This window comes from Ostrinia furnacalis, unplaced genomic scaffold (genome assembly GCF_004193835.3).
Source record: "Ostrinia furnacalis isolate ACB-3 unplaced genomic scaffold, ASM419383v2 OfSCF7606, whole genome shotgun sequence".
NCBI lineage: Eukaryota > Metazoa > Arthropoda > Insecta > Lepidoptera > Crambidae > Ostrinia > Ostrinia furnacalis.
In genome coordinates this window covers 882-54,298 of record NW_021137845.1, presented here as the reverse complement: position 1 = coordinate 54,298, position 53,417 = coordinate 882, and the positions used below count along the sequence as shown (strand labels likewise).

At 38.7% G+C, this 53,417-nt stretch overlaps 3 protein-coding genes across 7 annotated transcripts; 2 read left to right on the top strand and 1 right to left on the bottom strand.

Annotated features, from left to right (window-relative positions):
- Nucleotides 1-6,437: 6,437 nt before the first annotated feature.
- Nucleotides 6,438-9,384, top strand: LOC114365668 (uncharacterized). The gene is made up of 4 exons (XM_028322288.1): nt 6,438-6,586; nt 8,040-8,183; nt 8,382-8,591; nt 9,122-9,384. Exons 1-4 carry the CDS (start codon nt 6,503-6,505, stop codon nt 9,377-9,379), a joined length of 696 nt encoding a protein of 231 aa, XP_028178089.1. The 5' UTR covers nt 6,438-6,502; the 3' UTR covers nt 9,380-9,384.
- Nucleotides 9,385-16,467: 7,083 nt separating this feature from the next.
- Nucleotides 16,468-36,644, bottom strand: LOC114365655 (zinc finger protein 184). Of its 5 annotated transcripts, none has more exons than XM_028322276.1 (12): nt 36,427-36,644; nt 36,071-36,242; nt 35,588-35,785; nt 27,003-27,146; nt 26,543-26,619; nt 25,015-25,217; nt 24,359-24,454; nt 22,094-22,228; nt 21,231-21,341; nt 19,333-19,541; nt 17,720-17,808; nt 16,468-16,902 (listed from the first exon to the last, which is right to left on the bottom strand). In XM_028322276.1, exons 1-12 carry the CDS (start codon nt 36,544-36,546, stop codon nt 16,852-16,854), a joined length of 1,605 nt encoding a protein of 534 aa, XP_028178077.1. In that variant the 5' UTR covers nt 36,547-36,644; the 3' UTR covers nt 16,468-16,851. The 5 variants fall into 5 exon arrangements, with proteins under 5 accessions (XP_028178077.1, XP_028178076.1, XP_028178075.1 ...); XM_028322275.1 differs by lacking the exon at nt 22,094-22,228 and adding an exon at nt 22,726-22,860 and having other exon boundaries at nt 36,427-36,643; XM_028322274.1 differs by lacking the exon at nt 19,333-19,541 and adding an exon at nt 20,388-20,596 and having other exon boundaries at nt 36,427-36,643.
- Nucleotides 36,645-36,999: 355 nt separating this feature from the next.
- On the top strand, nt 37,000-51,828 carry LOC114365661 (phosphatidylinositide phosphatase SAC2-like; the record flags this gene model as incomplete). Its single annotated transcript, XM_028322282.1, has 13 exons — nt 37,000-37,241; nt 37,429-37,814; nt 38,122-38,406; nt 39,967-40,151; nt 40,882-40,993; nt 42,992-43,064; nt 43,552-43,744; nt 44,311-44,476; nt 45,929-46,090; nt 47,117-47,187; nt 49,485-49,623; nt 50,721-50,848; nt 51,657-51,828. Coding segments are annotated over exons 1-13 (2,169 nt in total), but the record flags the coding sequence as incomplete, so codon positions are not given.
- Between the last annotated feature and the right edge of the window lie 1,589 nt (nt 51,829-53,417).

The window sequence follows — 53,417 nt, the reverse complement described above, 5'->3', positions numbered from 1 at the left end:
ATACAGTCCACTCTTTTATTTAAGTTCCCAGTAGGACCCTTTTCATGCTATTAATTAATGATATTAAAATGTATTATGTAGAATCGCTTTGCCATTGACAGATACATCTGTGTGCTTACCATGAGTTTACGTTAGGTGTGCTCGCTAGCGACTGCGTAAAAAAATGACATTTAAATGTATGACATATTGTGCAGCGCCTCTAGCGGCTACTTTCAAGAAATAAAATCTTCATAGAATTTTTTGACGTATTCGCTAGCGAGCTCACCTAACGTAAACTCATGGTAAGCACACCGATGACAGAGCTTACATTATTTCTACTTTTGACCACCATGAGCGCTGCGATAGATTATGTTACCCCCACCTAGTACTTCGCACCCAGCGAATAGGAAAAGGACACAATTTTCAGGGTTGGAAACTTGCGTGTAAACTTCTTTCAAGGAACCTAACAACATATAAAAAAGCGAGATACAGGCGCGTTTGAAATGTTCGATGTTATTGATATTGATTGGATTTAATGATCTGGCAAAGTATTTCCTGTAATAAACAAAAGGCTGACAAAATAAGCCATGTATTTATTAGGCAACATTAATTGTTGATAAACTGTTTATGACTAGTGAAACAATTTTACCATAAACACAGGTTTCTGAAACTTGTCCGTCCACACTTGCTCTCCTCTCTTAGCGGGGAGCACGGCAACATGTATCATAAACAATGTTTCATCACCTATGTTTATGGAATGTTTATAAACTGTTTACAGAGATGATGAAACATTGTTTATGAACAATTTATAGGTAAACAGTGTTTATCAACAAATGTTGCCTAATGAATACATGGCTTTATTGTAACTGAGTTTTTCTGTCACTTCTTAACACCAGTCTCTATGTTATCCAGAAGTGGTGGAAGGTAAAGCTATGTTGGTACTGAAAAGGCCCTAAATAAAAATGAATTGAATAATGAATTGAAAGTGTCAATCAGTTTTAAACCCGATCAACGTTCTTTGTAATCTATTTACTTTATGTTATTTTATCATTTAGTAGAATTTTTCAAATTATATTTTGTTACACAAACTGAATTTTATAATCCCATAGTTGCCACCTGTGTAATTGAACCGAATGAATAATGAAACGTCGGATTAACACAAGTCATTATTAATGATTGCCGTAATTAATGACGCCACTGCAAACAATATTGCACGGTCAATATAACGGTATTATTAGAGTAAACGGTTTCTATATTATTTTCTAGTCCAATGATTTTAACTTAACCTTATTTAAAACTTTATTGCGCATTTTAATATTAGGCTGGGTTGCACCATCTCTTTACTATAACAAACGTCAAAGTCTGACATCCAAACCAAAAACACCGGTTATAGTTATAGTAAAGGTTAAAGTAAGATGATGCATCTAAAGCTAATTTGCACCACCTAATCTAACTTTAACGGTAACTGTAAACCGCTGTTTTTTGTACGAAGTTTGACAGATTTTTGACGTTTGTGAATGTTAAAGTAAGATGGTGCAACCCAGCCTAAGCCTTAGTATGTAATTTAAGTAGATAGGGTGGTAATTAGCCTCAATAATAAGATTACACAAAGACTTCAAAGGAAATTTTTGAGAAAGGTGATAATTAATAAATGCCCATAATATTTACGCTACGAAGTCGTGTCGTAGCCTGTAGCGTTTTCTCGTAGCATTGTAGCACTCCGTAGTGTAGTAATTATATCGTAAGGCTGGGTTGCACCATCTTACTTTAACTGTAACAAACGTCAAATCTGTCAAACTCCATAAAACACTGGTTAAGGTTATAGTTACGGTTAAAGTTAGTGCAACTCAGCGTAAGTACGAATTGCCAAGAGTATTTTTACCAAATCTCTCCTTTAAAACCCCGTGTTGTTTTTAATTTGTTAAACTATTCCGGTAAATGTATTCCTCTGGGACGCCAAGCAGCACAAATTCAAACCCCGGCCTTCTGAGCCCGGCATAATGGAATACTAAGCCATAGTACAATCAATTATCGTTATACCCTAAAGCAAATTATGGTGGAACTATAAAAAATAACTGATAGGGGTGAGTGAGGACGCGTATCAAGGTTCCGTATCAATACACATATATACACTTCGTAAAACTTTTATAAAAAATAACATTTTTAAATACAAGTGTGTCCGGGCATGTAGTGATCAAACTTTAAGGGCGTAATCTATGGTCAATTTTATCGATAAAAATACTTTAAATTTGGGGCTTGACCCATTTATCGCAGAATTACAAGGATTTCAGTTTTTAATTTTTAGTTTTCACCTCTTCCTTCAAAAACAAGTGAAAGCGTGGGTAGCTTAACATTAATAAGCAAATATTTTATATCATGCGATAGCCAATAAAATTATCTTTTAGTAGAAGTAGAAAACAGACACAAGTTTCATACATTTTATGGAAGTAAGAATGGATTTAATTAGAAAAAGACATGATTTTTTTCACTTCTTTTTCAGGTATTTTCCAACACAAGAAAAACCAGGTCGTTAAAGTATGTTTTATTTGCATTGTATTATTAGTGTTTGAGCTATTCTACAAAACGAATGTATTTTTTTTAGTCTACGTCTATTAGTTTCGACGCAATTGTTGAACAAAGATACCCCTTCCCAGCCGGTTCCATAGTGTGTGTGTAAGTGGACGACCTATGGCTGAAATGATGATGATGAATCTAAAACGAAAGGATCTCTATAAAATTGGCGCATGGCTCACTACAGAGGGCGCCACATTTGGACTTGTTTGCTTGCCTTAATACAATTCCGCTGTTGACCTACAGCCCCGGGATGTGGGGACAAATAACACATAAATGGGGACGATTGGCTTTTTTAATGGTGAATTAAAGGTACCTATGCGATTTGTTTACATTTAGAAACTAGCGGCCGCCTGCGACTTCGTACGCGTGAATCCCTTTTGAGTTGAATTTTGCAAAATCCCGTCTTAATGAGCACTGACGTTCTAAAAGGACCCCCATGCAAAATTTGAGACTCTTAGCACTTGTAGTTTCTGAGATTTCATGATGAGGGAGTCAGTCAATCAGTGACCTTTCGCTTTTATAGATACAGAGATTAAAAAAGTGAGTTTAAGATCTAATTAAGTAGTATGTTAAATAATTTCGCTATATGTAATTCTATTGATCAATTTTTACAATATTATTTGCACATACAAGTAAAATTAATTATTGATATTTCATCCCAACGATGCCTTAATTAAATTAATCAATTAATAAAATAGAAAGGGATAGAATGTATATCTGTGTAGTTAATTACTATCCTCAAAGCAGAATGTTCAAATATTTGGCATCCGGCAAAACATAATCAAAATTCCGCCCAGCCCTCCATTAAAGGAGGTAAATTAACAACAATGAAGTAAGGCAATATTCAGGAGTAGATTACCCTACAAATCAAAAGGGGACTACCTGCACTCACAAGGGCGATAATGCCGTGAACTTAACTCCGGTGTTCTCATACTTGGGCAAAGTTATCTGGTGTAGATGTTCACGTGAATTTGAACCTTATGTTACATGTATTAAGATTAAGATTGGAATTTTCGTGTGTAAAGGTTGGCTGGCTTGATGTAGCCGCCACTTCATTTGCGAAATGTTGGCAAGCCTAGCTTAAGTGTTCCTCGCTGTTAAATTAATGAGGCAATCTCAGTCGAGGGCCCCATACTTTACAAGGTGGTAATGTGTTGTGTAGCATACCTCTTTAAAGATTCAGTAGTAAATTAGATCATTTCAGCTGAAAGTAAATTTTCTAATCATAGTAATTTTGCCTAATTACTTATGCTACTATAATCTAAAAATAATTAGGAAAGACGTTAGGAACATCAAAAGACCTAACATAGTTCCCTGTGGCATACCACACAGAAAAGTGGCGTGAATTAGTTAGACTGATTGTGTATTACATTAAATGAGATAGCTAGAAACTTAGGCTATTTTAGTTTAGCTTAGCTTAAAAAGAAAGATAATAAATTACTGATACCTATGCGTAGATAAAGTACTAATTGGAAGTTTTAGAGGATTCGTAAAGCATTTACTATTTTATGACCAAAGATGGTCAGTTAAAAGTGAGTTTTAGTGGTGTTTGTATTAGTAATTGTTTTTAAATTGTATCAAATAAACTCGAGAATACTTCTTAGACCAATCGAATCCCATCAAAAACAATACTTGTCAAAAAAACCAAGTCTCGCAACTCAGTTGTTCTACGGTAAAAATTTGTGAGATCCATGTAATACCAAGTCCATTAGGAATTATAATAACAGTAGGTATAGGGTACCTACATAGGTTTGTTGAAGGGTTTATTCTTTTAAGAAATTACTATTTCTATCAATATTCAATATTTCAATCGATCAACATGGAAAGCATTGGGGGAGACTATGTTCAGCAGTGGACGTCCTATGGCTGAAATGATTAAATTATTCAAACCGTAAAGAGGGCAAGTCTCTCTAGATTTATAAGCCGTAGAGTTAATTACTAAGGCTGGGTTGCACCATCTTATTTTAACTGTAACAAACGTCAAAAATCTGTCAAACTCCATACAAAAATCACCGGTTATAAAGTTACGGTCAAAGTTTGATGGTGCAACTCAGCCTAAGAGTATATGCTACAAAATTAAAAATAGAACTTTCGACCAACTCAGTCTTTCTGATTTCTAAAGAAAAATCATCGTAATAAAATAACAGATAGAGATTTAAATCGAAAATGAAAAGACAGTACACAAAGAACTTAGTTAAACTTGTAAGTTCTACCTCCATGATAAACAACCGCGTAACCAACCAAACTATTTTAGCATACGTTCCTATGGTAATAGGAAAGTTGACAAGTATTGTTTTTGATGGGATCTCATTTAAGTACTTACACAAAGCTGTATTCTGTTTTCCTTATAAATAAAATGAAAAATTGTTCCAGTTGAAATCAATTGCTGTAAAAGGTCGGACCATCGAAGATGATTGACGATTTTTAGTTCAGTATTTAAGACGATAATTATGTTATTTCCTTCACTATCTTAATATTATACGAGTAATAGCAGTGCCCGCGACTTCGTACGCGTGAAAATCATTTTTGCTCGGCACCTATTACTTGTAGCGAGATGGTATATAGCCTATAGCCTTCCTCAATAAATGGGCTATCTAACACTGAAAGAATTTTTCAAATCGGACCGGTAGTTCCTGAGATTAGCACGTTCAAGTAAACAAACAAACAAACTCTTCAGCTTTATAATGTTACTAGCGGCCGTCCGCGACTTCGTTCGCGTGGATCCCGTTTTACCGCCTTCATCTATCTTACGCGGTTTAGATTTTTCATACCAATGTTTTTAACCGCTAACTCCCGTTCCCGTGGGAATTTTGCAATATCCTGTTGTAACTAAGCTTTGAGTTTACTAAGGTACCTACATGCCAAATTTCAAGCGTCTAACTTAAGCAGTTTAGATTTTTCATACAAAAGGATTTTCCCGCTAATTCCCGTGCCCGTGGGAATTCCTAAGTATCCTATANTATGTATATCTTCGTACACAACCAGATCTGAGGCTGGTGGTCATAGTAAAAGTTGTTCATCTTGGTAAGACCTTTCAAACGATACTAGACACATATCTATTGGAGCCGGGTACCATTTTGCCCATTGTCCTTTGTAAGTTATAGTTACGGTTAAAATTAAGGCTTTGCTACTCAAAGTTTAATAATTGGCTTGAACAAGAATTGTAAATTACAAACGATGAAAGCATCCCACTTTCCATCCAAACACGTAATGGTCTCCATCACAATTTCGACACCTGAGTCGTTGACAGCTCTGATGGATAGCCACACCATTGTCACTGGACATGGCTGTCAGACCACCTCCTACCTACAACCCTATCTACCCACATTTAGAGTCCAAAATCCTTCAGCCACAATCAGGTTCGTTATACCTTCGCCCTAGCCAGGGGGGCAGTCATTATATTCAGATTATACGGGGATCTCCTATACTGTATTGTTTCGTACGGTGATATGTTATAGATATGTCTTCACTTCACACAGGCTTGAAGATGGAAATGTATCCTCATGTATCATAAATAATTCTTCCTTCGGGAGAATTTCTTACCAGTATTTAATTATGAGAATACTTTTCTACTGAGAACTCTGCCAAGCGAAGGCTATTGTTATATGAATAAGTAACTTAAAATACGCAGATTTATCATTTCTTGCTTCCTTAGATTCATTGTCAGATTGTCTCTGATTATCAAGGCTAGGTTTAGCTGCCAGTAATAATAAAGAATTAAATATTGATTAATGTTTGTTCAACTTTTTCTATGAGGTTTTTAATTAACTTTCATAGACCATCAGATTGTTGACGTTCCTTCTCGCGAATAAAATCTTACATAAAAACTTTTTGCACACAAAAAAACAAACAAACAAAACACCACGACATCAATCATTAAATGTCGCTGTCATCAGTTATTTTAAAATTTTTGTGCAAGTGGCGTAAATGGGTCGGAGGGAATGAGACCATGAATGCTACTGCCGCCGCAGGGGCAGGAGTGCTGTTCGTATTGTTGCTCCTCCTCATCAGATGGAAATGGAAGTCGCCCAAGGTAGATAATGTTTACATTTGCGGTCTATGGCCTCTGGTCTCTCTAGTACCTTCACTTTGAGGGAAGTACTGACCCTCCTGCTACTGTTACCATCTAAGGAAGACCAAGGGCACCTGTAAATATCTCAAGAGCACCTAAGTGACACAAAACGGAACTATGGCCCGCCTTACATGATCAGCTTGAAGCAGTATCGACAGTTCCAAGCTGCGACTGAATAGCAAACTACACATATACGCGAAACCGCTCGAGCAGATGTGACTGCTTCGAGCAATTAAGGTGAAATTTCTCAATTGACTATGAGCAAGAGCGGTCCATGTATGTTTATGGCTTACTGCTCAAGCTGTCCTGTAAGGCAGGCCTATAAAGCCCTTCTACAGTTCGAAGTGCGGGTACTAGCGATTCTGGAGTCCTTAAGACCTTTTGTTCTGGTATGCGGATGCGGGTTACCTCGTCGTATGACTTTTGCAGAGAAGGCCGCATCCGCATGACTGCGGGGCAGGACGGCGGCAAGATTAGACGACCACGGAGAGAGAAGCGACATGTATCCACGAAAAGAAAACCGATTGCATAATGTATACGACGGGATAACAGCTGCCACACACGAGGTCACATGTAACTGCCACTGAATACGGTCATGTCAAGCCTTACGCAACCACGAGACAGAAATGCCAAGCTACTTGGCTTAGTGGAAACCTAAAGCTGGTGACAGTAGTGGTAGAGAAAAAAACTAACACCAAAAAAGCAGCCGATGTGCTATGAGCTGCAACTTTTGACTTCAAAATTCCTAACTTATCTGTGGTGCCACCTGTCACCTAATGTGCGGCAATGCTAAAAGTATTTATTTTTAAGAAAGTAGATTAATAGAGCGTGGATTTTAAAACATTTGCGTCTTCTACCATAGAAGGTGTGTTAGGCCCGCCATACACGAACAGCTCGAGCAGTTAGTCAGTGATCAATATACATACCTACACGGACCACTCTTGTAGTCAAGAGTCAACAGCTTGAAGCTGCCAGTGATAACTGCCCGAGCAGTTGGTTCAACAGTTCGAGCGGTGGGCAATTTCAAATCAGTAGCACCATGGATTTTGAAGAGGAAGCACTGACGACAGCTCGAGCAGTCAGTGTATGGCTGGCGACTGCTTGACCGCACGATGAAAATTCACCGTGCTGTCGACCGCCCGAATCAGTTGCGTCCATAGAACTCTGCAGTTCACTGTGCAGTCGCAGCTTGAAGCTGTCGACCCTGACTGCTTCAAGCGGTCCGTGTATTGCCGGCCTTAGAAGTAGAAATATTTTAAAATCTCATGATAACTTTGTTTTCCCAAGAAATGAATGTTTTTAAACTTAAATGTTAGAAGAATTTTACCGTTTTTTGATGATAAAGATGAGTTAGGCCTCTGTAGATAGGTTGAAACCTCGATAGGTACTGTTAAATCGGTTCCTTCTTCCCCAGGAGGTGGAGTGCCCGCCGTGCACGCCGGTCCAGCTGGTGCACCGGCTGTGTCCTCACAACAACGTCGTGCAGAGCTACGAGGTGGAGCAGAAGGACAGCCTGGACGAACACCTGGACGTGCTCACTAGGAAACTGGCTGAGAAGGTATTTGAGTAACTTTTTCAAGAGTCTTGTTGGATGATATTGAAACTAAGTGTAACCAAACTTGAACTCGTTTCCTGTGTAGCCAGGAACTACAGCTTGACCGCCAATAAAAACCCAACCAGTGTGAATTAAGGTCAAGTTTTATCCCGGGGGAAAGTTTAAACTTCATCAGTAAACAGTTTCCACTCTCCCTTTCAGGAAGGCCGTCTCCGCCTCTCCAAGTCCAAAATCCGCGAGACCCAGCACGAGATCGACAACCTCCACGCCATAGACCACGACGTGCGGACCCAGTACCGGGACATCATGGAGTCTCTTCACAAGGACCTACTGGGCAACGAGAAGGAGTGCAAGAAACTACAGGAGCAAATTGAGTGGGTTTCGCGTCGCCGCGCGGAGTTGAGAGACGAGGTACACTGCGGCTGTCTTGTTAATGTGACCTGATATACATCTGTGATTTGTATTGTAGTTGTTTTGAAGATGGCTAGTCAAAATATAGCTTATTTTCTTTCTAATGCGTATAGAGATAGAGATTACCTACTCTTACCCAGTCCCCAAAAATTGATAAATAAGGAAATTGGCGCATGAAGATTGCCCTTTACCAGTCTTCAAGTTTAATATGCTCATTAGTCATAGCAGACTTGCTACTTTGGATATAAGAAATTGACGATACAGTAGCTTTTCATAAGAAGCTATGACCGGAGAATCGCTAGATACAGAATTGGTAGTCGACAAGTCGCTTAATTATTGCTATTGTCAAAAGTAACAAGTCTGCTATACCTATTATTATGTCCTTTCTTACTATCTAGACTATCTAGGCAGCCCTTTTCCTTTTAGAAACACCTAGACTTCACATCTCGTGACCTGCTTTGTTGTGTTTCCCTTCACAGCATCGTCCAAAACTTTCATAGAAATAGAGATTCAAGACCTTTTTACATTAGGTTCGTCGGGGTCAGAGACTGTATGGGGAGGCGGCGGCGGAATTGGCCAGCAATCTGGCCGAGCTCCAGCGGGGTCGGTCCACCGAGCATAAGGTGACCGAGAAGCCTCAAAGGCAACACTCGCTCACGTCCCTAAGGCACCGAAAGGAACCTCAGCTCCCCAGGGCCTCGCCCGTCGGCTCCATAGTCATCAAATCGCCGCCTTCCTCTCCGCCCGAAGTGGTCGCGTCCCAAATGAACCCGCCGATGCAGAAATAACCTCCTATCACGTCATAGTGCTCTGGTACCTTCGTTGAAATTGCTGTGTATTTATTGACTTATTTTAATTTGTTGTTTTTATCGTTTTGTATTTTTATTGTTGTTATATTCTTTATTATTGTTTGAAAATAAGAAATGTGGTTGATAATAATGTTTTATTTTTATTTTTTAGACCAATTAGGCCAATCAATCATTGCTGTTCCAGTGTTGCAACCTCAAGATAAGCCAACAAAGGCACTGTAACATTAATGCCCCTAGCATCGCACACGGGACAAACCACTGCACCGTGGACCCCCTTTATAACTCTCGTTAATTCCGAGGGTTAAAATCCCCGAAAAAGTGAGCACTTGCCTTGTTTACAAGGTTTTAGATTTTAATTTAGATTGGGGTAAAGGTAGCTTCGCGCGCAAAATGACGTAAGTGTCGCACAAAATGGCGGTAAAATTGGGTCTTTTTACAGGGACATTGGGTCGCGTGGGTATTTAGCGAGGGGAGCGCTCGGAGTATCCATTAAAATCGCATTCGTATGTGATCACCTAATACAATATCATCAAGTCCGTGCCGAGGGTGTTTTGTGAATAATTTCGCGGCAATCTGCTCGCATTTGGATTTGTATAATTTTATAATATATAATTTCATAATTGTTGGGATTTTTGAGCAGAAAGGCCGATTTTCCAGTTAAATATTGTCCTATTTCGCTCAATGGACAACTTCTAAGGGAAGATACACGTCCACTGCAATGTTTTTCAATCGAAGAAAGTAAAATCAAGACCAAACAGAAAAGCTAATAGGTACCTAAATGTTATAAGAGGAGCAAACTGTGGAAGAAAAAATTCTGAAGCTGGGTAAGTACTGCTTATTCGTAATCTTAGAAAATAAGTAATTGTTGTTTTTTTTACTAAAACACTCCCTACAAAGCACACGTTGCCCTATTAGTTAGTTGATGTCCGGAATGAAAGCACTTTTCCCATGTTTACAAACTTGACAATCATTGTGTGTTTGCCCACTCAATTACCGACCCTGCCCGCGGGCGAACAAATGCATAATTTTAAGCCTGTCAGAAACTGCACTTATTTATTTATTTATAAAGCACACTATACGTTGTTCCTAACTATACCATTGCCTACTTTAACCATTATTAAAATCTCTACTTAAGTACGTTCAATAAAAATAAGTGAAATACATATTTAACAAATGGTGAATTTCCAAAAGCTTTTTCGACTTTCGGAGCTTTTCCGACGTTCGCAAGCTTTTCCGAAGTTCAGATTCTACGTAAATTTGTGGTTAAAACTGTAAAACAAACTGGGATGGACACGCACTGACTAGGCATGTACGTTTGTCGTCAAGTCATCGATAAGATTTTATCACGGCACGCAGCCTAACCCGATTACTTACCCGACTGGACAGGGTTTAGGTGAATAGTGCGACGAAAATTAAATATTTTATTAAATGCCGTTCGTCCCAGTGGGGGGACAAAGCTTGGTGGGACGAACGGGAATAATCCATTATAACGGGACTGCTAAGTGCTGAGGCATGTTATGTAACCAATTAATTTAAAAAATGTATTTTAGTCGTACACCACGGGATTATTGGGACAAAGTTGAAAGTTGTCCCATGATTGGATAAGCCAAATAAAAAAAAATACAATAGAAGTAGGTAGATAAGAGAGTACCAAAGTAAGCAAACGCCATAATTTTTCTATTCTAGGTAATAATTTATATTTTAAAATTTGTTAATTTATGTTAAATGTTTTACATATGTTTATATCAATGGGTTAAGTTTTTTACCGCTGTCATTGTCGGGCTTGCGTGCAAGTACAAACAGACAGACGGCCTGAGAGACCAGATGTGGAGCCATCAGAATTTAATTAGGGGGTCTTTTGTCACTTGGAGCGGGTGACGCGAGATTTATTGAACCCGAGTGACGTAAACAGGGGCATTTAGTTCAAATAAACTTTCTGATTCCACTTTATTATTTGAATGGATGTAATTAACATTGATCTGTAATTGGTTGTATGCTCGTTTTTAAAATGTCTGTGGTTAGTCAGAGGCTAAGATTGATTATTGTAGATTGTAGATCGAAAATTGTCAAAAATTGGTGGTGCGGTCTTATGGCTAGGACACAATATCTTCCAGACAACTTCGGGAAGAGGACTGTGGCATCGAATTATATAGTTATGTAACTGAGACTTAACAATGCTTAACACATTCATATTTTCTTTGCTAGTGTGCTAAATTTGTATCTACCTACGTTCCATTCAAAGCTGAAAGTTTTAGAACACTACAGGGGTAAACTACCTATCTAGGACTTCTCTGTTTTGATTCAAACCAACAATAGTCAAAATAAGACAACATCAACAACAACAGCGACGAACCGAAATAAAGCTTGTACTGAAATTAATTACTTAACCGCCTAATGGGTGTTATAACAGCTCGAGAGGCCACAGTTAACAAGCCATAAAAATTCAGTCGGATTACTCCTTTCGCCATTTAAATGGAATCTAAGTAATTGTAAAACAGACGGCAAGCATTATCAGCTCGGAGTGAGAGCTTTTAAGACAACCAGCGCCATCTATAGGGACGTGAGTGAACTATGAATAGGTAGTGGAAAACCTCTGAAAACTGAAGAGTTGTAAATGGTGTAGGTGAAAAATATTTTTGATCGGCGTAGTGATAAATTAAACTACCTACGTTACATTATTGACAGTTATTGGGGCAAGAGGACATTTTTAATTTAAATTTATTATTTTTATGATTTTGAGCGTGTCGTGAAGCTTGCCTTTGGAAGACGTTTTGTGAAAGTTTACAAGTAACAAGTTTGTGTCAACTACATTGGCTAAAACTTTATTTATTAGGTATTTTTACGACTTTTGTATTGGGGCGGTGGAGGACACTACATTAAAGAGCAATTAAAAATTACTTTATAAATTACCTATTTAATCTAAACAAAAAAATCTTAAATGTTTCTATTTTAAAGCTGCAGATCTTTAAAAATAATACAAGCATTAATACTTATTACAATTTACATGCAACAATAAAAACGTTTCGTCCCCCAATCCCGAAGCGGCGAAATCGCTAAAAGAGGAAGTATTTAAAATAACTTTACATGCTCGCCCCGAGAGCATTTTAAAAAGGAATTTTCCGAATGCGCAGCGATAGATGTAAATAAAATAAAAATGTAAATGAAGACCCCCTCCCCTCCCGAAAAAGGGGGAAACCTCCTCGGAGGGGTGAGAAGTTCGCGGAGGATGATGCTTTTATACTGAGGTCAGTGGAAGTCAAACATGGGTATGTAATTCGCAATTTTGGAGTATAAAACTTCTCTATTCATTTTCATTGTATGATCTTCGAAAAGATTTATCTATGTATGTTTATTTATCACAATTTTATTAGTATATAAAGCTACAGGAACGTTTTTCCTAGCGGCCGGATGATAAGTTGCTCCATGTTTTATTAGGTAAAGAATCTCGCCATCAAGTGACCGAGTTTCATGTGCTTCTCAGCACTGGCCCGTTTATTGTTCCGAAGCAGTGGTAATAAAAGTAGCGGTTAAAGTAATACTTGGGACGTGTAACCAGCGCTTTTTAAAAACTATTTGCAGAAAATAAATAACTTATGAATTTTACGGGTATCTTTGATTATTCCGATGCCGCGATGGTAAGTAAATGCTGAAACCTTTAAACTTGTACGCCAACCTTTAAACCTTTTTTTTAGATGGACTGTCCCAAACCTTTTTAAACTTCTCACATTTTTAATTTATTATTCCCATTTGACTTTCACAGAAAATCCATGACGTCTTGCAAAATTATTCGATCATCAGAACTATTGATTTATCTCTGAAAAACCATAGGGAAAGATATTTTTTTAAGTAAAATAAACCATCTAGATTTAGAACCACCTTTTCTTTTAAAATTCTGTAAAAGTGGTCCACCTCCAAAATCCGACGAAAAAGTTTGAGATCCAGCATTTTTTCTCACTCGTAATAAGCGCATTAAGGGTGGAAAAATTTAAACTCCGCGTTCCAAAACTTTCGCGTTTTCTTTTTGCATTAAAACAAAAAGGAAAAAAGATCGCCTACTTAGAAGGGTGGCAACTTTTAATATCCCTCAGATGGTCGCTACATCGGATAAAACTTACATCGTTATTTCGTTACACATAAGATACAGTTTTGCAGTTAATCGAAACAGAAAAAAGTTGATGCATTTTTTATTGTAAATACAGTGTGTGCCGCTTAGAAAAGTGATGGTGTCTCGGGGAGTATTTTCAGTTTGTTTTTTAAGCAATTCATACAATTCTCGATTATATTTTGCTTATTACACCGTGGCAGGCCTGGCTCACTCCGCGCGGTACATCCGATAATTACCTACAGCGAAGCGCCCCGCCGGCGGGTATTATATCAGTCGAGTGTCACGCGCTCGCCCGTCAGGATGATGTGCCGTTCCCGAGAACGCTCTCCCTACTGAGAATATTCTCGGGAGCGCTCCCGGGAGCGTTCTCCTAAGTGAGAAAGATTGAGAATCATGTTTTTCAAATGGAAATAAACAAACTTTCATAAGTAAAATAGCATTAAATGATGTCGACAGATAAGTGTATATTAAACAATACACTCTATTTGCAGTGAAAGGCTATATTCCCAGTGTTCCCGAGAATATTCTCGGGATCTTTCTCGGCAATATTCTCGGCAACTGCACGTTTATTATATTTTATTTTTTTCGTCGTGAAATGGCGTTTTAATGATATGTAAGATGACAGAAATTTCTTTTAACACGTAATTAAATATTGTACAGTAGAATCCCGATTATCCGGATCAATTAAAACCAGGGGTGTTCCGGATAATCGAAAATCCGGATAATCGATTTCAAAGTAAAATCAAACAATTATGAACATTCGTCAATAGAAAGGGTTTCCAAAACATCATTTTAGAGTCTATAAATCTAAATTTTACACTATTGGATGAATCCATTTCTTTTAACAATGAACTAAGACGACGCGACGTCCGTACCGTGTTACGGTGGCGGACCTTCGGTTTTTATGGGTCCAGAACCTAAATCGGTAATTAGAAACCGTGAAGAATTAGTCCGGATAATCGGATATCCGGATAATCGAAGTCCGGATAATCGAGATTCTACTGTAACTGTCCATTTTTTCGTTTTTAACACGCTTTTATTAGGTCGTCGTGTATGTAACTAACTATGTAATGGAATCTTAGAATCTGAATTACACGCACTTCTAAGTCTTGTATAATCATAAAACTTAGNCATGTAGGTAATCAATAATAAAATTCATAGGATAGTATAGGATTCTTTTTTTTTTCTGTAATAGTATGTTTAATTTATCTGTCTTATGTTAAAATAGGTATGAATGAAAACATTGTAATAGAACAAGTTTTTTTAATCCTAATTAGGTATATTTGAAATGTTATTTTTACTTACCTACATACGTACCTCATTACAAATAAGTAAGTAGACTAATTATTTTTTCACTAGACAGCAACCCTAACAGCGTAAGAAGAGTTCAGAGGCACGCGATAGAATGAGACAAAACTTGTAGGTGAATAAAATTGTAGGTACGTAGTGCTGTGCGAGCTGAATTCCACTGTATCGCGTCGCAGCAAGACTCGCATTTACTTAAATCGTCGTGCGGAGTAATCCTTCTGTACCTGTACTATTACTTATTCTGTGACCGTGGATAATATTATTATTTTTATCCTTTCTCCTTAAGTGTAAAATAAGTAGGTATTTCGAGTTTTTATAACGCAACCATACGTGGACCTGATTTTTTTCAATAATTTTCGTGAATAATAGAGGGTAATATGACTATCAGTTATTATGACCATCATACACCATTGAAATCTATATATATGTTACGGCTAAAGATAGGTGTGGACATAAACTTAAGATTAGCCGGCTAAACTTAAGTTTATCTTCGACGAGGTGTTAATGTTAGTTTCTTCTATCTTTAGCCGGCTAAACTTAAGTGTAACCGCAGGCCCTTGGCTAAAAATGTAGAAGGAAATGGAAAAGGAAACAATGTAATAATGTTTACTATTTTGACACGAAAACTTTATTAAAAAATAAGCTGTAGATCCTGGCTACACAGGAGTTGCAGTGGTGGGAACGAGAGGTGGGAATAGTCCCGTAATTTCATTACACATACTTTTATGTACCTATGTAGGTATTCAAAATTACAATTATTACAATAACAAAATATTAATTACTTACAACAATATCTACCTAATCATTTAAATAAAATAATAAGATAAACCATTTGGTCATTACATAATCTTCTGAAGGTATTTAAAATTACAAAATATAACAAAATAAAACTGCGCACGCGTTGTCTCCCCACCGTCCCCTCAAGCCCTCCGCCGGCCTGGCGCGCCCATCGAATATAGTTTTAGCCGTTTCGTTTTGGCTAATGTGCACATTAGCCGGCTAAAGATGGAATACCACGATGCAAACTAACATGTTATCGAACATTAGCTGCTTCACGAAGATAAACTTAAGTTTAGCCGGCTAATCTTAAGTTTATGTTCACAACTATCTTTAGCCGTAACATATATAAAAGAAAGTCGTGTTAGTTACTCCACTTATAACTCAAGAACGGCTGAACCGATTTAGCTGAAAATTGTCAGGGAGGTAGTTTAGAGCCAGGAGAAGGACATAGGATACTTTTAATCCCGTTCGAAATAAAAAAAAAATCTGCTTATTTATTGCCATTAAGGCGGAACAAAGTTCGCCGGGTCAGCTAGTGTTTAAATAGAAGTCATGAATGATGCCTCAATATTGTTATTTTTCTTGTTAATTCTCATAGTTACTACCTTAATAAGAATGTTACTACCGTTTAACTATCTTTCGTAATGCGTGTTATTATAAGAAAGGTATATCTTAGGAGAATTTAATTTGATTAATATTCGCTCTTTAGTATCTATCAGTTGTATGAGATTAGTATGCAATGTAAGAAGTGCAAGTGTGTGTGTTATAGTGGCAGGTAAAATGATTAAAACACGCGTGTTCATTACATGATTTTATTTAATATCTTAAATACAAAATAATTACAATATAAGGAACAGTCATGTTTGGTTTCCTAATACTATGAAAGTGAATTACATTTTCTAATGTAAATATACTGTTTTCCAAATTCCTTCTTACAATGTGAAGGGCGACTGATTGGGGTTTAATACATTTTTTATTTATTTTCTAGTTAAATAACTATAAAAGTTTAAAATTACAGGTATAGATAACAAAGAAAGATAGTTGATTAAAAGCGTACATTATTTTAAAATGTTTTCAGTTAACATAGAACATCGATTATGTATAATTATTATGAATTTGGTTTACAATTACATAATTCCCAATCAGACTCCCTATTTTTATACTGAACCCTAACTACGAACATGAGTGACTATACAGTGACATGTTTGATTATACCAACGTTATTAGTTCATAATTATTATAATATCCATTTATGGATTTAACATTTGCTATCGTCGTCTTCTATACAAAACTCTGCGTTCAACACCCCCTGTAAAAACGACAAGTTTTAATTACTCTGAACTATAAAGTTAATATACCTAGCGAAATAGAGCAAGAAAGGAATGAGCGAGAGAGATGTCACTAGCTTCAACAGTGTGATAAAAAGAGATGCGTGGTGCGTCGTAACATAACATAACAGAACCGTTTTTTGCAACAATTTGACAGTTCGTTAGCAACTTAGCACTCATTGGTACACTGAAAATTGAAACTCTTGAGATTTTTTCACTCATTTTTTCAGTGAAATCGTGTGCTTCAGAAACTTGGTGCCTGGTTCAGAGATTGATTAATGTACAAAACAGTGAAACCAAAAGAATCTTAGGAATATTTTCATCATCGACTATTTCAAAATCGATTTCGTTCGATCGTGGTAGTTGCTCTATTGCTGATGTCGTGCCCTGAGTACCCAAGCAACTGCACTCAGAATTTGATGAGTGCTGCTGACAACGCCACTCTTGTGGCGGTGTTTTGGGCTGACACTGTGTAGGTTTGTAGTCGACACGAAAAGAAGAAGTTGCTCTATTAACTTTATTGTTAGGCCCAGAACACACCAGTTTGAAACCGGTTTGAAATGGTCGCGTCATGTGTGGTCTCTCAACGGAATCTATGGCAGAAACTTAGATGCAACTCAAAAGTAACTAGAAGTTGCAGTTTCGTTGCAATGCGTTTCACCGTGTGTTCTGGGCCTTATAGTATGAGTAATGTGTATGTCTTTTGTTGCCATATATAATTTTTCTTTCTTTCTTTGATGTATTATGTGTATAAAATGAAAATAGAGTGTTATGATAATAATGTTAGCATGTTATTACCGCTTGCATGTCGGCCACGGCGCGGTCGGTCTCCTTGTCGGCGTCTTCCAGGTGCTCCACCACTTGCATCTGGGCATCTTGCTCGCCATCTGCCGTGGATTTACACAATTAAACCAAAACCACCTTTATAAAACTGAGAATTGAAAACCTCCTCCTTTTTAGGGCTCCGTAGCCAAATGGCAAAAAACGGAACCCTTATAGATTCGTCATGTCTGTCTGTCTGTCCGTCCGTATGTCACAGCCATTTTTTTCCGAAACTATAATAGCTATACTGTTGAAACTTGGTAGGTAGATGTATTCTGTGAACTGTGTCTGTGTCTTCTAAAATAAGAAAATAAAAAATAAACATAATATTATTATGATGTTCATTACTATAAAAACTACCAACGAAAATTGTTTTGAACGAAGTCTAGTAAGTAGTTTTTTTTTAATACCTCGTAAATCGAAAACCGCGTAATCTTTCATACAAAAAAAAATAATTTCATAAATCAATGGTACGGAACCCTTTGTGCGTGAGTCCGACACGCACTTGGCCGGTTTTTATTGAAGTCGTTTAAAAAACAAGAAACAAAAACATCCGTACGAAAACTAAATTATCAGACCCTCTTCAATTTAGCCTAAAACATAAGTGGAACTGGGCAGGACCTTAGCAAGATGGACCTATCAAACAACAAAATGATAAGGCCCAAAAGGCAAAAGAAACGTAGGACCGCCGAAGAAAAGATGGGGTTGCCGAAGAAAACATAACAAACAAGGCAGGGAAAAATTGGATGCACATAGCCAGTGACAGGGAAAAAGGTTTTCGCAAAATGGTTTGCGAAGGTATTTAAAAAAATGTCAACTCAATTTCGTCAACAATATGGTGTAATTTAGTTTGTCTCAGAGTTGAGCATAGTTTCGTTTACATACGTCAGTGATCGGTACTGTGCCATGTTGATGCACCTTGTTGTGGTACTTCAGGCGTCTGGATCCGGACAGAGTTCCGGACAGTGTTAGTAAAAAAAAGAAATAGATCTCGTTGCCTATTTACCCTCGAACGACGTGATAGGCCGACTGTGAGGTTCCGTCCATAATCTGTCCGGACCGGACAATACTCCGGACAGTTTGAATGAAGATCCTATTGGATCCTATGAACCTATTTACCTTCGGACGGCGCGTGATGTGCCAGCTGCAAAGTCCCGTCCACAATCTGTCCGGACAGCACTCCGGACAGTCCGGTGGCGTTCATCTGCTGACGCATCTTCTTGGCTTGCATCTCCAGCTGCTGTTGTATGTGTAGCTCCTTGTGATGCACCTTGTTGTGGTACTTCAGGTGTCCGGATCCGGACAGTTTCCGGACTCTTTTAATGCTAAAAAGAAACAAATCTCGCAACCTATTTACCTTCGGGAGGCGCGTGATGTGCCAGCTGCAAGGTCCCGTCCACAATCTGTCCGGACAGCACTCCGGACAGTCCAGTGGCGTTCATCTGCTGACGCATCTTCTTGGCTTGCATCTCCAGCTGCTGTTGTATGTATAGCTCCTTGTGGTGCACTTTGTTGTGGTACTTGAGATGTCCGGATCCGGACAGTTTCCGGACTCTGCTAAAAGAAACAAGATCTCGCAACCTATTTACCTTCGGAAGGCGCGTGATGTGCCAGCTGCAAGGTCCCGTCCACAATCTGTCCGGACAGCACTCCGGACAGTCCGGTGGCGTTCATCTGTTGACGCATCTTCTTGGCTTGCATTTCCAACTGCTGCTGGATGTAAAGCTCCTTATGATGCACCTTGTTGTGGTATTTGAGATGGTGGGCTTTGGTGAACTTCTTGTTGCATGGGCCGCAACTGGGGGGAGATATTGAGATTATTACCCATTTACCAATTAATTCAAAACAAAATTTTCTAAATTCACATCATGGAAGGCGCTGGATGCAGGCCGCTATCAACCGGCGAATCTAACGCCCGTATTCACAAACGATACTTGCTTAAGTGAAACAGCAGATCGAACGCACAGCGTTGAATAGAGCCTCTGTGATTGGTTCATGTGTCACCCTGTGCGTCCACGCGCACTGCGAGACCTCATAGTCATGTTTGTGAATACGTTCTTACGAATCATTGGGTGAGACCTATGTCAGCAAAGGATGTTTTTTGGATTAAATATTACTTNCCCACCCCCAATTCTTTTTTTTACTATTTAGTGTCATAATTTTGTAGCGGTTCATACAACACATATTCCCATCAAATTTCATCACTGTAGTACTTATAGTTTCCGAGTAAATCGGCTGTGACAGACGGACAGACGGACAGACGGACAGACGGACAGACGGACAGACGGACATGACGAAACTATAAGGGTTCCGTTTTTGCCATTTTGGCTACGGAACCCTAAAAATGTCAACTCAATTTCGTCAACAATATGGTGTAATTTAGTTTGTCTCAGAGTTGAGCATAGTTTCGTTTACATACGTCAGTGATCGGTACTGTGCCTTGTTGATGCACCTTGTTGTGGTACTTCAGGCGTCTGGATCCGGACAGAGTTCCGGACAGTGTTAGTAAAAAAAAGAAATAGATCTCGTTGCCTATTTACCTTCGAACGACGTGATAGGCCGACTGTGAGGTTCCGTCCATAATCTGTCCGGATCCGGACAATACTCCGGACAGTTTGAATGAAGATCCTATGAACCTATTTACCTTCGGACGGCGCGTGATGTGCCAGCTGCAAGGTCCCGTCCACAATCTGTCCGGACAGCACTCCGGACAGTCCGGTGGCGTTCATCTGTTGACGCATCTTCTTGGCTTGCATTTCCAACTGCTGCTGGATGTAAAGCTCCTTATGATGCACCTTGTTATGGTATTTGAGATGGTGGGCTTTGGTGAACTTCTTGTTGCATGGGCCGCAACTGGGGAGAGATATTGAAATTACACCATTTGAGTCGATGAAATCCCTGTAAGCATAGGCCACCGAATTTTAGTTGGCCGATAGTTAATTGGATCGGGCTGTTAATCAGTATGGGCATGTATGAAAGTGCGCACATTACAACGATTTGGTATCGGCCGATTCTTGCGCTGCGCCTAGGCTGTCACATTTCTTCCTCATATTCACACTTTTATGATAATGATGATAATAAAACTGTCGCGATTCCCGTGATTCACTTAGCATGGACCTACGGGATTTTGATATTCAGCAACTTATTTAACATTATTTGTTTAAGAAAACACATTTGAAAAAAAAACATTATTATGGTCTTAAATTATGGGAGACTCGCGTTTTTATAAGTAGTGCAACGAGAGTTGAAGCCATCAAGACAAGCAAAGATTTGAATAATAGTATACGCTAACGTCTTACGTAGTCGGAATTGACGTGCTTTCTGTATCAGCTGTACCTTTTACGAGCTCTTCAAAGTTTTAAGCACCTACATAAAGTCACTTGTATAATTTAATCTTTAAACCGAATATAAAAAAAAACCAGCGATTACCATTATATGCCATTGTGTATAAATAGAAGTGTTATGTAATTAAAAACAATATACTCACGAGTATTTCTTCTCCCCAGTGTGAGTGAGCATATGGTTGGCGAGCACGTACGAATACGTGAACGACTTGCCGCACACCGAACACTGGTATGGCCGAAGACCCATGTGTAACCTGTGGTCCAATATAATTGGTTTTAATACTAAAAAAGTAAAGGTTGGTGAGAAGAATAGTAGTAAAAAAAAAATTCAGTATTGTTTAAAGGGATTATTCTACTTTATTCACCTGAGTGATATCACCTTACTTAGAAAGTAAGGTAGAAGTGTAATAGAATTTTGTTGAAATACATCTGATTCTTCTTTATTTGAATCACGTGTTTGTTGGTTAGGACAAACTATTAGTTAATGGTGTCTATTATCCAATTAAAAGCAAAAATGTAATAAGAAGATAGTAAAATCACAGCCAGTGGCTGGTATTAGTTTTGTTTGAGAAAAGACTTATCCATATCCTGTTTTCTTACCTCTCTTACTTCTGCCTCGTGTTACCTCTTTCTCTATGTTTTCCTGTGTCGCCTCGTGTTACTTCTCTTACTCTTTAAGTCTAGTGATTCTGCCTCATGATACCTCTAGCTTCTGCCTCTTGTTACCTCATTCTCTTACCTCTCATGCTTCTGCCTCGTGCCATAGTCTCCGAAGCAGCGTTCACACACTGTGTTACCTACCTCTTATTCTCCTAAGTCTAGTGCATCTGCCTCATGTTACCTCTAGCTTCTGCCTCAAGCTACCTCTATTAACATATTGTTACTAACCAAATAATTTCATAGTCCCATTTAAGTTTCTTGTATTTAGGCTAAGTTTTTATTCAATAAATTTATCTTATCTCATCTTATCTTATCTAGCTTCTGCCTCATACTACCTCTTTCTTACCTCTCATGCTTCTGCCTCGTGCCATAGTCCCCGAAGCGGCGTTCACACACGCGGCACTTGTAAGGCCGCTCGCCCGTGTGACGTAACATGTGTCGCTTCAACGCCTCATTCATGACGCACGCGTAACCACACACGCTGGCGACACGTTAACGTTACGTTTAAGTTAACAAGCCTAGGGTTAGAGTGGTGGTTGCCGTAAGTAAACCAGTTTAGAGTGGATTAATAATGGTTGCCACATACCAAATACCTGTTAGTAACGCGACGTGATATGACACTGCGATTTTTGGAACATCTGAAAGGTTTGTGTAAGAATCTATGCCCATGACGCTTTCATACAAGCAGGCGCATATTGAACTCTTGTTACCGCGTTCTCGTGCAACCACTTAGGGCTCCACGAGTTGATCAAATTATGGCGTTAGCCGGATCTCCAGCGCGCGTTTTGCCCTACACAACAAAATCATGTCAACATTCAACATTTTTTGCAGGCAATTTTGTTAAACGTTGACATGTTTTTGTTGATTGTATAGGGCAAAACGCACTGGAGACCCGGCTTTACGTGAGCTTTTTAAAAACTGATGCTGTCTGCTCGTAAAAAAACATCATCTACATAGTCTCGCCACAAAAACACTCGCCTTTCGTGCTTCTGTCGGGAACCGAAGTCGCCGAAGCGTCGTTCGCACACGCGGCACTTGTAGGGTCGTTGACCGGTGTGTCGCATCATGTGCCGCCGGAGTTCCATGTTCAGAACGCACGAGTACCCACACACGCTGGAAGAACGCGGAATGTTTTACTACCCTCCGTAGATTTTTTTATTTAAGTTGAAAATTTGAGATTTTAAGGTAAATTTGAAGGTAAGCTTATTTTTTTTAATTATTTTATTTTATTTATTAGGTATAAGGTATACTACAGTTGAAAATTAGAGATTTTAAGGTAAATTTGAAGGTAAGCAGAGAATGCCTTTATGGCGTTAAGTTAGCCTTATGTACCAATTATATGGCATAAAGGCTTAAATAAATAAGACTAGTCAGTTAAAATAACGCGCTAAGTTATACTACGCTAGTTTATTCTAAGACAAAAAGACAATGTAATGCACTTTGCATTATGGTAGGTTTTATGAAGATTAGTTGTAATGTTCATTCATAGATGGTGTTATCCTGAATTAACTCACGGTATCATGATAGGTTTTTATAAGATTTTACTTCTTGAACTATTGTTAGGACGTAGTATCCCTTGCGTATAACTATTTCGAATAAATATTACATTAAATAAATGCAAAATTATTTAAAAAGAACGGTTTTTACCTACTTTGTTTTGTTTCGATTCATGGGTGCGGGTGCGTTTTGAACATGGTTATTGAAAAAAAAGCTCAAAATGTCAACACAAATATGTGGCAACCATCATTATTTGCGACATGGGGACAGGTGATTCAACAATTTAATATCACTCTTGATACATTAAATATAAGATTCAATTGACAGTGTACCATTTATGAAATGTACTAACATTTTATCAACATGCCCCGACCCGCACCCATGTCTCGAATTATGAAAGGAATTTAAGTTTTTAGTTGGTTTAAATATTGAAATTCACTGACTTTAACTTGATTATCATTTAATAGTAAAAAAGTAAAAGTTAAATTATACTGAGATTTGAAAAGCACTATTTTAGAACTTAATTGTAAATCTTAAATCCTGCAACTAAAAAGGGTTAAAAACTTTGAGAATTAATTTTTATTATTTATAGAATATAAAGAACTTTAAGGGTGAGTTGCACCACCTAACTTTGACCGTAACTATAACGATAGCCGGTGGTTTTTGTATGAAGTTTTACAGATTTCTGACGTTTGTTAAGCTATGCTTCAGCCACACCAAAGCGTGCAGATCGCCATCGCCGGTGCGATCATAGGCCAATGACAGGTCGCACGACCCATGACAGTCCGCGCGACCTGTCATTGGCCAATAATCGCTTTGTTAGTGTGGTTGAAGCTTTAAAGTAAGATGGTGCAACCCAGCCTTTATCCAATGCAGTGGTTCTTAACCGGTGGTCCGCGGACCACTGGTGGTCCCTGGAGACATTCCAAGTGGTCCACGAAGTGCACTTGTACACCTTGGTTAAAACCACTTTTAACTGATTTTTGCAGTCAAACTGGTTTTGACCGGCTATGAGGTGGTCCCTGACAAGACAGAAATTTGGTAAAATGGTCCCTCTAGACTTAAAGGTTAAGAACCACTGATCTAATGCTAACAGATCACAGTAACAGCTTACCTGCACACAAAAGGCTTGATGCCGAGATGTCGGCGAATGTGAGCCTGCAGCGAGGCGTTGGATGTGAACGAAGAGCCACATGTCTCACAAGTGTGCCTAGAAATCAAAATCGAAAATATTTTATTCAATTTAGACCACTATTGGCACTTATGAATAAAAATGTATGTCAGGTAATAAAAGTTGTAATATGCATAAATAGTCTATGGCCAGATGTCTTCTGTAGAAATTGCTTTAGCCATTCTTGAACACCCTGTATAAACTGAACATTGTTTTATAAGTGGCCGAGACAAAAGACAAAAACAACATCCAAGAATTTTACAATTAAATTATTTTTAATGAGTGATTTTCGGAGCTTTAAAATCAATTACTGTAACAATAAAGAAATCCTCTTAACGAAGAATTTGCTTTTATGATGCTACTGCTTTTCCTTTAAAAGTACTACACAGAATTTAATTACAGAAATTACAATAGTAAGCCTAGGCGCAGACCACCAATTTTTAGTTGGGCGATAGTTGGGCCCGATTCTAATTTATATGAAGAATCGGCCGATACCATATCGGTGTGATATGCGCACTTGATTTACAGCCCGGCCCAACTATCGGCCAACTAAAAGTCAATGGTCTGCGCCTAGGCTAATAGGTATAACAAAAACTTACGTCTTCTCATAGACATATTTCTTCCTCTTGGCATACTTCTTTTTCTTCGGCTGAGGGTTGAGTATGTGCTCCGGTATGGGTTCTGAGAACGCGAGTATAGTTTCTTTTAATAGCACGTCCTCACCGTCATCCTCCTTGGATTTTTCTGGTTTGTCTTGGATTTGGACTTTGCGAGGTCGACCGCGTTTCTTGGGGGCAGGTTGCTGTAAAATCAATCAGTTATCGTTGAGATAAAAATTGAAATAATGAATTCAGAGACCAAAGCCTTTTGATCGTGCTTCGTTAACAGAAGTCTGTTAAAAATTGTGTTAACAGTCCTGTAGCCTTATTCATGTAACAAAACTTCAACGACAACAAAACACTGATAGTCCAGTCAATAAAGCATTATAGATGGAAATCCGTGGAACACAATTTTTGACTTCGGGACTTTATTTAGACTAGTTAGGAGGTGAACAATGTTCACTGAACATATCAAAAGTCCCCGCCCTTAGCCCTTGAGCCGCCGGGGAGAGGGGGGTTTAAAGGTACCACTTTTCGGTTTTTCGCTTAATCCTCGGAAACTATGCGTCCTAGTGACATGACTACTATGAACCAAAAAAAGCTTATTTAATTTGCTACAGGTGAGATAGTCAAGTTTTTCTATATCTTGTATAGTTTTCGCGGCATCTGCTCTAGAAGGTCTGTAATATTGGAAATTTTATTTTTGTCTTACATGTTCCCATCAGGAGAAAATCGACTAAATCAACATTGAGCTAATATTCTAGATACATCGAAATGATTTTCATAGCAATGTCTTATTGTTAGAAGTTATACCTTATTGTTAGAAGTAAATAAATTAATACTTATACATTTTTATATTTTACTTGGAAGAAGATATGACTCTAACAACACTTATGTACACTTTATTTGAATAAATCGCCAAATATACCACCGCGGAGACCCCAATCGCGTCTCTGCGTGCCATTGAATCGTATGAGCGTATGGATTTTTTGCGTTATTTTTCACAATTTCTATTTTTAAAAATTACCTATCGATAGCTTACTTTATTCTGATGAATAAATGTCATTACAAGTTTTTCTCTAAAACTGATAATTTGGCCAGAAAAAAATATTTTCTATCCACGCAGTACGTCGGCAGCGTTCGGATCGGATATAATGACGTCATCGTCCCCGCGCCGGGCGGTCAGTGAACTTTTTTAGTAATTTGGCCATAACTTCGTCAATTTTTGTCGTAGAACAAAAATTTTTGCACTGTGTATTAAGGATTTCTTAGCCCTATAAATCTGCATTCACAGCTAAAAATCGAAATGATCCTCATTAGGTGACAGTTATGTTCTTCTAACTCAGAAACTACAAGTGCTAGGAGTCTAAAATTTTGCATGGGGGTTCTTTTTAGAACGTAAGTGCTCACTAAAACAGGATTTTGAAAAATTCAACCCCAAAAGGTGTAAAACGGGGTCCACGCGTACGAAGTCGCGGGCGGCCGCTAGGAAGATAATATTTTTTAACATCTTAACTACATAACTTACCACTTTCTCAACAACCTCTGCTTCAGATTCATTTTCTTCACTCTCTGGGTTAAATTCTGGATCATCGTCAGCAAAATCTGTAACAACATTGCGATTCTAAATTGTATAACAAAACATTTTGTTTTATTGCTAATATTGAACACTCGTAACTTAGTTATTTGTCAGGCTTTGCTTCAGCACTGATACTGAGAAAAAGTGTCCGAAGAAATAGAAATGTTACAAGTTAATAACTATGTGTTATGAGCACTTTGGAAACAGATTTTGTTTTTTAAAAGTCCCGTTAGCCTCTCGTTCTAAGCTAAATATGCTTGTATCACGAGTGAGCTCACCACTAATAATAGTCGAGCGCCGGCAGGAACCGAACCCGCATTCCCCGGATCACGAGTCGGCCAGTCCGACCCCTTCACCGTTCGGCTATCGTGGCTTCATTTCTGAAATAAATGATTTAAATTTGTCATACCATCTCCCAAATGTTGCTGCTCATCCTCCAACGGCTCTTCTTTAATGGCCTCTATGGCCAATGTGCCGCTTGCAATCATCGTAGTCAACGATTCAGGCTCTTTCACCGGCTCCCTCGGTTTCTTCCTCTGGTAGGGTGATAGATCTGCAAGGTATTATTTATGATAATGCATATTCAGCCTCTAGTTCTAAAGTAGGGTAAAATTCCTGTCATTGGACACTTGAGGGTGTGACGTTGAGTTATTAGATATAGATAGATCTATCATCATCATCATCATCATGTCAGCCATAGGACGTCCACTGCTGAACATAGGCCTCCCCTAATGCTTTCCATGTTGATCGATATAGATAGATCTATAATGAATTTAAAATAGCATTGCTATTGGGTAGATCCGCCGATTTTATTCCGCGGGATTTATTTTACGTTTTTTGAAAAACTTAACAGGGATGCGTGCAAACTAGCTTAAACTGAAAGGTTAAGCAATAAGCTTTTTAGATCAGTGTGAGGCCCTTAGATTCAATCGTGATTTTAGAAGTAACAAGCGTCCAAATATTTTTTCACAAAATGGTAATGACGTTTTCCTAATGGTAATGATTTTATTAAAATGGTAATGATCTTATGTTAATGGTGATGACGAAATATAATTGTTTAGCTAAACACCAACTTTTTCTATGTTATTTTCCTAGCTAAGCACGTACCTATTAAAGAATGGGTTGGAAATGAAAATAAATGTATTCAATATTTTAATGTTTTTATTGAATTTGGAACAATACGAAAATTTTTTTACGTTCCTAATATTTATTATTCAGAATCAGAAGAAAATATATTTAAACCAATGAGGATTTTGATTGCAAAATATGCCTAGGTGCTCTTACTTAGACTTACACAATAGTCAACATACAATAAATTTAAAAAAAAAACGTCTTCTCGTAAAGTAATAAAAAATCTTCTCATTTGAAAACAAATCTTAAATTTGTTTTTTATAATATATTGATTGGTATGGCTTTAAATCACAGTCTTGATTTTTATAACTAAAATAGAAAACAAGTCATTCGATAAGCAAGAGAGTAATGGATTGTCCACATCACGACGGCACGACGTCGGCACCGTTCAAGCTGGTACGTGACCGTGAACGACGACGGTGCCGACGCTGGTGAACGGCGCCGACGTCGTGCCGTCGTGATGTGGACAAGGACTTTACTATATCTAAACTTACATGTAGGTACAGTGTGTCAAAATAAATGGACATCCATTGATAAAAATTAACATACAAGAAAATTTTAAAAATATTTTTTTAACTAATAACAACTTATTATTTTGACAATAAGCTCGAATTTACTTTTTTATCTTAATATTAAACGCTATGGCTTTAAATCACAGTTTTGATTTCTATAATAAGAAAACAGTCTTTCGATAAACAAGAGTTAATAATCTAGAGAACTTTACAATTTGAAACTTAAATATTGTTGTTTTCAGTCTTCGAAACGACTAAGCGTTTGTTGGAGAGGATTCTTATCTTTGAAGGATTAGCAGTGATAGAAATCATATTGATGTCAGAATCTTCAAACCTATTGGTGATATCAGTCAGTAAGGAACTTTGTCTTTTGGTGACACTCAGGGGAACCACTTGGTTGTCATCAACGGAGGAAGCTTCATGATATTGTGACATTTTTAGAAAACCTAGATGTTTTCCGTGAGTACATATGACTCCACAGTCACATTCAAAACAACTCAATTTGCGAAATGTTAGGTTCACAACATCTTTTCTCCATAACACTTGGTGTACATCGAAGGTGCCTCTAAATGTCGGTAAATTCTTTGGCATTGCACTTTCTCTCTTGGCTATATTTTCCTCAGGCACATCAAACATGACGACGTTTTTTACATTTTCTTTAACCAAACGCAAGAACTTGTCATATGTACCCACATCTTCACCGTGATTAACACAGGAATCCACAGTCCTTTTTATTGTAGCTCCTACACCGTCCGGGGCTCCTTTGCCATGTCCGGCCTCAGAGTAATTCCAAGTAATTGTGGTTACTTGTGGAAATTCGTGGTGAAGTTGGGAAATCATGTAAAAAATGTATTTATTACGGTACTGTGTGACTGGAGAGTCTGTCTGAAAATGTAAAGTGTCTATGAAAGGATTATCTATGAGAGCTCTTTCGATCAGTGGTATGATGTGTGCCCATATAGCTGGACTATCGTGTCTCAGACAAGAACTCGCAGTACAAATTGATGTTGGTTTGGTTGCACTAACATGGAAATCAAAATTGTATATTACGGCTGTGTGAAGGCATACTTCCTTGCGATTTCCACCATAGTGCATTGATTGCACTTCATTTTTAAATTTCAGACCGTAATTTTCGGAAAAGTCTGCGTGGATAACTGCACAGTTAACGGGTAATGAATCTTTTAGGAGTTTCATGTTGCAATATTGGTTATGAATAGCATAGCAATGCTCTAAGAATTTTGGTATACTTTCATGTAAATCATTGATCACTTCTGTTGGTTTAGCTAATACCGATTCTTTTTTAGTCGTAGTAACAATTTTCTGACCTTGCTTTGTCTTTATACTTTCTCTTGTACGTGTCCATTTATAATAAGTAATTTCCTGATCATTGGAAAACTCTTTCACTTGTAATGATTTACTTTTACATGACTCACACTCCCTTTTTAAGCATTGTTCGTCATATTTTGAGCAACATAGGCTAGTTATCAAATCTTCAGAACCTGTTTCGTCCAATATAGAATGTGTCTTGAGAGCTTGAACCTTCAGATTAAAATTTTCATGAATCATGCATAAGCATGTTTCGCGTTGAGAGTCTCTTGGTTTCAAAACCCAAAATGGTTTATGCTTACAAAAGAAACTGTAACTGACTGTCACGTTATATTTGGCCATGAATTTTTTGTGTAACGCTTTTTGAGTGCATGTCATGTACCGTTTTTGTTTTTGTACTTTTAACTTCGTAACATATTGTTTCTTCCCTGCAGCAAGTGTGCTATTCAGATCATCCTGATAAAATTCTCGTACTTTTTTTATCAATTTCATCAGTTTTGAGTCTTCTTTTTTTTTCTCTTGAGCTTTTTTATGAGAATTTTTTTAGATATCATGTTAACATTTTTTGGGTGATTTTTTTCTTTGTCCTGTTTTTGTAATTTTTTGCGTAACATTTTGTTTTCTTTTTGAAGATTTTGTATTATTCGCATCAGGTGCATTCTTTTTTCCTTTCAATGTGCTTTATTCTTCGTATATTCACTGTTGACTCCGAAGGTCCCAATGGATTGTTAACTGGTTGTTGACTGTCACTTGTAACATGAATTTCAGCCTGGTGCTCTTTACTTGTTGTTGCTTGGTCTACCAAAATCAATTCAGGTACAGGAATAGGGCGCATTTTGTCTTCTTTTTTTGTCTGTCTATATTTTCGAGAAGCTTCTCGCCATTTTTTACGTCTTTCTCGTTGATCACGGGGAGATTCTTCGTCGATACTTTTGATTTGTTTCTTTTTTTTCCTTTCCTGATATCTTTTTCTTTCCTTTTCTCTCTCTAAGTCATATAAAACTGGATCTTGTTTAATATCTGCATATTTAATTTTTCTGTACACTTTGTTTTTCTGCCCGTTTGATTTTGGGTTTTTGTTTCCTGGGCATGACTGCAGTAATCCCTAAAAATAACAATATTGGTTATATAAATAATTACTATTTGGTAACTAGACAGTCATTTCAGTTTAAACTAAAATATAACTAACTTATTGGGTACACCACATACTGCTTTGTGGGTACCTTCATAACTAGTCTCCTTAATATTATGTTAGTTTACACCATAGTCATTGCTTAAAATCAACTCTTGTTCCATAAAATTATCCTTATTATAATATATTATTTATATTCAACTAGCTTTCCGCCCGCGGCTTCGCCCGCGTGGAATTTTGTCTGTCACAGAAAAACTTTATCGCGCGCGTCCCTGTTTCAAAAACCGGGATAAAAACTATCCTATGTTCTTTCCCGGGACTCAAACTATCTCTATGCCAAATTGCATCAAAATCGGTTGCGAGGTTTAAGCGGGAAAGCGTAACAGACAGACAGACAGACAGACAGACAGACAGATAGACAGACAGACAGACAGACAGACAGAGTTACTTTCGCATTTATAATATTAGTTGGGATTGGGATATCTCAACAATAGATTTTCGTTGATCTTGGTCTTTACTTAGTAACTTTGATAATAATACTTTAATTATAAAAATATTAAAAAAATTGCAGAATTTGCAGTTTTCTGTTCATGGAACCACATTCCATTTCTTCGAATTGTTTATTATTACTTGACCGTGGCTTCTCACGATTTCATATAAGTCCATTATTTGCTCACGATCAGATAACTTGTTATGTATGCGAAAAACTCAGTTAAATTATTGACATCAAAGTATTTATATAACTTCATATCAAAGTCTTCGCATAAAGCAAGGCAGATTCCGCCATCATAAGTCGCAAAAACTGGACAGAAATTTTCTATGATACTCAAAAAATATTTGGGATCCACATAATGACGATTTGTCTCTATTTTTAATATATAATACTGCAGCTTCATCTTGTTTAATATGATCTGCAACCAAATACGCTAACGTAAGTTGTGAACTCAACAATACGATAACTATTGTTTATAATAAAAAGTATATATAATTATACGTGTGAGATGTACAGGATTTAAGAAGGGAATTGAATGTACGGATTTTAATAAATAGGTAATAAGGNTAGCTAAATAAGCTTTTATTGAAAATAAAACATAGTTGTGGGTTACGTTTATGAACGAACTAGCTTTTTCCCCTGCAGTTTCATCCGATTTTCCCGTAGTACAGTAGCCTATGTCCTTTCTCAGGTCTGAAATCACCTCTATAGTTCCATATCAAATTTCATTCAAATCGGTTCAACGGTTGAAGCGTGGAATGTAACAGATATAGTGCTTGTCCACATGACGACGGCACGACGTCGGCGCCGTTCACCGGCACCGGCACCGACGTCGGCCGGCACCGCGCCGATGTCGTGCCGGTGCCGGTGAACGGTGAATGNTCACTGTCAAGTGTTAAAATAGGGTGAGGGGGAGGTAAGAGGGTTGCGCGCGGGTGATTTTTTGACAGCTCCATGCGCCAAGTTCATTAAAATAATCGTGTTGTACCTCTTTGGAGGTAAGTGCGTAGGGATGATGATACTAGGGTAGAACCTAAGGGCACCTTCATTTAGCGCGCTTTACGCTATCGTCGGCACCGGCACCGGCACCGACGTCGGCGCGGTGCCGGCCGACGTCGGTGCCGGTGCCGGTGAACGGCGCCGACGTCGTGCCGTCGTGATGTGGACAAGCCCATACTTTTGCATTTAAAATATTAAGGTGCCAGTTACGATCTTTTATTTATTTTGTAAAGCGCGCTAAATGAAGGTGCCCTTAGGTTCTACCCTAGTATCATCATCCCTACGCACTTACCTCCAAAGAGGTACAACACGATTATTTTAATGAACTTGGCGCATGGAGCTGTCAAAAAATCACCCACGCGCAACCCTCTTACCTCCCCCTCACCCTATTTTAACACTTGACAGTGACAGCTCCATGCCCATAAGAAATTTTAGGAAACCTTTCATAGTCGTCATTACCATATACAAAGTGTCATCACCATAAGCCCAAATGAGATGGTAATGATGTTAATGGTAATGACGAAAACGATTTTAAAATTATATAAAAATAATTGTCGCCACTATTGGGAGACCTCAATATCGCCATTTTTTTATTGTAATCACATGCTCCAAAGTGTTAATTATTAGAAAAATATCGATATTATAAAACTTACCGAATCGCACAAAATGGGAATGACGCGAGCCGATGACAAACTGCGAGTGTCTCTCGTTTACGGGGTTTAAAAAGTCTCGGAGCTGCGTAAATATTACGTGCACTCTGTTCTGTTGTGCGCAACAAACTGAAGAACGGGACGCGCGGACGCAAGCGGGGATAAGTCGCGTCGCGGCCACATCAAACAACCTTTGATGTTGCCGCGATGGCGATGACGATTTCTCGTGACAATATTTCAATTCATGATTGCATTTTATTGGCTAATACGATTTTAATATAATTTTGTTATTTTGNACCTTATCTCTATCAGTCACTATTCCTTAGTTATTGTAATAGGGTAAATCCGCGAAACAGTAAAAAACATATGTTCCGATCGATAAAAAAAAAACTGTTGTAGTTCTGGTAAATTAAACTTCTGAATAACGATTCATACAAGTTTCCACATAAGGCGCCATGATCCATATTGATTAAATACTTCAAGTTATTTCGATAATCAAGAAAACACGCACTAAACGTCATTACCATCACAGTAAAAATACTGACCTTTGCCGTTGTCTTTTAATTTTTTTTACTTTACCTATACACAGACCAGATTTTGATTATAAATTTAAAATGTACATATTTACCGTGACAAAATAACAAAATTATATTAAAATCGTATTAGCCAATAAAATGCAATCATGAATTGAAATATTGTCACGAGAAATCGTCATCGCCATCGCGGCAACATCAAAGGTTGTTTGATGTGGCCGCGACGCGACTTATCCCCGCTTGCGTCCGCGCGTCCCGTTCTTCAGTTCGTTGCGCACAACAGAACAGAGTGCACGTAATATTTACGCAGCTCCGAGACTTTTTAAACCCCGTAAACGAGAGACACTCGCAGTTTGTCATCGGCTCGCGTCATTCCCATTTTGTGCGATTCGGTAAGTTTTATAATATCGATATTTTTCTAATAATTAACACTTTGGAGCATGTGATTACAATAAAAAAATGGCGATATTGAGGTCTCCCAATAGTGGCGACAATTATTTTTATATAATTTTAAAATCGTTTTCGTCATTACCATTAACATCATTACCATCTCATTTGGGCTTATGGTGATGACACTTTGTATATGGTAATGACGACTATGAAAGGTTTCCTAAAATTTCTTATGGGCATGGAGCTGTCACTGTCAAGTGTTAAAATAGGGTGAGGGGGAGGTAAGAGGGTTGCGCGCGGGTGATTTTTTGACAGCTCCATGCGCCAAGTTCATTAAAATAATCGTGTTGTACCTCTTTGGAGGTAAGTGCGTAGGGATGATGATACTAGGGTAGAACCTAAGGGCACCTTCATTTAGCGCGCTTTACAAAATAAATAAAAGATCGTAACTGGCACCTTAATATTTTAAATGCAAAAGTATGGGCTTGTCCACATCACGACGGCACGACGTCGGCGCCGTTCACCGGCACCGGCACCGACGTCGGCCGGCACCGCGCCGACGTCGGTGCCGGTGCCGGTGCCGACGATAGCGTAAAGCGCGCTAAATGAAGGTGCCCTTAGGTTCTACCCTAGTATCATCATCCCTACGCACTTACCTCCAAAGAGGTACAACACGATTATTTTAATGAACTTGGCGCATGGAGCTGTCAAAAAATCACCCGCGCGCAACCCTCTTACCTCCCCCTCACCCTATTTTAACACTTGACAGTGACAGCTCCATGCCCATAAGAAATTTTAGGAAACCTTTCATAGTCGTCATTACCATATACAAAGTGTCATCACCATAAGCCCAAATGAGATGGTAATGATGTTAATGGTAATGACGAAAACGATTTTAAAATTATATAAAAATAATTGTCGCCACTATTGGGAGACCTCAATATCGCCATTTTTTTATTGTAATCACATGCTCCAAAGTGTTAATTATTAGAAAAATATCGATATTATAAAACTTACCGAATCGCACAAAATGGGAATGACGCGAGCCGATGACAAACTGCGAGTGTCTCTCGTTTACGGGGTTTAAAAAGTCTCGGAGCTGCGTAAATATTACGTGCACTCTGTTCTGTTGTGCGCAACGAACTGAAGAACGGGACGCGCGGACGCAAGCGGGGATAAGTCGCGTCGCGGCCACATCAAACAACCTTTGATGTTGCCGCGATGGCGATGACGATTTCTCGTGACAATATTTCAATTCATGATTGCATTTTATTGGCTAATACGATTTTAATATAATTTTGTTATTTTGTCACGGTAAATATGTACATTTTAAATTTATAATCAAAATCTGGTCTGTGTATAGGTAAAGTAAAAAAAATTAAAAGACAACGGCAAAGGTCAGTATTTTTACTGTGATGGTAATGACGTTTAGTGCGTGTTTTCTTGATTATCGAAATAACTTGAAGTATTTAATCAATATGGATCATGGCGCCTTATGTGGAAACTTGTATGAATCGTTATTCAGAAGTTTAATTTACCAGAACTACAACAGTTTTTTTTTTATCGATCGGAACATATGTTTTTTACTGTTTCGCGGATTTACCCTATTACAATAACTAAGGAATAGTGACTGATAGAGATAAGGTGATAATTTGCATTTGAAGTCATATTATAATTTAGGACGGTCAAGGAGTGTTTTATCCAATGTCTGGAAAATTTAATTAAAATTAGTTAATTTAAAACACTAGCTTTATTCTGAAATAATTTTTAGTAGAAAATTATAGCTATTACTAAATCATTTATTGAAAAGGTGTTAAAAATTACGTACGGATCTGTCCCTGTTCATTAGGGTATTTCCTCGGACGGCCCCTCTTCTTCGGTTTTGGAGCTTTCGTGACCACGGAGCTACTCGGCGTCTTGTTGAGAGTCCTAGTCCATGTGGCCGTAGGATCGTGCTCAACAGGCAGCTCGTATTGTAAGAGTAAGCCATTCTCTTGCTTTATAGTGATCGTCTCGGTTTCTGTAGCTGAAATAAGCGTACAAGATTGTAAGACAAAGTGTATGCTTTGTAAGGCTTGAGTTTATGTGAGAAGGATGGTAAATAATTCATAGTATTATAAATTTCGATACAGAACACAATTAAATTTAAGGTACTGCCTGTTTTCACCATCAATTCCTAATTTTTAAGTGACCCCTATGAAAACAAAATTCCTGTTGTGTTACCATAGGAGTCACTTAAAAATTAGGGATTAATGGTGAAAACAGGCATAAGCCAATGACCAAAGAAAGGTATTTCAATGAAGGAACTTACGTTTGGATGTTGAAGTGGAGCTCACAGCAGCACTACTCTTCATGAACTCCCCAAGACACTCTTTCAAAGTGGTATTCGATGTTAAACATTGCTGCTTGAACTGATAGGCGAAAGTAAGCCTATCTACGCAATTCAAACATATCAGCGTCGGCAGAGAATCGTTTTTACACACCTAAAAATACACATTCAAAATGACCATGAGATGTCAATCAACAAGATTTTCCCAATTTTGCAAATAGGGATGACAGCAAAAAATCACCAAATAGTTACAAAATAAAACAATATAGCAACATTATCTTAGGAAAAAATTATAGGGTGGCCATCGCAACCATTTTGGTGTGGTAATTTTTCCATACCTTGATGCCGCAGCAGTAGGTGTACTTATCGCCGAGTTGTTGATTATTTTCATCCCAATCGAACAGGGAAACCATATCGCCCGTTTCCAGGCAAACTCTACAAGTTAATTGCCAATCCATTTTGATATAAAACTTAGAAAACACCCAAGAATTAGATTTTAACTCCTAATAATTTTTAGCATTTTCTCACCGGAAATTGATATATATGGCAAATTTAGCCAACATCACAAAACTAACGCTTGCGCCCACCNAATAAATCCCGTGAAGTGATAATTTTATTAATAATTATGATATTAAATTCAAATAGACTTCGTAATAAACAACAAACATTATAATTGAAAAAAATGTTTAACTTGATACGATCGAGTGCCTCCAAATTTTTTTTTACTATTACTTTGATTCGTTTTCTATTATAGTGAAAATAATTTCAGAAGACTAAAGCAAGCTTAGCTGATTTATTTTATTGAATTCACTTAACTTATTCTGTTTTATTATGGTTTTATATTTTAAAAAATAACGTTCCTTTACACGTTTCTTTTTTTCAATCAATATCGACCATCTCAACGCCATGTACCGGAAATGATACCACCATTTAGAAACTAACTGTCATCTGCCCCTTCCCCAATTTCTGAAATGTCAAATGTCTACAAATTACAACAATAATAAACACGATGAAATTCAATAGAAACGACGCGAAAAATAAATAATTTTGGCAATAATGGAATTGTTTCGATCAGATCAATATTATATATTTGTTAGAAACGAGTCAAGTTTGTGGTGGAACCGGTTAACTGGGGCTTTTTCAGTCAAATCAGGTACGCATTCAATTTCGTATTTTATCATATTTTGCTTTGTTAACTGACCTAGATTATACTCAGTTTAGGTAGGAAAATAAACTAATTGTATTTTCAAACAGTTTTTTATTTGATTTCAATTAATAATAGTTGTACAAAATAAGTTTCATTCATCATAAATATATTTTCAATAATTTCTTATTTTTAGCATGGGACCTCTCAGATATCGAAGATATAGAATGTCTGGGCATAACAGAAGGCATTTTAGGCAAGGTGGAACATTCCAATATATTCGAACCGCGTCTCATGATCATAAAGGAGAGTGTGCCAGTTGGTCAAATTTATTTTCATCACACAATTTATAAAATTAAATCGATATGTTTCTTGAACATGGGTGTGACAAATCAAGAAGTAGAGTTGTGTCCGTGCACAAAACATGGGTCCTCGAGCTCTGTAGCTAGTTCAGGGAGATCAATCAACAGGAAAATGGGAGGGCGCCTGTTTGAGAACTCTGCATTTCTGAATAAAACAGTTGGTGCGGTCAAAAACGTCAGTAATACTATCAAAACTACTACTCAACAAGCTGCTACACAGGTAATTTGTTTGTTGTAGGCTGTTATTCACCAATTTTATAATTATAATTTCATTTGTAGTTAAAAATTGGCCATAGTTTATTGCTTCCTATTTACATTTTCCTTTCTAGTTCAAATTATATATTCAATGTGTTATCTTAGTTTTGCAGACTGAAAATAACTTATTAATTTAACATGATAGTGTTCTTCCTTTATCCTTAATGATATTTATGATAAATCAAATTAAATGAATAATCAATGTTATTAATTCATAATTCTGGGGCTTAATGTTATTAAGGTAATTTCTTATTATGTATTTTTTTTCAAAGGTGAAACAAACAGTGAAAAAGCAAAGAGATCCAAAATTAGCCGAACGGTTTGAGAAACGTCTCACCGATGAGCTCCACAAAATCTTTGACGATTCAGAAAGTTTTTACTACTCCCGGACTCTAGACTTGACGAACACTTTACAAAGACAGTATGAGATTGAAAAGATTCTGGAAACCGAAGAAGGGACAGGAAAGCCAGTTACGGACATCACAAGATGGTTTAAACATGTTGACGATAGATTCTTCTGGAACAAACACATGCTAAAAGACATCATTGCATTAGAGGTATGTAGATTAAAGAGTATAATTCATTTTGAACCTCATTTTATTTGTATTAAGTTCAAAATAGATGGCTATAGCTGAAGTCTTGCATAAGTACTGGCTTATTTTATGTGTATGAGGTTTAAAAAAATAGGTGCATTATTATTACATGTTTGAAGTTTACTTTCTAAAGTGCTTTTAAGTCATTCATATCTTATCTGTTGATTTCATTGTTTATCTAATTTAACAAGTAACTTCACTTATATCTATCATCATAATCTTATCACGATAATCTACAACAAGTAACTTCCCAAATATTTAAACTCTTTTGTAATTACTTACTAACAAAAAGAAAAAATTAAAAGAAACCTTATTGCATTGGCCCATTTATTGTCCTGAAGCAGTGGTAGGGTTAATACAGGGATGTGTAAAAGTGCTTTTTAAAGCCTATTTGCATAAATAAATGAGTTTTATGAGTTTTATTGAAATAATGGGGGCTTTTGGCGAAAACGCGTCCTCTCACAGCGCCATGCATAGAATCTGCCGAGACTTTAACAAGCTCACACCCGATATAGAGAAGGTGCCTGACATCTACAGCCTTACCCTAAACAAATTCAAAAAAGCTGTTAATGAATTGTTACTTAAATAATTCCTCTCTCATCTTTATTTCTTAGAGAATTATTGATTTAAATTTCATTATATTTATTAACTAGCGGCCGCCCGCGACTTCGTACGCGTGAATCCCGTTTTTCCCGCTAATTCCCGTTCCCGTGGGAATTTCGGGAATTCCTTTCTTAGTGCACCTCTACGGTACCTAAGCTACGTCCCTTCCAAATTTCAAGTGCCTACGTTTAGCCGTTTAGGCTGTGCGTTGATCTGTCAGTCAGTCAGTCAGTTTCTCCTTTTATATATTTAGATAACTTGTTTCCATTATTAATTAACATTAAATAATTATTTTTCTATTTATAATTTATGTATTATGTATAATTATTGTTAACTATTTATAATTCATGTATTATGTATAATTATTGTTAACTCGAATAGCATTGTATGTTGTGTGCACTTTTTATTGGAGCTGCAACAAGTTTTACTGTATAGCCTGCTTTAAAAGCTTTGTATGTTATGGTTGTATCCCTGTTTTGTGCACCAAATAAAATAAATAAATAAATAGAAAAGAAGTGCTTAAAAACGCTTATAAGCTAAATGGCGATCGCTAAGGGCTGTCGCTATTAAAAAAATAATGAAACACGTCACTATTGCAATTAGCAAACGTTTCCTCGCCGAAAACTGCCTTAGCGATCAGTATTTTACTAATAAGCGCTTTATTCCGCCAAACGACCTAATGTTGTTTTTTTTTTAAGATTATTAGTAGGATAATTTCTAATTGCACAAATTACTTATAGTCCCGTTAGCCCCTCGTACTAAGCCAAATATGCTTGTGTTACAAACAAGTGAGCTCACCACAATAGTCGAGCGCGGCGGGGCCCGAACCCGCGTTCCCCGGATCACGAGTCGGCTAGTCCGACCCCCTCACCGTTCGGCTATCGTGACTTCTATCTTTTTTGATGATGAAATACTTTTTAGAGTCCCAAATGCGATCAATGGGTGCTCCCCATCATCCAAGGCTACGTCCACCTGTCACAAATAGCGGTGGAACCAGCAGACAGCAACCCACTGAACACTGAGTCTCTGACCAACACTAACTCTTGCGACGAGACCTTTACTTTGGGCTTGATCTCACGGCGGTCGAGGTACCAGGCTGGCACTAGGTGAGTAAAGAAATATGCTGTAATCAACATACTTTTTTTTAATTATAAATAACTTGAAAAAATCGAACTGCCTAAGGCGGCAATTGAACCCACGACCTTCCGCTTGCCGGGCGACTGCTCTTCCAACTGAGCTACTTAGACACTGGATGAACCCGTCGAAATTTTCAAGTGTAATACGCTGTTACGGCCAGCGTTTGTTTCATCAATGTTGGATTTATTTAATCAAATAAGTTTAAGATGCATCTCTTAATGCTAAAAATTTAATAACAACATACATTTTTACTCTAAAATAGATCTTATTTGTACTGCATAAAATGCCATGATGTTTAGCTATTGAAGTTTTTTCTGGTGTGTTGTGTGAACAATATGAGAATAGAACATTCGAATCTCGCAATAAATGCTTCTATTTTTCCTAAAAAAAAAGCAAGTTCAAATAGTCAGATGATAAATGGCTATACTTTGAACTTGCTTATAAAGTCAGGTCAAAATTGCTTTGTAAGAAGCAATACAAAATTTGTAAGATTTACCATCTTGCTACAGCTTAAGTTAAGTCAATTTTCTTCTTTTTCTACTTGACCTTTTCCCAATTTATTTGCCTTCCTCCTAAGGCGCTAAAATCCAAAGACATTTTATGTTGGGTTATCTAAAGTTGTCCCGAAATGGTGGTAGAGTAAGCTGATTCGGGACACGTAAAAGCGCTTTTTAAAATCAACTTTAATTCTTTTCAAAGGTACAACCGCCGAGGCATCGAACCCGGTGGCAAAGTGGCGAACTATGTGGAGACAGAGCAAATCGTCTCCATAGTCTGTTCTGACAGCATTCACAGAGCTTCCTTCGTGCAGGTATGTCATTTTGAACGTTACTACCAAGTTATTAAGAGCTAAAGTACAATCACAGTGACTTCTTATCCGGCACATGCTGATATGTCACTTTGAACCTTGTTAAGAAGTAATACTTGACAAAGTTCAAACTTTTACGGTATTGAATCCGGCGAACTATCTAGAGACTGCAAATTATTTCAATAGTCTGTTCTGACCGTATTCACAGAGCCACCTTTGTGCAGGTATGTCGTTTTGAACCTTACTACCAAGTAATTAAGAGCTAAAGTACAACCACAGTGACCCGGCACAAGCTCATATTATATCACTTTGAACCTAATAAGTAATACGTGATTTTCAAATCTTAACGGTATTGAACCCGGCGAACTATCTAGAGACAGCAAATCATGTCCATAGTCTGTTCTGACAGTATTCACAGAGCCAACTTTGTGCAGATATGTCTCAGATATTTTGAACCTCACACTACCAATTAATTGTTCTAATACGTCACTTTGAACTTTGTTAATAAGTAATACGTGATAAACTTACAAACTTAATCTGTTCTGACAGCATTCATAGGGCATTCGTGTGGATATTACATTTTGAACCTTACTAACAAGTCAATCTGCGCCAAGGTAACTGGGTATACACACACTGGGTATGTGCCCATACGGCTACAGAGCAAAATAGTCGCTGTAGTATATTCCAACAGCTATCAATCATCATAATATGGTAATTATGCATGTATGCCATTTTGAACCTTGCATATCAAGCCAAAATTATATTTATCTCACAATGAGGTCAGTACCCCATAGTAAGCAGAGCATACCATGCAAAATTACGAATGAATAACCATATCTAATTACAATACCTACAAAATAATAGTTGTGTCATGAGTCATCATGTCACAAAATAACCCAATGTGTAATGATCTAACAGACATTTCAATTTATTTCATTAATTTCCTATTACATTACATTAAAAGAATAAATGGATTTTGAATCTGTATAGTTCATATTCATTGCTACAAATCGCGTATAATTTATGCTAAATCAAAAGGCGTGAAGGCTATAGGAAACAAATTATAAATTTATCAATTAATATAAAATTGATATTACCTACAGTAGGTAATAATTTATTGTATAGGTATTCAGCTACATTTGACTTCGATTAAAACTTTTATACATACAAGCTTATGATTGTATCGTAGCCTCATAGATATATTTTATTTCACAAATAAAAAGGAAATACATACATTAATCTTGTAAATTGCACCCGAGTCATGTTAAGTATTATTATAAGTTTCACTCGTAGAAAGTAAAACGCCTTTCTACAGTTACAGTCATGCGCTGTTGGTTTTGAACGTGCGCCGATTACTTTTGTTACACCAATGTCCGAATTGGGATACCGTTTTGAAAGGCTTTTTGTATGTGCTATGGTCAGCATCCACCGTTTCACCAGTCTGTGTATTTGGTGCAGATGCAGCCAAATTCAGCCAATCTTTCATTATGTGTCTGTAGTACGTTCAAAATATTTTAGATAAGCTTATAAATTATAAAAAGTATAAGTAAGGCGAAGCCAAAAAACATCAATAATTTAGCCAAAACATTGCAAAACGATTTTATAATGTAGAGTCTGATAACAACAGATATTATGATAACAAGCATAGATTTTATTAGTGTAATGAAGTATTTTTATATTCGTCCAAGATTTTTATACATAATAAATATGGCAATAAAGGTGTAAAGAAAGGTATAAAGCTGGAAGTACGACTATTTTTACTTTAATCCGTTGGCATTGATTTCGATTAGGCACCGATTTCATAATCGTGTAGCGAAGTGCCTGCTTTGTTGTTCTTCTGACGCATAACAATGGACAGATACTTACAAAACGCAAGCATTATGCTCAATTAACAGTATTTACTTAAGTAGTGCGATAATCCTTAGGGGAAATCATTAAAGTTCTTTAAACATAAAGTATGTACACATTTGAATACAACATAAAAGTCCATCATTTTCACAGGTTCGCGGATCGGTGCCCATATTTTGGAGTCAACCAGACTACAAGTTCAGGCCGCCTCCTCGCCTTGACAGAAGTTTGTATTATTTATATTACACACACATTCTGCTTCAATTAGAGGTTGAACGTTGTTTTGTAAAACGGATTTTATTATATTAACAGCAAACCCGTCTTTTCCAACAATGCAAATGACTAGACACTCTGCACACGTGCCCAGGGCTTCGCGATCGAGGGGCCGCTCGTCTAAAAACATTTAAACACTATGTACCTTATAAAAAAACCTAACAGTCTTTTTTACAGGACATGGGCCATTTAATTTTGATCCTAAAAAGTATGTAACTCACTCGGCACTGGGCACACTGAAAACCAGTGTCGAAGCCTTCATCATCGGTGGCCAGGGCTTGCAGGGGTTCCATTGCAATGAGCATCGCTGTGTGGCACTGCTTAGAACACTTTCTCTTTACAAGTTTCTTTCTAAATGCCCAGGACCCAGTAGGTTAATGACGACCGTACTTAAAAGTTTTTGTCTGTCGTAACCTCATTTCGCTATCTCCCTCTAACAGCCGAAGAGGAATCTCACGGAGCCTTCAAGAACCATTTCCAGGAAGAACTGAACATATACAAGCAAGTGTGCATTGTGAACTTAGTGGAGCAGCAGGGAAGAGAGCGGATCATATGGGAGACGTATGGCAACCATGTGCTGAAGTACAACAGCCCGGATATCATATACGCTACGTTCGACTTCCATGAGTATTGGTAAGTTGTCATTTGAGATTGTTTAAAAGTTAAGTTAGTACTTTTCTGAAGTTTGTTGAGTACTCTATTCTATTTATTAGCTATTTACCTAATTCAATCTACATGTAAGAGTCCTACACACTAGCGATTTTCGAACGTTAGTACCTTGCTAAGGCACTCTTAGACGGGTTTTAGAATCGTGCTGACCGCTCGCTGATCGTCGGCGCTGACAGGTCAATATGTAAGTAAAAGGAAACTTTCCTGAGTGACGCTCATCTCTCTTCATCGACGCTTCAGCGTCAGCGTGCGTTAGCGCTAAATAATAATTCTAAAGCCAGTCCTAAACAGTAGTGGCGATATAGTGTAATACCTACATTGCGTTATCTTAACATCAAAAAATGATTTCATTTATTAACTTGCTGACGCTCAAAAACGCTGCTATATAGCGATTTGGAGCATCATACTCCACCGTTACAGCGTCATCTTGTGAAATAGCTTATTTTCCTCCTGCTACGGCATGCACTACCTTCAATAAACATAAGAAAACCACCACTTTCTCCTTGTCAATAAAGCTCATTTTCCTCCAGCCGCGGCATGCACTACGAAAACGTGAGCATCCTTATCAACGCGATAGCAGACATCATCGGCGAGATGCGCTTCTGTTGGCGCGATGACCGCGGCCTGATCTGTGCGCAGAATGGAGTGTTTAGGGTGAATTGCATCGACTGTTTGGACAGGACTAATGTTGTTCAGGTAAGTGATAGCCATTGATAGCTACCGATGGCCACTGATAGCCACATATAGCGACAGATAGCCACCTATAGTGACTGATAGCCACCTATAGCGACTGATAGCCACCGATACCAAATCCATGATGGTTACCAAGAGCTCCGATTGTCACTGGCAGCTGAAATAGCCACAGTACCAAATCCATGATAGTTACCAAGAGCTCCGATTGTCACTGGTAGCTGAAATAGCTACAGATAGAGATTGTCACGTATTATCAATGCGATCTCGGACTTTATCGGCGAGATGCGCTTCTGTTGGCGCGATGACCGCGGGCTGATCTGTGCGCAGAATGGAGTGTTCAGGGTCAATTGCATCGACTGTTTGGACAGGACTAATGTTGTTCAGGTGAGTGATATGATAGCCACTTATAGCCACTGATAGCAACCTATAGCTACTGACAGCCACCTATAATCACTCATAGCTACTGATAGCCACCGATGGTCACTGATAGCCCCGATGACATGATAGTTACCAAGAGCTCCGATTGTCACTGGTAGGTACAGATAGAGATTGTCACTTATTATCCACGCGATCTCGGACATTATCGGCTAGATGATATTCTGCTGGCGCGATGACCGCGGCTTGATCTGTGCGCAGAATGGAGTGTTTAGGGTGAATTGCATCGACTGTTTGGACAGGACTAATGTTGTTCAGGTAAGTGATGTGATAGCCATTGATAGCCACTGATAGATACCGATGGACACTCATAGCAACCTATAGCTACTGATGGCCACTGATAGCTACCAAATCCATGATAGTTACCAAGAGCTCCGATTGTCACTGGTAGCACATGGCCAAGATAGCCACTGGCAGTAAATTATAGCTACTGATAGCCACGACAATCGCCACAACTACCGTGAGCTCTGACAGGCACTGGTAGCCGACCAAGCCTAAGATGCGCGCCGTGATAACTTTTATCGATGTTAAAATGTATGGGCAAAATCGATAAAATGGCGTGATTACCGCTTATCGCGGCGCGCATCTTAGGCCTACTGGTTACCAAGATAGAGTTACTAATAGCACTGATCGCCTTGACAGCCACAGACGTGTATGTGGAAATTCAATGTTTTTTCTTTGTAGTATAAACATGAGTTCTGAGGGCTTATTGTGAGTTTACAACAAACGTCGTCACTGGAGAGCGCGTTAAAAATATATGAAGATTTTAGTTCTTGAAAGTTTCCGCTAGAGGCGCTGTACAATCTGTCATACATTTAATGTCATTTTTTACGCAGTCGACATCGAATGCGTTTGACGTAATCTCACACTACGTCCCCTGCTATTATGTTACTTTACCCATGGTCACAAGCAGAATATCTTATTAATCTTTAACATAATGAATGTCGCGTTTGTGACTCGTTATTCTCAGTTTCAAATATAATAAGACGTGAAAGTTTAATTCTTGTATATTCCTTACAGACAGCGATAGCGAAATACGTGCTAGAACTCCAGCTGTGCCGGTTGGGACTAGGGACTCCGGGCTGCGGCCTGCCGCCGGCGCTGCGCCACGCCTTCCTCACCATGTGGGCCGACAACGGAGACGTGGTGTCCAGGCAGTACGCCGGCACCAAGGCGCTGAAGGTAATCCCATAGTCACAATGGCCCATGGTAGCCATAAGTCTCATGGTGGCGACTGATAGCCACCGATAGCCACTGTCAGTCAACGCCAAGGCGCTGAAGGTACTCACACAACCATGGTGGCCATTGATATCCACAGTGACCCACGATAGCCGCAGTGGCCCATGATAGCTTCTCATAGCCACCGATAGCCAATGTCAGTCAGCATGGTAGCCATTACTCCATAGTAACCGAAAGCCACTCTTAATCACGACACCATAGTGACCAAAAGCCACGATAGCCACGACACCATAGCCACGATAGCCACTGCTAGACTCCAGCTGTGCCGGTTGGGATTAGGAACTCCGGGCTGCGGCCTGCCGCCGGCGCTGCGCCACGCCTTCCTCACCATGTGGGCCGACAACGGAGACGTCGTATCCAGGCAGTACGCCGGCACCAAGGCGCTGGAGGTACTCGCATAGCCATGGTAGCGATAAGTTTCATGATGGTCACCGACGGCCACTTACAGCCACTGTCAGTAAGCATGATAGCCACGACACCATAGTTACCGAAAGCTATGATAGCCACTGGTAGTCACGGCACCGTAGTGACCGAGAGCCATGATAGAGTTGCACTATGACGGCCGGCACTAAGGCGCTAAAGTATTTTAGATGAAAAATTTGACAAGTAAACTTACGAATTAGAAACGCATTCGCGTTGTCTTTATGGCATTGATAGACAGCATAGTAAAACGAATACGATATTTACAAAAAAAAAACATCAAAGCATAGATGTACTTGATGTTTTTTTTTTAGGACTACTGTGATTCAGGATTCAGGTGAGTGCCAAGAGAGCTACTGAGCCACCAATAGCTACTGGTGGCCATATTAGCCACTTATAAACACCGCTACCATGATAATTACCACGAACTTCCATAGCCGCTGATAACACTAGTGGCCATGTTAGCACGTGTGTTTAGGGTCAAGTGCATAGAAGTAACTGAAATGTAAAAAAAATACAATCAACTGATACCCATATTTTTTGTTACAGGGCGATTACACGAGAACAGGCGAAAGAAAATTCACCGGCATGATGAAAGATGGCGTCGCGTCAGCTAACAGGTACCATAGACAATCACTTAGGCCACCTTCAACTATTTATTGTTTGCCACTCGCCACAAACAAATCATTAATCATCGGGTGATGATGAAATCTAAGACGGATAGAAATACCCACGAACTACGTAAAGCCGGGTCTCCAACGCGTGTTTTGTCCTACACAATCAACATGTCAACACTCAACATTTTTAGTAGGCCATTTTGTTGAATGTTGAGATATTTTTGTTGATTATGTAGGGCAAAACGCGCCGAAAACTCTGCTTTATACGAACATCGAACAATGTTGAAAGCTGTGTATTTTTCCTATCACAGATTCATCATATGTCATTTCAATGACGCACTGACGCAGTGCGCCATAGACATCGCTCTCGGGCAGCCTGTCAATATGGCGGCCATAGACGAAATAGACGACTTATGGCGCGATTTAAAAACGGCGTCCATGATGGTATTTGAGAATATGGACACTGAAAGGCCTAAGTTAGAGTTGATGCCAAGTTACTTTGGACATCCATTGGCTACTGAGTTTGCGACGGCTGAAATTGCATACGGACTGGGGAGGTCAGTTTGTATTGATATTGGCAAAGTTTTTCTCAAGTTATGTTATCGCTTTATTGGGTCAGATTCCGTTCCACTATTAACTTTTAGCTTAATTATCTTTTTTCTTGTTCAATAAAAGTTAAAATGTGTTACTTTTGTACTTGATCAAACAAAAGGGATTGATTCTACTTTTCAAATGCAACATTGGTTGCATTGAATATTGATTCGAAAGTTCAAATGTTGAAAAAAAAAAATCATTTTCATACAAATTATCTTCAGCATCAGTCATTTGTATGTAGGGGATGTCAATATTTTTTTTATATTGGTCCTGTAAGAAAAGTAGTTGTGTTTGAGTAGTGGATTAAAACGTTTTTGTTTGATCAACTATAAAACAACACTCTGTATAATGCTGTCAGACTGAAGTCTTTATTTCTGAAAGCAGTTCAAGTATGAATCCACTCTCAGATGACTCACTTATGACACGGTAATATTATCATAAGTATTACCGTGCTTATGACCATAGTTTGACAGTAGCTTATCCTTGTTTGAGAGTGGAAATTCGGAATCAGACCTCAATGTTATGTTGCGACCTCCTCACCGTAACACAAATAACTTGATATTCGTGTGTACACTGGTTTAACAATCAATAACCGTTTAGATGTCTGGTAATATTAATATGAGTGTGGTTGAGAATTCCGGGCGAAGCTCGCTTCCACCTTCGGCCTGATCATCACTTACTATAAGGTGAGATGCAGGCCAAGAGCTTATCTGTTGTGGAAAAAACTGTCAATTTTCTAGGCAGCGAAAATTATTCTTATGCCTATTTTGTTAGACGTGCCGAAATAACGCTTTCATTACGATTACTAAATTGGCTTAATATTTAATTTCTTCAAAAGCACTTCATTATTCATTATTGTAAAGATAATAAGGCCGGGTTGCACCATCTAACTTTAACAAATGTCAAAAGTATATCAAATTAAGGTTGCAACTCAGCCTAAGCGTCATGATTTCGCTGTCTCCATTGCGTGAACGTGAGCGTGTAAATGCTTTATGTACAGTCACGGAATGAAAAGGTTCGTCAGTTTTCAAATTGATTCCTTCAACGAATCGCGAGCACATATTACCTTTTGAAACTATGTTACAGAATAATCTTGAATTAGGGAAAATAATCTTTAACCGTTCGTCAGTAAAGTTCAAAATTATTCAGATGTTGATGTCAAAGTTGTTTGCCGATTTATCTTGTCAAGAAGATTATTATGATTGATAAACTAAAACCTTCTTGTTGGTTCAACCTGCCATTATTATTTATATTAAATAAAAAAAACTATTGTCAATTGGTCAATGTTATCATTGCATTGCAGTTCATTGCACTGATGGCATAGAAAAATAAACAAGCAAAACCTTATTCGTTAGCAAACGTCATATTAATTTAAATGTTAGCAGCACTGTTTCTTGCACGGTTATGTTGGCAGGTTTGACTCTTACAGTACCTAGTGCAAGCGAAAACCGACACTAAGGTGACGAACCTTTTCATTCCGCGACTGTACATACGTTTCGTGTTCTTCGAAAAAGGATGAATTTTATTTTTCGCTGTAACAATCACCCGGCCAGTTTAGTCTAAACCAACGCCACTTGACAGTTTAAATAAGCAACGTCTACTTCTTCAAGATTTCAGTCGTCGACGAGCGTCTCAATATAAGAGTGAACTCTATGGAAGCAATAGACAACCCTATACATAGAATGTCATCAACCGCTTTGTTGCAGATACTACCTGTCTACCTTCAAAGACGCGCTCCGTCAAGTGGCCATAGACGTCATGACAGGGGAATCCCGCTCCATCCCGGAACAACTGTACGTGCCGGACTGCGGCCGGTGCACCTCGGTCAAGGTGCTCATGTTCAACGTGCGTCCCTAGTCTTGTTCCTACTCCTAGCCTTGTTCCTACTCCTAGCCTTGTTCCTAGCTCCTAGAGTTAAGGAGTCCTGTTCCATACTGGTATAACTTTACGTGTCGCGGGTCTCCTAGCTCCCTAGCTCCTAGCTTTTCAGGATAGTCCCGTTCTAGCCCGGAACAACTGTATGTACTGCGGCCGGTGCGCCTCGGTCAAGGTGCTCATGTTCAACGTGCGTCCCTAGTCCTGTTCCTACTCCTAGCCTTGTTCCTAGCTCCTAGAGTTAAGGAGAGTCCTGTTCCATACTGGAACAACTGTACGTGCCGGACTGCGGGCGGTGCACCTCGGTCAAGGTGCTCATGTTCAACGTGCGTCCCTAGTCCTGTTCCTACACCTAGCCTCTTAGTCCCTAGCGTGTCAGGAGAGTCCCGTTTGAGCCCGGTACAACTGTATCTACTGCGGGCGGTGCACCTCGGTCAAGGTGCTCATGTTCAACGTGCGTCCCTAGTCCTGTTCCTACTCCTAGCCTTGTTCCTAGCTTCTAGAGTTAAGGAGAGTCCCGCTCCATCCTGGAACAACTGTACGTAGACTGCGGATGGTGCACCTAGGTCAAGGTGCTCATGTTCAACGTGCGTCCCTAGTCCTGTTCCTAGCCTCTTAGCTTCCTATATTCCTAGCTTTCATTTTATCCTTGTTGCGCTACATCCTGGATCCCTAAATAACATTTCCGTTTCAAATGACCTATTGTCATCCTAAAACCTTAGTAAAGTCAAAAAAATTTAGTCAAATATCGTATGAGTAAATTGGCTGCGTAAGACAAAGATATAAATAATCTTACAATAATTTTTAATTATTCTTACGAGCAAGAACACGGCGTCGTGTTTTTTGTTTGCCGAGCGATCTTAAAAATTAAATTACTATACTTACTATCAAGGTATCAATTAAAGTTTTACAAAATAATCACACGAGTGCCCGCTTCGGGAACCTGCGCAAGTTTAAGTAACGTGGCCCTTAAGGCTTAAAGTCGCTTGGAACAAAGAGGATGATTCCATACTTTTGCTTTAGAATTGTTTCTTACGGAATTATAAAAGCAACTTTTCCATCTTCAGGATCAGTCGGTCCCAGACACGGCGGCCATGGCGCAGCACGTCAAGTCGCTCATCGACGACTGCAAGAAGCTGTTGGTTGACACCGAACCCGTACTAGGCAGCTGGGGACTCATTGACGCTGATCCTAAGTGAGTTTCATAACTTGAATTTATCATTTACATATTTATCCACAATAGCTAAGGTATTGTGGCAACTCGTAAAGGTGAGGAGAGGATGCAATTTTCATTCTGTTTGGATACAATACAATATAAATACAATAATATATCGAAATAATGTGCGAAAAACATAGAATACAACATAGAATCAGAGTCCTCCGAATCTCTCCGACCGAACTTATATTACTATTTTATAATTTTGATTATTAACGACACTGGACTTGTGTGATTCGCAAACGCGCGTTCAAAAGTTAATTATTCAAACTAGAAAATTTATTTTCATTTTGACTTAAGTTGAGTGCACCACCTGACTTTGACCGTCCGTATTTTTAACGATAACCGGTGGTTTTGTATGGAGTTGGACAGATTTTTTCCATTTGTCAAAGTTAAAGTAAGATGGTGCAACCTATCCTTAGACTCAAAGATTGGTTTGTCATTTTACCGTAAAATATTTTCTGTTTATTGTATTTTTTGCCAATTCATCTTATTTTCTTTACAGCACCGGCGACCCACACGAGACAGAAATGGACAGCGTGTTAATACTNAAAGTCCATTAAATAATAAATTAAAACCATTAAAACAGATCGACCATGCTTCCCGGATCGTAACTATAACGATAACCGGTGTTTTTTGTACGCAGTCTGACAGATTTTTGACGTTTGTTAAAGTTAAAGTAAGATGGTGAAACCTAGCCTTAGATTCAAAGATTGGTTAGTCATTTTACTGTAAATATTTTTCTGTTTATTGTATTTTTTTCCAATTCATCTTATTTTCTTTACAGCACCGGCGACCCACACGAGACAGAAATGGACAGCGTGTTAATACTGACAAGCGACGCATACTACGTGGCGGACTATGACGAGACTTCAGACCGCCTGCTGTCGGTCCAACGAGTCCCGCTGGCGTCGGTCACCTGTGTGGAACTTGGGACGCTTGATACTAGCTCCTCCACTGTAAGTAGAACGACAGCGTATTGCCAGCCACTCGGTGGACTGACGATCTCGTAAAGCGCCTGGTTGCGGGCAGCGCAGAACCGGTCATTGTGGAAATCCTTGGGGGAGGCCTTTGTCCAGCAGTGGACGTCATTTGGCTGAAGTGATGATGGTGAATATTTAAGAGCGTCGCGTACTCCACTGTAAGTAAAATGACAGCGAGTTAATAAACACTCACTAGATGGACTGGCGACCTTCACTAGATCGTCGGTCCATCGAGTGGGGGCTTTGAATATTGNTTAATACTAACAAGCGACGCATACTACGTGGCGGACTATGACGAGACTTCAGACCGCCTGCTGTCCGTCCAACGAGTCCCACTGGCGTCGGTCACCTGTGTAGAACTTGGGACGCTTGATACTAGCTCTTCCACTGTAAGTAGAACGACATATTGACAGTCACTCGGTGAACTGACGAACTGGTGAATGTAGCGGGAAGCACCTGTATGCAGGACCGGTCGTTGTGGATAACCTTGAGGGAAGCCTTTGTCCAGCATCATTCGTCTGAAGTAATGATGATGACGTGTTGCCAGTGATGGTATACGGATCTGAGACGTGGTCGCTTACTATGGGCCTCATAAGAAGGCTCAAGGTCACCCAAAGGGCGATGGAGCGGGCTATGCTCGGAGTCTCCCTGCGTGATCGAATCAGAAATAAGGAGATCCGCAGGAGAACCAAAGTAACTGACATAGCTCGCAGAATTGCTAAAATCAAGTGGCAGTGGGCGGGGCACATAGCTCGTAGAGACGATGGCCGTTGGGGCAGAAAAGTTCTCGAGTGGCGACCACGGGCTGGAAGACGTAGCGTGGGCAGGCCTCCTACTAGGTGGACCGACGATCTGGTGAAGGTCGCGGGAAGAGCCTGGATGCGGGCAGCGCAGGACCGTTCATTGTGGAAAACCTTGGGGGAGGCCTTTGTCCAGCAGTGGACGTCATTTGGCTGAAACGAACGAACGAACGAATGATGATGAATATAGACGAGCGTTGCGTACTCCACTGTAACTTGACTGTAAGTAAAATGACAGCGAGTTAATATTAACAATCACTAGGTAGACTAGGCGACCTTCACTAGATCGTCGGTCCATCGAGTGGGGGCAAGTGACGCGTACTACGTGGCGGACTATGACGAGACTTCAGACCGCCTGCTGTCGGTCCAACGAGTCCAGCTGGCGTCGGTCACTTGTGTGGAGCTCGGGACGCTTGATACTAGCTCGTCCACTGTAAGTAGAACGACAGCGTATTGCCAGTCACTCGGTGGACTGGATACCTTCACTAGATCGTCCGTCCATCGAGTAGGGGCTATGAATATTGACGAGTGACGCGTACTACGTAGCCGACTATGACGAGACTTCAGACCGCCTGCTGTCGGTCCAACGAGTCCCGCTGGCGTCGGTCACTTGTGTGGAACTCGGGACGCTTGATACTAGTTCCTCCACTGTAAGTTGAATGACATNTTAGAAGCGTAAATTAGTGTGGATTACAATTATTTGAAACATTTTTCGGTATTTATAAGCTATATTTTTTACCGATTTTTTAAAAGCACTATCACCTA

Coding starts and splice junctions, on each gene's coding strand:
- LOC114365668 (XM_028322288.1), top strand. CDS start 6,503: ATGAATGCTACTGCCGCCGCAGGGGCAGGAGTGCTGTTCGTATTGTTG. Junction 8,184..8,381: donor CTAGGAAACTGGCTGAGAAG/GTATTTGAGTAA, acceptor TCTCCCTTTCAG/GAAGGCCGTCTCCGCCTCTC. Junction 8,592..9,121: donor GCGCGGAGTTGAGAGACGAG/GTACACTGCGGC, acceptor TTTTTACATTAG/GTTCGTCGGGGTCAGAGACT.
- LOC114365655 (XM_028322276.1), bottom strand. CDS start 36,546: ATGGATTGGCAATTAACTTGTAGAGTTTGCCTGGAAACGGGCGATATG. Junction 35,786..36,070: donor CTCCACTTCAACATCCAAAC/GTAAGTTCCTTC, acceptor CGCTTATTTCAG/CTACAGAAACCGAGACGATC. Junction 27,147..35,587: donor TAATGAACAGGGACAGATCC/GTACGTAATTTT, acceptor AATACCTTGCAG/ATCTATCACCCTACCAGAGG.